The sequence below is a fragment of the Neomonachus schauinslandi genome, chromosome 12 (assembly GCF_002201575.2).
Source record: "Neomonachus schauinslandi chromosome 12, ASM220157v2, whole genome shotgun sequence".
Taxonomy (NCBI): domain Eukaryota; kingdom Metazoa; phylum Chordata; class Mammalia; order Carnivora; family Phocidae; genus Neomonachus; species Neomonachus schauinslandi.
The window spans coordinates 53,701,841-53,773,929 of NC_058414.1; positions in this window are offsets into that span (position 1 = coordinate 53,701,841).

Consider the following 72,089-nt stretch of genomic DNA (forward strand, 5'->3'; position numbering starts at 1 on the left):
CTGTAAGTAGCCCTTAGTTGACCCGGAATGCTCACTCCTGGGATGCTCCCACTCGGAGGCCAGCAAGCCACCTGGAGAGACCATGTAGAGGTGCTCTGGCAGCTGAACTCTCATCCAACAACCAGCACCAAGTGCTGGCCACCTGTAAGCCATTTTGGACACGCAGTCCAGCTGAGTCTTCACCTTACCTTTGCACGAGCCAACATCTGACTACAATCACATGTAGGTAAGAAACCAAAGCAAGAACTACCCAGCTGAGCCCAGTCAACCCACCAAACTGTGAGAGATAATAATAAATTGTTCTAAGCCACTACATTTAGAGGTATTTGTAATACAACAATGGGTGACCAGACACATAGTTCAGAAAAGTATGAAGAACATACTCCCCTGTGAGTAAAAAGGAAGGAAATTGATACTGCTATTTATATGTGTGAAGAAACTTGAACTTTCTTGCAAATGGTCAGAACTGGCTACATGGGGAAAGGAAAGAAGGAAGATTTTTCATGTGTAACTTTTTATGGTTTTTGTTTTTTAAAAACATGTATCTGTATTACCTATTTAAAGTAGTTAAAATTTTTAAAAAGATTTTATTTATTTATTTGTCAGAGAGAGAGAGCACAAGCAGGGGGAGTGACAGGCAGAGGGAGAGGGAGAGGCAGGCTCCCCACTGAGCAGGGAGTTTGATGCGGGACTGGATCCCAGGACCCTGGGATCATGACCTGAGCCGAAGGCAGACACTTAACCAACTGAGCCACCCAGACGTCCCTAAACAATTACATTTTTTTTTAAAGATTTATTTATTTATCTGAGAGAGCTAGAATGAGAGACAGAGAGTACATGAGAGGGGAGAGGGTCAGAGGGAGAAGCAGGCTCCTCGCTGAGCAGGGAGCCCGATGCGGGACTCAATCCCGGGACTCCAGGATCATGACCTGAGCTGACGGCAGTCGCTTAACCGACTGAGCCACCCAGGCGCCCCAGAGGAAGAGTTTCTTTTTTCTTTTTTTTTTTTTTTAAGATTTTATTTATTTATTTGAGAGAGAGAATGAGAGAGAGAGAGCATGAGAGGGGGGAGGGTCAGAGGGAGAAGCAGACTCCCTGCCGAGCAGGGAGCCCGATGCGGGACTCGATCCCAGGACTCCGGGATCATGACCTGAGCCGAAGGCAGTCGCTTAACCAGCTGAGCCACCCAGGCGCCCCAACAATTACATTTTCAAAATGTCACTAGATTTAGACAAGTCAGGGAGGTGGGAGGAGCTGGGTTTTAGGATTTCGTTTTTCACGGAAGTTCACCTTGACTAAACTAGAAGGCCCCCAGATGAAAATGTGGCCGGTGGGCAGAGGGCGAGCTGGAGCTAGAGAGGGAGGATGGGAGCGAGAGACAGGCCAGTGCCGGCGTGCTAACAAGGCTGACAGCAAAGGGTAGGACTAAACCAAGTTGCTCAGAGGACAGCAGAGGCGCAAGACAGTTTTCCCCTTCCCAAGCTGGGCCCTTGGAGCACACTCAGCAGATGACTTTCCATTTCCAGGTGTGTGAAATTTGGGGCTTTTCCTCCTTTAATCCTTGTAGTCCCATATGATTCCCAGGATTACCACAGTATCTATTGGCTGAGCTTTCCCTTGTGTTCTTCCACACCTTGTGCACCTGCTTGCCTCCTGATAAATGTACAAAAGACAGGTCATGCTAATGAGTCTCCTAACACTCATTGCTATCAGGACTGTGGTAAGTCTTCTTGGCATTCATCCCTTCCCAGCATCTCATTTTTAAATCTTTCCTCCATTTAAGATATTTTGCATTCCTTACCAGCTCCTTAAAAAGAAAAGAAACCTACGTACAATGGTGTCTCCCTATTGAAGCCTGCCAACACTTTAGTGTGTAATGATCAAAATGGACTGAACCTGACCTTCCCAAAGGCCAACATTGAGCAGTGGGAGCTCGGAAGGCAGACCTTGCACAGGTAACTCGGTACTGCCCATACCGCCTCTACTGAGAAATCCAGATATAACTGTCGGTGTACTTGACATTAACGCTCTTTTTGCGTTTTCTTAGGGAATGAATACGCAATTGGGAGAAATGTAGCAAAATGATGAAACCTGTCTCAAAACTAAAAATAGTAAGGCTTACTCACTTCATTTTAGTTTTCAAGAATCATAAATAGAACTATATGCTGTCAGACCGCTCCTGACAACCCTGTGTGATGCTGTGCTATTATTTTTGTAAGGCAGGACACACAAGTATTCCCCTTGTGGATGAGACATTCTCCTTACACTATTTGCATCAGCGGCTCTAGCCCGAGACTGGCTGACAAAGATGGGTGCCATGGTAAGTTCATCTTCTATTCATTACACTCATAATCTTGAAACAAAATCTATTTATGCTTTTTCATACGCTATTTACTATTATCATCTTGAAAATTTCTTCCTTTAAGTCAAGTGTGCAAGTTTGCCAGGCCTTTAGGTATTTAGGATACTTTTGCAAAAAAAAAGAAAAAGAAAAAAGATTCTTTGTGGTCAAATGCTCAAGAAGACAGAGGAAGAAGGCAGTAAGAGAACTAACTTGACCAGCAGATAGCTAGAAAGGCAAGCCAATCTTGTCCCAGCATCCCTGCTCTGCTTATACAAATCTACTCACCCTTACACAGATCAAACAAAACCTCCTCCTAGAAGCCTTTTCTGCTCTTCCCATTTGGAATTAATTCTTCCTCAGCTAAGGGTTTACCTACAACTATGAATCTACTTTTACCACCTCCCTTATAACAGTCTGTCTGAATATCTGTTGTATGTTTGAATTAAATGTTTACACAGAAGACCTATGAGAAGTTATAAAGTCCTTGCGGGCAGAAAATATTCATCTTTGCATTCCGCTCTAGTGTCTTCGGCAGTGCCTAGCACATAGTAGATGCTAAGTTAATGAATCCATGCATACGTGAATGCCAGATGGATGAATAAACAAAAATGAATAAACAAAATCATGATTAGCTAAACACTGTCATCATAAGTAGAAAAAGAGCAAGACAGAGGTCTTAGCAGATGCAGAGTCTCGGAGGTCGCAGGAAAATACATTATCCCAAGGGTGAGGGTAGGCTATAAATGGACTCCAGATGGTGGCATGTTCAGATCAGCTGAGAAGGAAGATGATTTTAGCATCAGTATGTGAAATGCTTCAGAATAGGGAGATGCGGGAAGCTGGGCAGCCAGCAAAGCAGGTTACAGGATCCCAGGCATGAAGTATTAAAATGGTAATCCATAAAATTGGGTTGGTGGAAACTTCTGTATTTTCCTTACACTATTTGCATGGGCGTATTCTGTGTACAAAGTGTCTGTGCTAATTAAACGAGCTGATGTTTGTAAAGCTGTTTGTACACTTTAAGGCACTGTGCAAAAAACACCGCCTTTCTTGGGGGGCTAAAAGGGTGGGGGCAGATGAAATGATGCCTTGGAGGAAGCAGAGCCTGGACTGTGATGACAGACAGGAGCGGGAAAGGAAGATATAACTGTTGGTGGGAGATCAAGCCCAGCTACAAGACAAAGGCCACTAAGAATATGTTGCTTCCTGTTTGTGAATATTAAACATTTGTAGCATTGATCCAAGCCAACTACAGAATAAGCCATGAGAAACTCTACCTGAGAGAGTCTGGCAACACTGTATGAGTTCAAATTGGCTTTTGAAGACCTTGGAGAAAAGAGATAGATGGAGCTAAAAAACAGGAAGAGCTAGGGTTTCTTGCAGGAGCAGGAAGGTCTCCAAAGTTCTTAGACCCAAAGAAGGTCCTTGAAAATGATGGCAGCGCTCAAGGGGTGACAAGGTAGCTGTTTTCAAATATTTTGAATATGTAGAAGAGGAATTGGATTCATTGTACACATAGCTAAGACCAAAGAAGGAAACCACGGAGAAAAAAGTGTCTTCTCATAGTAAAGGCTTTTCTATCCATTTCAAGTCCTTTTGAACATGGTCCTCATCCTTGCAAAATGGGGAGGTGAAACTGGACTGCATGGGATTTCATGTCATCAGACAGATGACTGGACGCAATGACCTGGAATGTTCCTTCCAACCCAAAGATTCAGTGATTTCACTGGCTGGTGTGCATAGAGAAGCAGTTGTAGGACAACAGTTCTCAAAGAGTGGTCTGGAGACCTCTGGGCACCCTCAAGACCCTTTCAGGAATTTGACAAGGCTGAACCTATTGTCTTAATAATTCTAAAACGTTATTTGCCCCTTTTGTTGTTATTCTATCATGAGTATACATTGGTATTTTCCAGAGCCTACAGACATGATGTTGCAACCAACAGAATACAGGAGCAGATAGGAGAATCTGGCTGCTTCTAGTAAGCCAGACATTAAAGAAATTCACAAAAATGTAAACAATGCCATTCTTTTCACGAAATTCTGTTTGTTCTGGAAAACAGTTATTTTTTATAAAACCTATCATTTATATTAACATATAATCGGCTTATTATTAAAGTGAATTAATATTATTAAAATTTTGCTGTCTTAAGTTTTAGTGTAATAAGTATCCATTGGTATAACCCATATAAACCAAAGCTCTTAGGGGTCCTCAATAATTTAAGAGTGTAAAGGGATTCTAAGACCAAAAAACTTTATGCTATTATGGGGCATGGTCGGAAAAGGATTTATCTTTAATATTAAGAAAGGCGGAAGATGTGAACAGGTTAAAAGGCTTTCTTCTTTGCCCACTTCCCAGGTACCTTCACTGAGTTAACATCACTTTCATCCTGACACAAGGCTAGTGATTTCCTCAAAGGTGGCTCACTAGAGGGACCCAGGGGCTGAAATGAGAACACCCATGCCTTGGAATCAGATGGGCCTGAATTCAAACCCAGATTTTTCTATCTCCTAGTCATGTGGCCTTAAATTACTTGGCCTCTCTGAGTATCTATGTTCTGTGCTGTGTAATACTTATAGTCCCAGGTTGTTGAGAAGATTAGACAAGATACATATGCAGAATCTAACCCAATTACAGTGCCCCTTAAATTGTAGCTCTCTATGTGGCCGGAGCTGCGATTACTCAGTCCCGGGTGAACCCCAAGGAGACTGCATGACCCGATGAACAAACGAAGGTCTAGATAGCATTTTCCCCAACTTTCCTCATGTAGTTCCTGTCTAGGCAAACTCCACAGCTTGAGACAGGTTATTCCCGAAGCACCTTCTTTACTGCCAGCCATCAAAATATAACTTCCTCATTCTTTATGTTCTGCATACAGGTGTAGGATAGCAGGATAAACATTGAACGTGGACTTAAAAAACCCAGGTCACGTTCCACATTGACTGATTGATTGACGGACGGATGGAATGACCGATTGATTAGCTCTGTGAACTTAGCTCAGCACTTCACCTCTTTGAGCCTATTTCCTCATCTATAAAAAGGGATAATAAAACCAATTATAATGTATATAACAATTATAACCGGTCTGTGGGGTGGTTATAAAAGCTAAAGTAAACAATGCTTATGAAAACACCTCACAAATTGTAAAAATGTATTTGTTGTCATTAATACATCCCATCTATTCTATGTTCAAACTATTTGTCTAGCCTAAAAAATTCCACAATGAATATTTAGTCAAAATGATCTCCACACAAACACACACAGACACAGGGGTACACATTTATTGGATGTTAACATGAAATTTGCACTAATTTTTACAAGCACACAAATGTTGTGAATGTGTTTTGGGCAATCCCCCAAATTTGTTTTTCTATTCTAATGCTTTATGTCAAACCCAGATAAAGAGAAACTCTAGGGCATATCAATCCTTATTTCTAAATAAACCTACTTAAAAGAGGTAATATTGATAAGAGCAGCAACAAAGAACTTTCTTAAAAAGTTAAAAATGTGACACTCATCTGATTCTCTCCTTATGACCTGGCCCCTTGGGAAGGAAAGGACGGCTCTAAGATGCTGAAGAGGTGATAATTCATAACTGCTATTAGCCAAGCTGCTGACTGCATCTGAACAGGTGCTCTTTTATGTCTATTGATTTAGAAGTAGGAAAAGCTGTTAGCCATTAAGTTTCTATTTACTCCTGGTGAAATGTTAAAACATGCATTGTCAGGGCTGAGAGAAACTGACTCCATTTTCCAGTCAAATCAAGACCAGCCAGTTTTGGTCACAGTCCACTGGGGTATCTGCATAGTTGTTACCCTTGACTCCTCTTTAGCTGTGCAATTCCTAAGGACTGATGTCACTCCTTGTGAATATCATGTAAATTCCCCATTACATATTGTATTGTTCTCTGCAGAGTGGACATTAAGTGGAACTGAAATCTTGTAATTCTAGATTAAAACTGATAATGTTTCACTTTTCAAATATGTAGATTTGAAACATTCTCTTAGATACCATTCACAACGGTAACAACAAAATTTCATATTTACTTACACGGGACACTCAAAGGATCAATAAGCCTTCATGTTTGAAGAGTTTTCAGAGTTTTTCCCAGGCTATATGAACAAGGTGATTTTTAGGGGCACCTGGGTGGCTCAGTCAGTTAAGTGGCTCAGGTCATGATCCCAGGGTTTGGGGATCGAGCCCTGGGTGGGGCTCCCTGCTCAGCGGGGAGCCTGCTTCTCCCTCTCCCTCTGCTGCTCCCCCTGCTTGTGCTCTCTCTCTTTCTCTCTGTCAAATAAATAAATAAATAAAATCTAAAAAAAAAGGTGATGTTTTAGATCTCTATGATGTAGACATTGGAAGAAACGATGAAATGAAGTCAAGAGTCCATGAAATCTTAGGAAAGATTTGGAAGCACTGGGTGTTCTATCTTAATAACTCACTTCTCAGCTTTCCCTATAGTTTCTAATTCAGGAATCCTAGATAAGCACCACTGTAGTATGGGAGTCTCTGTGGCAAGGCTGGCTGGATTCAAATCCTCCCACTGCCTTTACCAGTCCCAAGAAGTTCCACAGGTCACATCTTGGCCTCAGTTTCCCCATTTGTAAATGAGGATACTCATAGGACCTGCCTCATTAGATTCGTGTGGGGGAATAAGCGAGTTATTTTTTGTCAAGTACTTAGACTGGAGCTGGGGCAGTCAGGAGGACAGATGTGTTAGAGATTATCCTTATTATTCTTTTCTATCAGGGGTCCGTAGGCTTTACAATGGCTGGGAACCTCCTGAAATTATATGAAAAATGTCGGTGCACTTTTCTGATGAAAGAGACATAGGCTTCATCAGATTTTCCAAGGAGGTAATCTAATAACAGCATCCCTAAAACCTATGGCATTTGGATTAGAGTCCATGTTAGCATGTATAGACAGGCCAAAAACAAAGATAGATGTAAGCTGCCCATGTACACTAAGGCATTAACTGTGAATTCAACTACAATCAAAAAGAGTGCTCCTTCTCTTAGTGAACATCTAAGTAGTACAACTTGGTGCTCCCCACCCCCACCCCCAAAACATACAAACCTGAAGATGAACAAAGGTTAACCCTCCACGCGGGTGTGTGTGACGTGGACCATTAGCTGCTGACACAGAGAATTTGGGGGGATTGGAAGCAGTGTGGGAAGGGGCAAAACAAATGGAAATCCATCACATCTGTTTATGCTCGAATCCTAAAAATACCCTGAAGAAGTGACAGCATCCCAGGACCAGATAAGAGAGGTAAATGCAAGAGGAGAAAATGCCAAGAGAAGGCATTTGCAGGAGGCAACTTGATTTTCTGTTCCGGTTTTGCATTTGTCTTCCTAAGGCAGCACAGATCCTCCATGGGAAGAAAAAGACAGATGGGATGACAGAATTTTGCGGCTGTGTTTTCTGGAGCATTTGCTGGAGAATTTACGACTCCTCATAGTTACTGTTAGATATGTATTTAGAATAATTTTCTGCCATGACAACAGGTAATCCTCATAAAACTTCAATCTCCAATAAGAGGGTAGAGACGTTGCTTTCCTAGCTTTTCTGCCTTTCAGCTTGCATATTAATAACCTTGAATAGCTACTCTGTATTCTAAATAATTGAAGCTGCCTTGCTTGCAATCTACTTTATTATTGTTGGTTAAAAAGTGATGAATTCTTTCTTCTCTCTGGAAAATTTTGACAACTTTCTGGAATGGGTCTTACTTCTTCGAGATCACATTAGATATTTCTGGAAACAGACTAGAGATGATGCTGGTTTTGTCTTAAGACACACGTCAACACTTGAGGTATTGTCCATGTCCAGGAATCAAATAATCAATATTTGTAGAATACCAGTCTGCTCAGCACCATGCTAGCTACCCATGTGGCTGGCAGCATCCATTCCCTTAAGGGGCTCAGAAACTAACTGGGAGAGTTCAAACAATCCCATTTGAAAAAGGAGAAAACTATTCAATAGTCACCAAGCCTCACTGTGTTCTGCTGTAAGGAGGGAAGGATGAATCAGAAAGGATTCACGCCCTTTGGAGCAGGAGAATTCTAACAAGTAACTGTTTTGGGGTAAGAGTTTAGATGACTTCCAGAACCTCAAAGGAGGAGGACACAAATGAGAGTTGGCATGGTTAAGATGTCACAGCTAAGGTACACTGTGAGGGAGGAGAAAGATTTAGACGGACAAGCAATGGGAAGGAACAAATCAGGGAAATAGAAATGATGAGCGCTGCATGATGCACAATGCCAGGAGCTGTCATTTAGGTCATAATGACTGGGAACAATGCCCTGGGCGTGAAAGTGTCCGACCTGTACGACCAGTCCCCTTGGCCCTGAAATGATCATGGCTTGTTCATGGTAAGGGGAAAAAGCAAAGCATGTTGAGTCATGAGACATGAGAGTATGCCGGGCTGTGTGGGACAGGCTGGATCTGGATAACAACGGGTAGCGGGAGTCAGGCAGAGGACATTGGACGGTGCCTGGCAGGCCATAGGCAAGCCAGAGGGAGGAGTCAGGTTTCTGAGTTGGGGAGGGACGTGGTGGAAGCATGTTTTGGGACAGTTAACCAAGAAACAGGAGGCAGAGTTGCCTGGAATACAGAGAATTAGGATCAGGGAGGCCAGATCAGAGATATCATGGTGACAGTGGGTGAGGTGATGACCAACAGTCTAAGCAGGAAGGGAGAGGAAAGGAGGAGTTGGACATATTGAAACAAAACCAAACAAGACGGTGATATGGGGGATGGGAGGTGAGAGAGAAGATTCGGGCCAAGAGGACACCTGCTTTTGATGAACTGCCAAATACTGTTGTGGTGCCCAGTGCCCTTCTCTTGAATCAGATAATGTCAACTCTTCAATCCAATAAGCTCACTTCCCATTACTAAAACAAAACAAGAAACAAAAGCAAAATATTTTTATCTTCCAGGAAGCACATTCTGGGAAACCAGACAAGGGATTTTGTGCATCGTAGTTCATTGCTAACGCTGTTTGCATTAGAGCCAAGCTAATACCCCAACAGGTTGCTAGGAGAAATTATCTTACAGAACATGTTTAAACTAAAGACAGGATTAAGGCTCTCGTCATTTTACAGAATGACCTACTTCAAAAGAAGTCCATTTAAATGTAATGGGTGGATTTACACAAGTTAGTAGGTTTACCCAGAGCCTATTTGAAATCTTCTCTTTATTTAATACTTTCCTCAACTTATAGGGGAGGCTTTTCTAGATAATTAGATGGAAAATAATAGAGTACCACATACTTTTATTATTTCTTTTTTACTGGTAAATAAGTTGGCTGAGATGCGTGGAGTGAGTCAGTTGCAGCCCTTTAAAACTGTGGTTCCAGCCTGGAGTCCTGTGCCGGAGACCACGTAGCATCGACTGCCGCTTCAACATGGAGACAGTGGGCCCCTGAATGTTCCCTATAAATCCCTTAAGCCAGAAATGCTTCTCAGGATTTATGCACTAATACCAAAAATGCACAAAAGATGCAACATAAAAACAGCTTCAGTGACAAAGCATTTCCCAAAGTGGCAAAGATGAGTGATCTCACCGTCGAACACCTGAGAAGTTTAAAGCGCATAGTCAGGTGAGGCTTCGCTAATGCACTCATCTACAGCCTTACCTCAGAGCCATTCTTAGTCCAAAACTATGGGGTTTGGGTACAAAGAGTTTGCAGAAGGTGAAGGGAACCCAGCATGCCACATGTTACTTAACGTGGAGTTTCCTTAGCACTGTCCTGAGCAGTTACTGAAAAGACCTAAACCTCTGTAAGTACCAGAGAACAACCTTAGGTTGGGGGTCCTTATCGGAAGCTTTACTGCACACCCAGGGCAGCTTGCATTGTTCCTAAGAAGTTTGCTTCTGTCAAAGTCTCCTGGACTCCTATTTAGAGTCAACCTCCCCACACCCATGGGCAAACCAAACTTCACAGCAGTTACTGTAGCTGCCCGTATGGAAATACATTGCTCAGCTACAAGATGACCTATTAAAATCAAACAACGCTGATGCAAATATACCTACCAAACATACGGATATGATGCAAGAGCCACAAGCTAATAAAAGCCAATAAGCATTGGAAGGATTGGGCTTTTGTGTTTATGGAAGAAAAAATGCAGAGTGGTTGATTTGAGGCAAAGGCATTTACACCAGGCAGGACTGTCAAGCTCCCCTCCCCACAAGGAGAGGCTCTGAGACTTAACCGGTGAAGGGCTACTTACCCTCTAAAGAACCCAGTGTCAGCTCATTAAATTAGAAACTGCAACAGCATCTTCAAATATGGAAGTTTCATATGCACACACAGGTAGCCAGAAAGCAGGTTGTCTTAGTTTTGGTTCCCCCAGAATCACACCCTGAAATAAGAATTCTAGGGCATGTAATTTACTTGGGAGATGCTTTCAAGTGAAGAATGGAGTGAAAGAATGAAGAACTTCAACAGGGATAAGAAGGGAGCCAAGGAAAGGTGCATTATCAAGAAAGATTAAATGGAACACTACATCAAAAACTAATAATGTAATGTATGGTGATTAACATAACAATAAAAATTAAAAAAAAAAGATCAAGGGAGCTTAATCCTGCTGGAGAACTCTGGCAGCCAATGTAGAGTTATTGGAGTTATCCCATTTAAGGATGAGGGAGCTGGGGTATTTATACTCCAATTCCCATCAGTCACTGGGCCTCAATTCTCTGGCACTTCTAGTCCCCTGAGCACCGACAGAGCAGGTTTCAGGCACCAAAATAAATCCTCCACACACAGAGATGTGATGCAAGCACTTTCAAGTCTGGCTATGTGTGCTACAGGGATAAAGCCTGAAGGAACATATGTAGGGGATGGATAGGATCTGCTGCAGAGGTATTCCTCAGAAAATCCCCTACGTATTAGGCCAGGAGACGGAGTTTTTAGAAAAACATGCTCTTTTTTACCAAAGTACAGCCCCCCCCCCAACTTATTTCAAGCAGATGCCCATTCCCTATATTCTGAAGTTGCATGGTTGGAAAGAGGCAAAGGTCCAAAGAAGGAAGCGTGTATTAGTTTGCTAAGGTTGCCATAAGAAAGTATCACAGACTGGGCGGCTAACACAACAGAAATTTATTTTCTCACAGATCTGGAGGCTAGAAGTCCAAAATCAAGGTGTCAGCTGGCTTAGCTTCTCCTGAGGCCTCTCTCCTTGGCTTGTAGATGGCCATTTTCTCCCTGTGTCTTCAGATGATCCTTTCCCTCTGCAAGTGCATCCCCACCATCCTTTTGCATGTCCAAATTTCTACTTCTTACAAGGACAACAGGCAGAATGGATCAGGGCCCACCCATATGATCTCATTTAACCTTAATTATCTCTTCAAAGGCCCTATCTCCAGACACAATCACATTCTGAAGTCCTGGAGGCTAGGCTTCATGTCAGGAATTTTAAGGGGGGAAACCTTAGCCCATAACAGAGAGTAATTAACACATTCTTCATTGAGATCTGTGTATATTTCTGTTAAGAAGGAAAACAGTGTTAACTAGGTGCAAGCAAACAATTACAGTTGACAGAAGTATACGTGGGACTCTAAGTTTTGCCTTAAGTTGGAAGAGACCTTTTACGAGTTTGTCTAGATCTGCACGCATGATGTGAGGACCACTTGCAATGGTCCCCCTGAGGTTTAATAAATCCTGGCTGTATTGTATTAAATCCCACAAGCAATTTGTGGAACTTTGGATAACAACGAGAACCGACCCCTACTGAGTGCCTCTCTGCAGCAGGCGCTGTGCTGAGCCATCTGCACCTCTTAAAGGATTCCTGTGCGGTCAGTAATGATGACCATTTAGCAAATGAGAAAACGGGCTGGAGGGGGCAAAGTCACTGTATGTTTCGTTCTTTATTAAAGCAACGGAACCTATCTCCCAGCTAATTGTATACAAAGACAAGCCTCACCTGCTGCAATTTTTATATTTACTTCAGTAAATATTTGAAAGGTAAACCTTTAATCACTGAGCTCAGGCTTAGGGGAAGGTGGGAAAGTGTGGGGGAATCAGCCTGTATGCTGGTCCCAAGAGGCCGTGCAATAGAAAGATGGGAGAAACGTACAAGGCGAGACGGAGTTAGCACCCAGCCCAGGGCAGTGCGCAGCCTCATGACAACTCAGGCCAAGAGGACACAGGAAAACCTAAGGGCACAGTTGAAACTGAGCTGAAAAAATTGCAATACGGAGCACTGAAATGGGCAGGCTCCTCCTCTACTCTTTCTCCGTTCTTCTGCAGCAGGAGCTCAGAAGGTTGACCAGAGAACTAGAGCTCAGAATCCAGGAGCACATCCACACGGAAGGTCGAGACTGGAGAGCAAGCACATCCACCTGACGACACTGTGTTGTAGGGAGCCAGTGTGGCCGAGGGGGAGGATGGCAGCGCGTGGGCTCCGCATGAGCTGCAGGTGTCTGCTATTGGTCTGCAGAGTGCCTTTATAAAAGTAAGTGCCAACTTTTTAAAAGTGGGAGATTTCTACGGAACTCCAGCTTTTTGGCTGCTCTGGACAAATCAAAAGACCTGGGCACCCTGGCCTGCACGCCTGCCCAAGAGCAGCGGCCTCTCCTTCTCCAGCTTGCAATCTCTCCATTTGTCCATAGCCCCATCGCTCCCCGATCTCTTGCTCCAGCTGACCTCCTTCCTCTCCGTTGCCTGCCGGGCCCCTGTAGCAGCTGCGACTGCCACTTGGCTAAGTATCATGGTGACTCAGAGGACCAAACAAGTCAATGGGACCTGTGTTTGAATCTTGGTTCTCCTATTTTACGAGTGTGTGATTTGCTTCCCTAGACATCAGCTTCTTTATCTACTACACTGGTGTAACAGTGTACTTGAATGGACAACAACTTACTGTGCGTAGTTTGCTTAACACAGCACCTGACCCCATAGAAAACTCGAGATAGAGATCAGCTCTTATTATTGTCACTGTGGTTGCAGGGTTTTGTCGGTGTTTAAGTTTGTCTCTGGATAACTACCTCCATAGAGAAAAATGCTAATGTCTGGGGCATATGTCAGACGATTATTTTTCATTGTTCCAAAAGCAGTTCTGCGACCTGCACTCAGCCTGGCCATTTTTTGAATGGGTGTCATTGTTCCAAAAAGGCACCGGGAAAATAGTCTAGAAAAATGTTCCATTTGCCAAGGGATCAGTGACATCTTTTTAGTAGATCAGGTACAAACATTTTTCTTAAAAAAAAAAAATCAGTTGCGATTATTCTAAGGATTTATGCCATACCCACATTCAATCCAAACAAACAAAACTCTATTCTAAGAGATTAAGTTATAGACATCAAAATGCCCCTCCATGATAACACTTTAGCCAAGATTAAGGACAGGAAAAAGGTATAACACTTCTACAATTTACATACATGAATTATATATAAATTCATAATTATTCCTCAGCTAATAATAATGCAAGTTTACATTCCTTGAATAGACAGGGACTGATTGCGTGATAAGGGGAGGAGGGTGATAAGGTGCAAGCTGCCAAATTAACCCACAAGGCATTTCCAGTTTGCACTGAGTAAATCCTGCACGAGTTGATGGAGACTGGTCTCCCCTGAGAAATTGCATAACCACAAAGCGGCTGGACTCAGGGTGGTACTTCCTCTATTCCTTTCCCTACTGTGGTGTAGAGGCTGAAAACAGAGGCCAGACTCGCTGGTTTCAAACTCTACCCGAGAGCAAGTCACTTAACTTATTGAACCTCCATTTCCCATCTGAGAAATGTATTCAGTTAATGCCTCTCACATGGGGTTGTCATGAACATAAATATATACAAAGGCTACAGGCGTATGACATATGCAACCGCTCATTGTTAGCCAATTATAACTGAAGGTCAGTCTATCGCCCCTTTGAACAAAATGTCCAGAGTGTTCACGTTCACCGGAAGTGGTAGGCATTCTGTCTCTCTGTTTCTCTGTTGAGTGTTCACTCTCAGCTTTGCGCCTATAAAGGAGAAGACACACTTGTTTTTCCTCCTCCAAAGAAGTGCAGGTTTGTGAAGGTGAAGAAGTTACATAGGTGGTGGGCCTAGTGGGTCCAGATGCAGGAAAAACAGTGAAAAAAAAAGAGAGGACAGAGTGGCAGAGCTGAAGCAAGCGACAACAACGGCGGATTTGGACAGAGGGGGAGGGGGGCAGGGAAGACAGGACGCTCAAAGACTGTGTTCGTCTCTCCCTCTATCCCAGTACAACACTAAAAACGCAAAAGTAGTTGTTACTGGGCACCCAGGGCTACGTGGGAGTGAGCGAAGATGAACGTTTTCGCCTCATTTTGAATGACTGAGGTAAGACTTATTTATAGGGAAGTATGCGGTCAGATGAGCATTTTCACACTCGTCCAACAGTACACTTTCCAATCAGCTACAGTTAACCATGCTGAGGGCAACTTCCCAGGACTTTAGAGAAAAATTAACACGATGGTCTTCCTTCGCAAACAACTTCCAATATTTCAATATTCTGGGTTTATACCAGGCACGGGAATAACAGGCCCATGGAGACTTTGACTATGAATTTCCCCCCCCCCAAGTCTGCTTGGAGAGCTCCCTCCCTTCATAGGCAGGCTGTACAGCCCCTGGAGTGAAATCCTGATGGGCCCCCAGCAGACGAGCATTCTTAGCCAATGATGCTCCTCACCTCTCTTGACCCGTGGACTCCTGGGCAAATCTGTGGGTGAATTTTATGACTGACACTAATTTATACAGGCTTAAAAAAGGGGTCTTTGCTGCCTTCCAGCCTGTCCTCGGGAGAGTAAAGCATAGGAGCTGTAGCAAGAAAGTAAAGACTTGAGTAAAACGCAGGGCAGGGGCACCTGGGGAAATCTAACTTGGAACAAATGGATTGTCGCGGCCAAGCGCACTGTCACCCGGACTGAATTAAAATGTCAGCCGCATCGGTGTACAGATCCTTCCAGTGCCTGGGAAACAGTTGGGGACGCGGCCATGGGAGAGAACCTAAGATGCTCGCTGGAAAGACAGGGGAGGGGCCTCAGGAGACGGTAATTAGCAGCTAGAAGCAAGTGGACCAGGGTGGAGGTGAAGAGCAGGCCAGCCGCTTGATTGTGTTTGCCTTTTCCTGCCGAATCAACAGTGCTTAATTGGCCTATTCATCTAGAAATGATCATTTTGAGGGCTTTATAAATTGTGTCCTACGTTCCCTTAACATGAGGCTCAGGCATGGGCTTAGCCATCGCCTAGACAGCCTCTTGCCCAGCATGGGGGCTCACGGAGGGGATATCCCTAGGACTTAAGCCAGGGTGTCTGAGAAAGGTGGAGGGAAGCCCTTTTTACAGTTCTACCGGGAGACATAGACTGTAAATTCATGCCGCTTGCTACAAACTCAGAAAGCTCTTGAACATTTGCATTTGCTTATGAAACATGGTTTTGACTTGATCAAATGAAAAACGATGTGAACCCTGCCCACGGGTTACTCATCCCAGCAGCGAAGGCTCAGAGAGGCTGAGATTCTATTATCACGGAAGCCCCAGTAGACCTCAGGCTCTTCTTCTCTGAATTTAAATAAGCCTGGTGCTTTGCATTTGTCCTCACAGGTCGTGTTTTTGAAAGTGACAGAATCATCTTGGAGGCTCTGCTCTGGGCCCTCTGTCGGAGGCGGGGTGATGCCAGTTGAGGAGGTCCAGCTCCCTAAGCCATGGGTCAGCAAACTATAGCCCATGACCACATCCAGCCCGCCTCTTTGTTTTTTAAATCAGGTTTTACCAGAACTCAGCCATGCCCGTTCATTATGGATCATCTACGGCTGTTTTTACACTACAGTGAGGAAGTTGAGTAGTTGCAGCAGAAACCACGTGGCCTGCACAGCCTACAGTATTTTCTGTACGGTTCTCTATAGAAGAAGTTTGCTGACCCCTGCCCTGCTGCATGGCCCCTTTTCCAGACCTCACTGGAATGCTTGGTAGAGGGCAAGATGGAGGAGGAAACATGACCCAAGGTCCCCTTTCCCCTCCCTGTGCCCAGGGACCTCCCTTTTCACATGTCTCCTCAATCCTACCACAGGAATCTCGAAGTTTTGTTCTTCTGTTATCTTCGACGCTCAGGTTCACAGAGGAGAATGGATTCTTTTCTTCAGTCTGTGGCACAACATCCTTGGTCTATGCCAGGTCCTTCCTTGTTTATTTTACTTTGTTTCATTTTCCTCTTCATCTTCAACCCCCCATTCTTTCTTCCCAGAGGTACGTCACTCTAAAGTGTTTGATATGCATGTACCCTTAGAAAATGTGTCATGTCATGGTTTGCATGTGTTTTTAATGTACATAAATGAATAGCATTCTGTAAATCTTGTTTTACTTCATTCTTTTTCACTGAAAACCATTTTCATTCAACACCGCGCATTTCAGACTCATCTATGGTTCTTATATACATCTAGTTCAATGTTTCTAATTACATCTCAAAGCTTTTTGGGGAAAAGGCCAATAGATTCTTTTCTCAAGAGGTAGGGAACCACAGTGTATGAGTTCTTCATAATGGGGCGCCTGGGTGGCTCAGTCGTTAAGCATCTGCCTTCGGCTCAGGTCATGATCCAAGCCCCACATCGGGCTCCCTGCTCCGTGGGAAGCCTGCTTCTCCCTCCCCCACTCCCCCTGCTTGTGTTCCCTCTCTCACTGCCTCACTGTCTGTCAAATAAATAAATAAAATCTTAAAAAAAAAAAAAGTTGTGACATAGTGTCTCCCCAGAGAAGATACAATTTTTATAGAGTTTGCCACACATAAAACACAATAGGATTTATATTAATCAATAGGATCCCCGAATTGTTTAAAAACATTGGTGTCAAATATAGTTTTAAGGTAGTATTTCTGATAAGCATTCAGCATATTCTCCACTAACCACTCCCCTCCTCCAATATATCCCTACAAGCTAATTTGTGGCCACTTATTTCCAAATATACATTGTCTGTATTGGGTTCTGAATGAAGGCAACCAAGGTTTGGGGTTTCTCAGAAGATAGAAATTTGGGTAGGCCTATCTCTGAAGAGGCAAGAAAGAGCTAGAACACATTAGTCCCCTGACAGCTGCTGGATCAGCTCCACTACACCCTAACTGTTAGAAAAACCTACCAGGACCTTAGTTCCTGCTTGCATTCCTACATCATGCACTGTCAGGAGAGTATGTCTGGTTCACAAGCCTTCCCAACCCTCAGGCTCCCCAACCTCTCAGCAGGTAGAGGATTGAGGAGCAGAGAATCTCTGCAATTTGCCAGGTAAATGCTGTTCAATGTTTTCCATTAGACTCAAGAGAAGAGTATTCAACTTTAACCAATCATTATTCCCACAAAATATTATAAATAGTTTCTTGGCCAAAGCTTTTAATCTCAACTATCATGTGAATTCATACTTCCATGTTGCTTTTTATATTATTAAAAAAAAACTGTGTTTTTTGACATTTGATACTTTTCCAGTTTGAGAGTAAGCAATAAATGGTAGACTAAAACTAGGAATTTGCATGTATGTTTACAGTAATGTTTGAATTATAATGATGTTAATGCTATCAGGCTCCTAATAGAGTTCCAAAAAGCTTTTGTGGAGTACCTAATGGACCATTCAAATTACTATTATTTGCCCACCTCCCAATTTTAGGGCATCCCTACTTTGCATTTCGGGCAGTATCTTGAGAAGAAACAGTGGTGAATTAAAACAGGGACTGATCTACTGCAGGACATGATGGAGTGATCTGTTTCACTGGCCCAGAGAGGTGAGGCTCTATGGAGGATGGTGCAAGGGATGCAGCACAGGGCTTCAGCACAAACACAACTGTCTCCTAACTTGTCCCAGTGGGGTCCAGTCCAACGCCAATGGCAGTTCTGATAATTAAAGAAGGGTTCTTGATGGACCATAATTCACTGCTTGTGTAGCCAATAAATACCGCCTTCAACTCAATTTCCTAAACTTGTAAATGGAGTGGAGGACCGTAGTTCAGCTCATGGTTGATTTTTCTTCATCTGAACAATGTTCCCCCCACTAAAAAGCACACACACGCACACACACACACACACCAGGCTTGTCAGAATAAAATAACTCAGGCCAAGTCTCTGCCTTTCTATTTATGAATCTGACTTCTGTCCATACACATCTCAGCATTGCACATAGATAAGTAATCTTGCCCATCTGCAGTTAACAAAGGTTAAAAATACCTCTCTGAGGTTTAATCTGGAAAGAGCTCTACTTCTAGTTTCTAGCCAAGGAGATTACACACTAATTAAATTGAAGTGCCCATGAGGATTAAAGCAAGAAATTCCATGAAAGGAACAGTCTAGAATGCATCAATGAGGAAAGTGTGAAAAATAAAATTTTGTTAAAGGTATTTTTTTAGGGTAAATAGTTACAACAATGAAGATTTTCACACAGGAGATGACTATCTTATTAATCCTAATTAGGTATCTTTTTTTCTTCTTCTTCTTCTTTTTCTTAACTTTGAGCAAGAGGCTGCTTCAATCCCATGTAGCATCCAAGCACTTTTTAAACACTTCAGCAGTCAGTTATCAGTGCTTCTGCTCAGCTGTTGGTCTGCTAAGAAATCTTCCTTTTTTTCTGCCTCTATCCCCAGCACACATTACACAGTTTAAACTTCTGTGACAGTGCCTAACAATCTTCGTTCCACTATTTGTCATCTTCCCACCCACATTCAAAAGACACAAAATGTCAACTGTCACTTCTTTTTTTTAAGAAAACCAAGAAAATTATAACTTCTCCTGTCAGCTGGGCCTAATGAACAACAAATTTTTTAAAACTTAAATGATGGGCACAAAGGAAGTACCAAGTGGCATTTATGAACAAACTACACATAGAATATGCTAAGTTTTATAATTAAAAAATACACAGAATCTATAATTATCTCAAGATAACAATTTTAATTTAAAAATTTTTAACTTATGAGTCAGAAATTTCATAAAGTTAAGGATATAAATATATAAGCTCAACGTTTTTCACATTAGCTTTTAAAAATGTATTTACTGAATTCATGATATCTATACATTAACACGTTTTCTAAAGGAAATAATAAGCCACACTACTTCCCCATTACCTGACACTTTTAGATTTTGAATTGCAAAGAGTCTCTAAAAATTTTCAAGGCTGTATTATATGCCGAAAGATTGGCCTCGATTGGGAGGCAATATGAGAGAGAATAAAACATTTCTCTTTGTGCCCACTGACACTGCTTTGGATACTAAGCCACTAGGCTGTCCTGTTGTCCTTCTCTCTCTCTCCACATTCTGCCCTGTTTACACCCTGAGCCCTAGGTTTTCCTGTTATTATGGAACTCTGTGCAGAAAAATAAAATCTATGTCTGAAATTCTTGGGCAGAAGATGGTTAGAATAATGCTTGGAGTGGGGTGTGGAGGAAAAGTTTCTTTAGCATTGACTGCTTCAAAGGAAATGCTTCTTGACTCTAATTTAACCTTAACTCTTAAGGGGTATTAGCTGGTAACTTTTATCAGACTCCCAGCTGAGGTAGGGCCCAAATGGCAGGAGAATTCAGAACTTATTGAATATTGAATTTATAAGAATATTTCCTTTTGATATTCCTTATTCAGATTATTTGCTTGCAGATATGGTAATACAAAGGCTGTGGATGGAAACAAGCTCTACATCAGAATAATGTAATGGATTCTACTTCCTTTAGAAAGCAACGTTTTTAATGCCATTAATGTCTGAAGACTAAGTTACCTTCAAAGTTGCTAGAATGCAAGCTTCTAGAGGGCAGGGATTCTAATCTGTTTGGTCTTTAACCTGTCCCGAGAGATCAGAATAGTGTTTGCACATGTTATGTGCTCAATAAACATTTGTTGATTAAATGAAGTTAAGCGTGCCTGGGTGGCTCAGTTGGTTGGGCAACTGCCTTCAGCTCAGGTCATGGTCCTGGAGTCCCGGGATCGAGTCCCGCATCAGGCTCCCTGCTTCTCCCTATGACCCTCCCCCTTCTCATGTGCTCTCTCTCTCTCTCTCAAATAAATAAATAAATAAAATCTTTAAAAATAAAATAAAATGAAGTTAAAAGATAGAGGTCAGCTGGGTGTTTTAGGAGTCTGTATTTCAAAAGGGGGGTAATGAAGCCGTTAGAATTGACTGTGCAAAGAGATGCCATTGGTTCCTGATAGATATTAATAGAGATGACAGGGTTCGACAGGGTTTACTTTCCAAAAGGGTTAGATTTTCCTTTTAAGTGTAACTGACTCACAGAAATGCTGGCTGGCAAAGGAGAGATTATAGAAGCAAAAGCAGAAACATTTTAATCTGCATGTCTGAACTTCTCTAATTCTAAAATTCAATTAACAGTGGCTTTTCCCAACTTGTAGAAAATAAAGTTAGTGAATACTGCACATCCAACTGTGAGTTTTCCTTCACAAACTTTTTCTTAAAAACTGTTTTTATCAACTACAAGTTGCTTATATAAGAAACTAGCATTCCGTGGCTTGGTTTTTTCCTTCACGGTGCTTGGCCTAAGTCAGTATGACACGTACATTCCACCACGTGAACATATCTAAGAACCATTCTAGAGCTACTTTTGCATTGTCATGACACTCACAGCCTAAAGATGAGGGTCCTGGCATATAGCCCCCTTTCAGCCACAAGTAAACTATGATCTTTGAAAAGTCAGGGTCTCTCCATATCTTAACTTTATCATCTCTAAAGTGAGTTTAAACCCATCAACCACCGGAAGCCAGAAGGCAGGGGGAGTTTTGGTGTAGTACAAATCAGCCTCTCTACTGAGATGCAGAGCCAGGTGGGGTAATGGGGAAACCATATGTGGAAAGGCAAATGGAAACTATCTACCATTCCAATATCTTAACAACTACTTTATATCCAACACACTATCGAGGACAATGATGGGCTCATGGTAGATAATTAATGCTTACAAACTTGAAATTTTTTTTTGCCTCGTATCTTAAAGCAGAAGTCAGGATCAAGCTTGTGAACCACCTATCTTACCTACAGCTTCCAACAGTTAATATGGACACCCAGTTATAGACACATCCTTGCCATGATAGACGATCATTTTGCCTTTCCAACTATCATAAGGACCATACCATCATCCTCCCCACCCCCCCCCCATCAATGCACAGGGTCAATAAAGAGGTAACTGTTGAAGCTGGATGATGGGTACATAGTCTCTCTGCTTTCATGTATATTTGAAATTTTCCCTAATAAAAAGTTTATAAAAATAAAATAAAGCTCCCCCACTGACCATGTGAAGGAAGGGACAATCCACAGCCTTATAAACCCACCTGTTTTTTGCATTGGGTAATGAATTTGGAATTTATGGGTATTTGTTATTGGATTTTTTTTAGTTATACAGTTAATTCTGTAATGACTAATGCTTAAGGCATTTTCTATGTCAATGATATATAAACAAATTATATTATAGGTAATTTTATGTGGTGATTTTAAGTTGTGCCTCTTATTTGGTGAGTACACAAAATAACATTTAGATAGCATTTAAATACCTCCTATAATTACACTGAAAAAAAAAAAAATTCTTCCCCAGTGTTACTGAAATCAGTTGCAAATTTTGCTTCCAGATACATAAAGTACTAGAAAAGTAGCCAAAAAGAGACATGGACTCAACATGCTGCCAAAAATAATAATAGAACTTTAAATGTTAAGCAGTTTTTTAAAAAGCTCTTCTCTGGAACAAAATGCATTTACTCAAGTTGTTTTTCCCCTCCATCCTCCTGCTTCTCATTATAGATGTGCCTTTCTGGCTGACTTCCCAGTTGGTGGGCCCAGTCCTACTGAGTCAGCCAGTTGCCGCTGTTGGTGTGGATGTGTGGATCTGGTGGAAGCCAAGATGGGGAGTGGGATGGGGATGAGTGCTCTGGGACATTTTAAATTGGAAAAAAAATTGGGTAGGAATACTGAGTTGCCATCATGAGGGCAAGTTGATTGCCCTTTATCTTCTTGTAGGTGCCATGAAATGGTTGAGGCCATTGGCCATTGGCCTCTTTGCTTTGTTGCCTTGGTGAAAACTGAGAAGATCAAGGATTGTCTTCTGTTTGGCATCATGTTCTTCCATGCACAACTTATTACCAGTGGTTTTATAGGTCATGCCAGGGGGAATGCACAAGAGTTCATTTTTCCATCGTCACTTAGAAAGCTTATCACGACATTTCATTCCCAGCCATACCTCTATGTCTGGTTGTCCCTATTCATGTGCTCAAAGGAAAACTGACAAGGGTATCGAGACACAATTTTGGGTGTAATGATTTCCCTGGTCCAAGTTTAGTCTGGATCCTTGAGATCCTCAGCCAGTGTCAACCACTTTATGCAGAAGGCCACTCACTGCTTTCCTTTAGGGAAATGTCCTGAAGTCAAGTTGGATTTCAGTCAGTTTCCCCAGTTCGAAGAAGAGTCATTTAATGCCACAACCTCCAAGCAGTGAACGCTAGTGCCCACTTTTTGAAACTTTAATAATAAAATATTAAATGAAATGAGGCAATGTATATAAGGCCCATAGCACAATGCCCAACACATTGCTAAAGTCAGTAAATGTTAGCTCTTACTGATGATTATCCTGGACATAAACATGGCAAACTTTGTTCTAAATTGCTTATTCATTCAGTTAGCCAACAATCATTGAGCCCCCACTATGTGGGAAGCATTGTTGTTGGTTAACAGAGATGTCCTGGTGTATAAGCGGGGCCAGGTCCCTGCTCTCAACCATACATGCTATAGGAGGGAAGTCAGACAATAAATTATTAAGCTAAATAATTTAAATTAATAGTTGCCATGAGTAAAGTAAAACAACACCAAGAGCTAGAGAGTGACGAAGGAGAATGGGATGAGGAGGGAGGTTGACACTAGAGAGAAGAAGAAATACTTCTCCAAGGATGAAACTTGGCTGAGAAGATGGAGTCTGCTAGGTGGAAAGTTCAGAGGTGGAGCATCACAGGTGGAAGGAACAGCAAGAGCAAAGGCCTTGAAGTGTGTCCCATCACAACATGGTGCTGCATTACCATATGCCATGGATGCAAAGCAACGTTCCTCTTTGTGGTCATGTTAACCACTTCGATTTCCAAGGCATCTAAGTACTCAACCTATAACCAGAATAAACTGCCACCAGGAGAGGTGTTCTTTAGTGAGACTAACCCACTTTTACAGATGGTGTAGAAATTTTAGTTTAACTGTGAGATTTTAGTTTAGCATGAGAAGTTTAGTTTAAGCATGAGAACTGACTTCTTGACTCAATATTGCTTGATGTTCCTATTGCACATTTCACTGGGAGAACCAGCCTTTGATTTTGGGACCAGGCCCATGACTCACTGCTACTCAAATTCACAGATCTAAGAACCAGATTATAAGATGGGATGGCTCCTGCTCTGCCAGTGACCAGCTGTAGGCTCTTGATTTGGTCCTTTAGACTTGCTGTGAATTAGTTTATCTATGAAACAAGAGGGAGGGGTTAGACTGGTGTATCTAAAACTTTAATGTGCCTTCTGGCCCTGGGGATTTTGTCACATGCAGACTCTGATTCAATGGTCTGGGGTGGGGCTTGAGGTTCTACGCTTCTAACCAGCTCCCAGGTGATGCTGATGCTGCTGGTCCTCTGGACCACCCTCCTGAGTAGCAGGAGTTTAAATGATCTCGAAAGTGCCTTCCAGCTCTAAATCTATGGCTCTGTGTTCTAGGTTTACTATGATTTGAACTGCAAGTCCTTGATATAATCTTTATCACCTAAATATCTGTGATCACCAAAATACAGGTGATCTTCCTGCAATACCCAACTGGTGCTTCCTTCTGGTTATCCAAGACTCACATGTCAAGGTCGCTGACTCACATCAGCTACCTCCTACTGTAACACCTATGCATTTTAGGGCAGAGACCAGGGAAACTCCTTATCACTTATCCAATCCAATATGATGAATTGAGGAAGCTTTGATTTCCTAAGTGTGCCAACATTCAGGCTGGAATGGAATGGTTAGTTTCCCAGAGTAAGCAATAATAAAGGAGCATACTATTTCAATTTACATTATTAATTAATAAATGCAAGCCTTGGTTAAGATGTTTTTAAAAGTACACAAAATTCCATAGAGTACTGGAAATTCAATGAAGGATGTTATTGCTGATTTTTACCCTTAATTACCCCAGCAGGGTTTCACCTTGAGGGGGTTATTAGGCAGGTAAGCAAAACAAAACAAAACAACCCCTAGATTCTTACAACTGAAAGATTCCTCAACTCTTCTCAGGAAGATCAGTTGCCAACTTGGCTCTTTATCTCTGAAAGAGGAGGCTGAGATGGGTGATTTTCCAGGGCTTGTCAGAAGATCGATCTTTAATGGGCAATGTGAGGGGGAAGCATGAAGATATAACTCAAGAAATTACTAGCTCTTGGGCGCCTGGGTGGCTCAGTTGGTTAAGCGACTGCCTTCGGCTCAGGTCATGATCCCGGAGTCCCGGGATCGAGTCCCGCATTGGGCTCCCTGCTCAGCGAGGAGCCTGCTTCTCCCTCTGACCCTCCCCCACTCATGTACTCTCTCTCTCTCTCATTCTCGCTCTCTCAAATAAATAAATAAATCTTAAAAAAAAAAATCTTAAAAAAAAAAAAAAAAGAAATTACTAGCTCTTTTTAAAGACACTGCTCCACTATTTACGACAAGGTAAAATAGGGGAAGATAAAGTAAAGGGAAGAAAGGGGGCATAACGGCATGTGTTGTAATGGTGGCGATGATGGCTTACATTTGAATGTTGCCTCAACGTTTTCCATATGTTTTCAGCAAGTGACTGGTTATCACCATTGTATGTGCTAAGAGAGCTACAAATTGATAACTAGAGAAACAGGGTCTGAACTCAGATCTTTCATCCATTTGTAATTTTCCATATGTCGCTCATGCTCCAATTACAGAATATTAACCCAGTCTTTGCAAATGCTCCCAAGCTCACAGAGCATGGCACACAGAGGAAGAATAAGAATCTGTCCAGTTCTGTTGGCTCTCAGCGTGACATCCTCCACTGCCAACCCCAGGACTTGTAATTGCCTTTTTGGCTAATTAGGACAAAAATCTACACTTCTCATCAGATGTACTCCCCTGTAAAGAGTCCCCTAGGGATAGACTGAGTCTCACCAGGATGTCAGTAAATGCCATGATGGAATTTGACATTTCATTCATCCCTCAGTGTTTCTTCTCCCAGACATCCGTCTAAGGGATCATGGTGTCATGGGGCATCCATCAAAAGAGAAGCAAACAAATGAACAAGGACTTATTCTCCCTAATCCTTCTCAGGCTATTCTGGGAACTCCCTGGTATACAGCTGGTCATTTCAGAAAAGATGCTATAAATACTGGTCAGTTGGTTCCTGAATTTTCAATTGGCCTTTATATATATATATATATATATATATATATATTTTTTTTTTTTAAGATTTTATTTATTTATTTGACAGAGAGAGACACAGTGAGAGAGAGAACACAAGCAGGGGGAGGGGGAGAAGGAGAAGCAGGCTTCCCGCGGAGTGGGGAGCCCGATGCGGGGCTCCATCCCAGGACCCTGAGATCATGACCTGAGCCGAAGGCAGATGCCTAACGACTGAGCCACCCAGGCGCCCCGGCCTTTATGTATTTTTATTTTCTATGGAGAAATACTTCGTACCTGAAGTTGATGAGCATACATTTCCAAAGAGATGATATCACCAAACACTTCTCACTGAGAAGCCAATTCTTTTAGAAAGAGCTAATAGGAAACAAATAGCAGATGACACTGAACACACCTCTTGGCCAAGAACTGAAATCAGTTCAGGGCAACAAGAAGAAAGGGAAGTATTTTTATAACCGTGATTTCTACCCATTGTGGGCCCTTTATATGATTCACAAGAGCCACAACAAATATTTAGAAATGATCATGATACATAGATAGGCAACAATATTACCCGACAACAAAGACTGGGTTACCATTGCTTTTATTGATTTCCCAGATACAGCAGGCACTTGTAACTTACAATTATGTCCACAGGTGGGAGTCTCTGTTAGTGCTATTATACATTTTAAAAATTGATTTCAACCTAAATGGACCAGACCAAATCACAGGCCAATCTCCTACATGACACGGGGTTGAAATCCCAGTTCCAGATACAATGGAAAGCCAAACATCAGTAGAAACATCCAGGATTTATTTCCTTATATAGCTTTCTTCTCATTTTTAACCAGTCCTTTGTTTTCACAATGGGCATGCTAGCTTTCACAATGGGCATGCTAAATTGAACTGAGGCCCTGGCAGGTATGAAACTGGCCACATCCTCTGGCCCATTGTCTCCTCCCCATCCGGATGGTTGGGCCTCAGCTGAGGAAAAGGGTGACTATGTAGAGCTTCCTTACGGTGGTGGGATTCTCCAAGGAATCCCAGCCTCAGGCTACCAGTGGATCAGCCCTGCCACACCTATACTTGGGGATAATGAGAAGCAGATGTTTCCAGCCACTTTTTCCCTCTGGCCAGGGGCGTCTAGGAGGTGTGCGGCAAGTTGGAGGTACTGCACAGAGTCCCCTGTGGCTGTCAAGCGAGAGCTTGTGTGAGGGGAAGAAGCCCTTCTCACCAAGCTAGATCCATCCTCTATAGGCCAGACAGGGCATTAGAGCCAAGAGCTGGTTTTAGACGGTCCTCAGTCCATTGTTCAACCAAGACCGGGAGGCCAAAAGTCTTGAGAAGGAACACCGTTCCCTCTCGCTGCTACTTCTCTGGGGAGCTATCTTTACAGTTAGAGCCAGATCAAATGGGGTTGAGCCAGAGTGTGAGGGCAGGGAAGGGAACCTAGGTCCTTTCAATGGGAGTACAGTCTTCTGATAGCATGATTCCCTTGCTTTGAGGCTTTGCTGTGGTCATCAATGCCCACTGGCCATCTGGAGAGGGGACAGCTGTGGGAACCCAGATCCCTATATTAGCTACTAACAAGTAATTGATGTCCTTTAAGAGAATGAGGAGAAGAAAGCTTCGGGGGTAAGGAAACAGGGTGCCTGGTCCAAATGGTGGGTCCTCTGTGTTTTTCTCAAGGTTGCAACCTTGCCAGAACATCTCCCATACTTCTGCCATACAGCACATCCCCCACCCCACCCCATACCACCCAGTCCTCCCATACCTGCTTTCTCTAACCGCAACAAAATAGGATAGGAAGTGGTCAGAAACTCCAGTTGGGGTCCCAGCAGAAACATGTGAGGTTGTCATCACCTTCAAGTTTTGAGTCATCAAAAGATGAGGGAAGCCCTCTCCTCACCATTCCTTCAGAGCTGCCCTCACACTCTGGCTCAACCCCATTTGATCTGGCTCTAACTGTAAAGATAGCTCCCCAGAGAAGTAGCAGTGAGAGGGAACGGTGTTCCTTCTCAAGACTTTTGGCCTCCCGGTCTTGGTTGAACAATGGACTGAGGACCGTCTAAAACCAGCTCTTGGCTCTAATGCCCTGTCTGGCCTATAGAGGATGGATCTAGCTTGGTGAGAAGGGCTTCTTCCTCTCACACAAGCTCTCGCTTGACAGCCACAGGGGACTCTGTGCAGTACCTCCAACTTGCCGCACACCTCCTAGACGCCCCTGGCCAGAGGGAAAAAGTGGCTGGAAACATCTGCAGTCAGCCTTCTGGAACTGAAGCGACTGTGAAGGACTTCTGCTGCAATCCTTCACCTGGCCCGGGTGTAGACGGCTGACTCTTAGAAATGGAACTCACCATCAAGCACGAGTCAAAGACGAGACTCTTGGCCCAGAAAGATCTGATGACCCATTAGAGTTCTTTCAGGCATCTCGTGGCCCTCATGCCCTATTTTTTAGTTCCTCCCCTGGGTTAGCTTGGGCAACCCAGAAAGGAGCTGAGAGATGTAAATAATACTTCTGACAGTGGAGATCTGGGGCCCGGTCAGCAGGGAGGGGTGTAATTAACTCCAGGCTGACCCAGCGATGGCAGGAAGGCCAGCAAGGACAGCGGGCATCTATCTGCAAGGACTGCAGCGACTCCCTAGAGAGGAGCGGGAGGGACAGAAGAGGGAAAAGCTGTGGTGAGAGCTGGCGCTGGAACACAAGAACCACCTCCCCGCCCCCACACCCACCCGGCCTTCCGCTCCGCATGGCTGTGTGTGGAGACAGGCAGTTCGGTAGAGCCAGCTCCTGGGTGACAGAAACAGGGCGCCATCGGGCTTTTCCTGAATTTGGGAAAGGAGGGACTAAATGTCATTGCCAACTGAGTTTCATTTCCATAAACATTTGTTGAGCTCCTGTGAAATCCCAGGCCCTGTGATCAGAGATAAGGCAGAAATGAGAGAGAAACCATCTCTGTCCCCAGTTGTTGGTGCAGAGCTGTGTAAGATGTCACCCCAGATCCCTGTAGTCGCCACTGTTCTGTCACGAAGGAGGAGCAAGCAGTGGTCTGAGCTGTGCAACAGAGAGCCCAGCTCAGGCACGGTCCAGAAGCCCGCTGAGGTGGGAGCACCCCCCAACCCCGGTCAGGGCATCCAGGGCTGCGCTGATGGTTACGTTAGCACTCAGTTAACAAGTAGGCGCCTCGGATACGCCAGTGAACAAAACAGCGCACCGAACAGGCAAAAAACTTTGCCTTGGGGGAGGGGGGTTACCTTCTTGGGTAAGAAGAAACTTCATAAATAATAGTCATAACGTGAATTAAATTATGTGTGTTAGAAGACGTAGGTAGGGATGCCTGGGTGGCTCAGTCGGTTAAGCGTCTGCCTTCAGCTCAGTAATGATCCCAGTGTCCTGGGATCGAGTCCCGCATCGGGCTCCCTGCTCAGTGGGGAGCCTGCTTCTCCCTCTGCCTGCCGCTCCCCCTGCTTGTGCTCACTCTCTCTTTGACAAATAAATAAAATCTTTTTAAAAAATTTTTTAAAAAGATGTATGTATGGAAAGAAAAAAGCAGAGTAGTGCAAGGGGATCAGAGGTGTGGCAAGCTAAAAACAAGGTGCTCAGAGTAGGTCTTTGAGAAGGTAACATCCGAGCAAGGACTGGAAGGGAGTGAAATCCACTCAAGTAGATGTTGAGGATCCTGAGCATAAACCCTGGACCCTCCTCCATGTGAGCCCAGCAGGCCAGCAAGGGCTGCTGCAAAAGGCCCCCCTCTGCAAAGTGAGGACCTAGAAAGTGGGCTCTGTACACTCTTCTCCTTGTATGTCCTGCTCTTAGAGGGCCTGGTACTTAGTAATGTGGTATATATATATACAATGGAATATTATGCAGCCATCAAAAGGAATGAGATCTTGCCATTTGCAACGACGTGGATGGAACTGGAGGGTATTATGTTGAGCAAAATAAGTCAAACAGAGAAAGACATGTATCATATGACCTCACTGATAGGAGGAATTCTTAATCGCAGGAAACAAACTGAGGGTTGCTGGAGTGGGGGGTGGGGTGGGAGGGATGGGGTGACTGGGTGATAGACACTGGGGAGGGTATGTGCTCTGGTAAGCGCTGTGAATTGTGCAAGACTGTTGAATCTCAGATCTGTACCTCTGAAACAAATAATGCAATATATGTTAAGAAAAAAAGAAGAAGAAGAAGATAGCAGGAGGGGAAGAATGAAGCGGGGGAAATCGGAGGGGTAGACGAACCATGAGAGACGATGGACTCTGAAAAACAAACTGAGGGTTCTAGAGGGGAGGGGGGTGGGAGGATGGGTTAGCCTGGTGGTGGGTACTGAGGAGGGCACGTTCTGCATGGAGCAGAGGGTGTTATGCACAAACAATGAATCATGGAACACTACATCTAAAACTAATGATGTAATGTATAGTGATTAACATAAGAATAAAAAAATAAAAATAAAAATATTCCTCATTCAAAAAAAAAATATTCAGTTACAATCTGGTGATGAGGCACATTCTGGAACAGCCTCTCAGGCTTGCTCTGGTTAGGGCCACTTTCCTGGGCTCAACAGCCCCTGGTAGAACTCTGAACACAGATAAATCAATAGCACACAGTTACAACAAGAGAGGACATTGAACAAGGCCTCAAAAATAACTTCCTAGCTTCCTACTCTTGGATTACTGTCGCTGCCTAAGTGCACAAGTAGGGTGATGCTCCCCAAACTCCATCAACTAAGCATTTTGTTAAGTTTTCTAAAATGCTGGCTTTACGATTGTTACAGAATCTGGCGAGAAGTCTAGGTCTTCATAACAACGCAGGGTAACAATGGATGATTCTGGCTCCCCCCATCAGGCGCATCTTCCACGCCTCCTCAGATGCTCTCTGCCTTACCTGTGTCCCAGAGCTCTGGGTGCTTGTCTGCTGCGGCAGCCGTCATGGAGAGCGACCGTGTGCGGGCAGCGGGTACCCGGGGGACAGGTGCCCAGAGTCGCCACCATCTCCGGATTCCGGGAAGCCCTGTGCCACGGGGCACAAGATCTGTATCACAACCTGGCCAGGTGTTACAAAGCGAAGTTCAGGGGACTGGAGGGAGGGAGCAGGTAATTATGGGTTCCTCCCTCTCATGGCCTGTTCCAAGAATAAAGAACACATAGCACATAAATGTTGAAAGAGTAAGAATTCTGCTTGCCTCCCTGGACATGTGGCCCCAAATGTATTGTTCTAGGTGTTGGATGTAGCCATCAAATTTCAAGATGAGGTCCTACCCACGAGACCCAACGCTTCAACTCTTTCAACAATAACGTAAGAGACTCAGGTTCCTCCCAGGGAAAAAGACCGTATGATTTTACTTACTCCTGGAGTCTGTTTTAAAATGCACACCTCTCGCTGGCCCTCCACCTCCCTCTCCCCATAGGAAATGAACAATAAATGGCACTACTTGAAGTTATAGGCACTCGCTGACAAAAAGCTACACCATAAGGCATTAATTGCCATTGTGTGTGCGTGCGTGTGCACGCATGTTCTTTCCCCAAAAGCCAGCTAATGCTTTTAGGTTCTGCTTTGAAAATTTTTTTTTTAACTCAGATAATTTTCCAGGATTTTATTCAGCTGAATTCATCCAATGCCCTTTGTTTTTCCCACTGTGGATCAGCAGAGGCAATTTTCAGAACGACTCCGGAGAGATTATTTCTCTAACGTGTTTCTTCCTGGAGACCTGTTTGCCTCCTTATGAGCTGAATGTACTTCCTTCGCCCATGATAGAAGTTGGCAAGAGGGAATGCCTGTTTTTTTTTTCACAACAAAATAATAGGAAACCTACTTCTTACAATACATCCCCTTTACTTGGTGCAGGTTCCTGGATTCAGGTGTTTGAATTGGACGAGGAATGATTTTTCGTGAAGTTCCGATGCCTTGAGGCTTACCAGGGCACTCCTGTGGTTCTGGCCTAGACTCAATAAATATTTCTTTGTAGAGCAGAAGAGGAGGAAATAACTCTTTGCTCAGAGAGCATCTACTTTTGCAGGCCTCTGGGGGCTGATTGTGAAGTTCTGTTATAGGAGCATCTCATGCTAGGCAAGCTGGCTTTTGGAGAGAAACTAAGGATAAAGGCTGTGTAGAGAGGTCTTCAGAGAAGAATTCTGTGCTGACTTTCAGCACACATGACTCCATGGATGCTCCCCACTCCACCACATTTTAGGGTTCTCTCCTTTGCACAAAGAATAAATGTAAAACTCCTTAGACTGGCATCCAAAATTCTTTGCAAAAATCACTGCCAATCATTTCTCCGCCTTTAATTCCCTCCCCTGAGCCATGCTTGTCCATAAGCAGTGAAGCTGTCCCAGAGCAGACTCCATATCTGCCACCCCAAACCCACCTTCCATTTGCCCAAATCTGACCCTTTCCTTATGGAGATCCCACCCACCTTTCCAGGCTTACATTAAAGGGCATCTCCTCCAGGAAGCCTTCTCAGATATCCCTTCCTAATTGGAATTCATTTTCTCCCTCCACACTCTGTGCCTCTATTTCATGGACCTTACTAGAAGTATGGGTCCATGGTGCAGCAGATGTTTGGGGTAATTAGGAAAAACTAGGGCAAATCACATAAAGGCATTTTGAATTTCACATCCCTTTTCATTGGGGGGTGTGTGTGCCATGCTTGTGTAAATGAAGGGAAGTAGGCAAAGCTGGTGGGTTTGAAGGGGACAAAGTGTTCTAGAATATTCCAGCAGATCTGGGGATGAGGTCTCCATGGGAGAGCCAGAGAATGGGGCCAAGTTTTTAAAATCTAACGTATGGAACAAGAGCTGAAATCTGCACCTGTTTTGGCAGGGATGCTTGCTGAACAGCTCTAGAGAGAAGCTGTCTTCCATAGGAAGTGCTGCCCCAAATCCTCCATGTCTCTGGGATCAAGACCAAAAGATTGAGGTGGCAAGAGTTAAGAGGGCTAGAGTACTTATCACAGACAGCATGATGGCTCTGGCCTTTGCACCCGAGAGCATCGGCTCTGAGCATCTGGAGAGCAGGGATCAAGCCTTACTGATCTTGAACCTTCCACCTACTGGCACTCAGTAAGTAATGGTCATAAAATTGAATTAAATTAAATGAGCCCTGGTAAAGGTTTCTATCCTAATGGTGTTTCCATAAGAAAATTAGACTCACTTTTATATAGCTTTAAAAAATCTTATTTAGCCTAAATCAGCTTCAAGGAGGAAAACGCTACTTTCAAATAGGTATGCTTGTCTGGAAATATAAAACCATCCAGTAGAAAGGGCCTTCATCTGAAACGTCGTCTAAGCTCTAAGCAATTCAGTCTATTTTTGGTCCAATAGCATCAGATATCTTCTGTGTACTCTTTGCTTTGAAATGTCGACTCTTTCTCAAATGTTAAAAAAAAATTCTGATACAGCAGATTCATGTCCATTTTATAATTGAGGGAAAATAAAAGTATACACACACAAACAGAAAGAATAATATTCATGCCACCCAAAGATAAAGGCTTTGTCACCATTTTGGTGAAGGACTTTCAACCTTGCCCCCAGTATCTCTGGACCTCACTTAGGATCCAGTAGTGAAGGTGTGCGGAGCCCAACCCCAGGCTGGGCTGACATCCCTTCTGTTTGGTCACTGTGTATGTCTTACCTTAGATGTCGCCCTACTTTCTCTTTCTCGGTTCTCCCGCACCATTTTAGGTTCTCACACTATCTGCTTTCTCTTCTTTCCCTATTAAATCTGCTCTCAGGAAAAGCTATAACTCACACACTCTGAAGTATAAATGGCAGATAACCCATTTCGGCAGTATTCGCATTTAATTAGAGGTGAAAGTTTTAATTTAAATGAAAGAACTACATCCCCAATTCTAAGCTATAGAGCCCTGATAAAACACTTCCTTAATGTTTTCTCCAAAGGCAGGTTCAGGTTTTGATATCCTGAAAAGCCAGCCTTATTCTTTTCTTTATTATTTATATTTATTTATAAATTAACAGAAACCTAAGTTTACAGTTATTATATACTATTTTCTTTAATCTTTACAACACTCCTTATTCTTTGTTTTTTTCTTAAGAAACCATGATCGAGTCAAAACTATAAACATAAAATTAGGCATAAAAGCATATTTATCGAGAAGAAAGCCATGCAAGTGAGGTGCTCTAAAGTTCAATCCTCAGGAGCTTGATGGTAAACTCACTTCTCATTTCTTCACTGATCCTTACCCTCCAGTGAAAGTGCTAAGGTAAGTACCATCAGCCCCATGGTACAGATAAGGAAGCTGAGGCCCAGAGAAGTCACACAGCTAACTAATAGAACCGTGCACGGATAGATCCTGGAGGCTCCCACACTAATCAAATGAAGGCAAGAGGACTTAACCCATGTGTTAGAAACAAGAAAACCTTTGTAGATGAGACCCAAATCCAGATCTCCTGGCTCCAAGCCTGCCGCTGGAGCCATCTCACTGAGCGGAGGCTTTCCTCACATCTGCTCAACCTTTGTCCAATGCTTTTTCCCCTAGCCCTGGTGTGGATTGACCCCTAAAAAGGAAAAAAAATAAACAGAGGTACTGTTGTTGCAGATTTGGCCTTTTCATATATTCAAGCATGGTGAAAACAAAACTAAGAGGATCATCTCAATATATAATGAGAAAAATATGGATAGGTCACATTTCTTGTGATAAGAGTGCCCAGAAGATCTCCATGCCAAATTTGTGGGAAGTAAATTATATGGCAAAGAGAGCACTCAGTATTTCAAGGAACTCTATAATAAAACCTTCGGTTAAAAATTAAAAGAATTCTTGTCAATCAAAGCATAACATTCTAATTTCTCTTTTGACAGCTTGAATGTTCATACCCAGGGCTTTCTGAAGGTAGGGCACAATTATGCATGCTAAGGAAATGTTGGAATTTGGACAGGCTTGTGTGGTGGACAGGAATCAAACCCGAGACATGGTTTGGATTCATTCAACAATAAGAAAGGCTTTAAACACTATGAAAATACATGTCAGTCCTGCTGGTTCTGTTTCCATCTCAACCATGTGAATGATATTGTCAATAGGGTTTCCTGTCCTAACTTTTTTTTTAGAGAGGGGATTGTGGAGGGGCAGAGGGAGGGAGAATCTTAAGCAGGCTCCACACCCAGCAAGAGCCCATCACAGGACTGGATCTCACAACCCTGAGATCATGACCTGAGCCAAAATCAAGAGTCAGCCGCTTAACCAACTGAGCCACCCAGGCGCCCCTCCTGTCCTACCTTTAAAAGACAATTATTCTATTTTCTTAGAAACTCTGCTAGATTCATTGCAGTCATGGCCAAATTGTCTACACCTCCCTGGATCTGTGAACCTCTGCACTATTGCTCTGCACTCCTTTCCTTCAGAGGCAGAGTCTCCTTTCCCACGTCTGGAGTATGAACTGCTCTTGTGACTGCTTGAGCCAACGGGATGCCTGGGTCTCAGGAGGCCTTTCATGCTTCCATTCACAATCTTGGCCCCTGGGAATGCAGTGTCAACAATCCCGGGCCAGCCTGCTGGAGGAGAGACCTGCGATCCAGTAGCCCCTACCCTATGCACCCCTTCCTCCGCTGGCAGCCACCCCGCACCAGCCAGCTCCAAACCAACCCACCAGCGCCACGAGAAAGCCATCATGTGAACCTGGCCTTGACCACAAGGACCACCCAGGTGATGAGACTCATAAGCCAAATAATTACTGTTTTAAGGCATTAAGTTTTAGGGTGGTTTGTTTTCACAACTAACTGACATAGAAATCGATCATGACAAAAAATTAGCTACTTTGACAGCATTTTCTGCTTAAACAACAACTGAAATTTTAGCACTGGTGGTTGATATCCCATCCTTCATCCACTTTAATGTCATGGACAGACCCATGAACTGTGTCTAGCCTGAGCTTAAATAATTCTACACTATGAATATATTCACATGGAGTCCCTGACACACACGTTTGGCAAATTGCTCTGGAAGTCAATACAAAACAGAGAAAGCAGAGTTTTCAGAACAAAGCGAACTTTTTTTGATGAATAGATCTGGCCACACACTCTAAAGATTCAGTGATTTCTCTTCTGGCATCTGATCAAATAACTAAGACTTTTTAGATAGGCTGTGATTATTCACGAGAACAGGAGTTTGGCAGGCTGGCCCCCTATTTTTGTAAATAAAGTTTTATTGGAACACAGTCACGTGCATTCATTAACATATTGTCTATGGCTGCTTTTGTGTGACGACAAAGTTGAGAAGTTGTGATAGAGACCCTATAGCTCACAAAACCTAAAATGTTTAGTATATGACCTTAAGAAAAAGTTTTCCAACCTCTACAAATTTTTTACAAGTTAATCTATTTAAATGGCCATTATTAAGATACTCAAAAATTACAAATGCTGGCTTGACCAAGCCTAACTAATCACACCGCAGGGGGAGAGAGTAAGAAAGGGAGGAAGGGGTGTCTGGGGGTATTGTCACACACAAAAAATGTAGGCATGCAACCCTTGTTGGGTCTGTTGGATGGATTTCGCCCCACTAAGCCACGGTTAGGTTACGCAAATAGGTGAGCCAGTGGTCATCCAGGATTTACACAAAGTTAAGCTCCAGCGAGCTTTGCTCCTCTGTTTCTGATAGCCCAATCATTCATCATGTTCCTTAGGAGTCCACCTGATTCCCTTGCCAGAACCAGTTACATTTCAGGGGTAGGAGAACTCATGGCCAGCGGAGGTAGGCAGCTGGGCTTGACGGTTACCTTCCCGAACTTCGGCGTCCTGGGTTATGAAATGGCCACAGGTGGTCTCTGCTAGGCTGGACACTGTGGTTCTGAGCTGGAGCCAGCCAGTGGCAGTGGCGCTGACCGGGCAGGCGTTCTGGTGGCTCGTGGGGCAGCTCCACCGGAGCAAATCCATGCTGCACAGACTTTCCTTAATCCCATCAGCCTGCTGACCCCAGCTGCTCAGCTTTTCAGCGGGGCCCTGAGCCTCAAACCCACATTACTGATGGGACGAGGCACCTGCTAGTGCGCCACTCAGCAAAGTGGGCAGACGGCAAAATGGTGGTGCTGCCGCCAGCCTGTCCAAGCCAGACACAGGAAACCTATCTGGCAGGAAGTGGTTCTGTACACCTAAGTTTAGCTGTGAAACGCCAGGTGGTAAGAATGCTGGTGCTTTAATTTTCTTCTTTTGTTTTTTTTTTTAAGATTTTATTTATTTGAGAGAGAGAGAGAACTCGAGTGAAGGGAGGGGCAGAGGCAGAGGGAGAAGCAGGCTCCCCGCTAAGCAGGGAGCCCAGTGCGGGACTTGATCCCAGGATCAAGTTTAATGTCAAATATTTCGGGGGGGCCCAGACGGTTTTAGTGGCTCAGGAGCAGGACTTGGCTAATGCCTTTTTAAGTTCCCCAAGTGTTTTCAGCGGCCAGCTCAGTTTGGGGTCCAGAGGCCTGTGGAAGCACAGCAAGTCCGGGCCCGACCTTGCTGGGCCTTACAGAAGGGGGAAGGGATCCATCGGTTACCTTTTGTCAGTAATGCTTTTCCCCCTCAAAGCCTATTTTTCTGTCTCTTTCCTTGATTGGTTAAGACCCCAAACCGCCGCCGGCCTCCACATCCACACACGCACGTGGGTTTCCTGCCTTCGCCTGGTCCCCAGGGGCACGCGGCACCTGCGGCTCCGGGGGCCGGCAGTGGGGGCTACTTGCTGGCGCCCCACTCCACGTCAAGGCGCACGCAAGGAGGGCTCCCCGCCGTGGGACATGCTCTCTTTCCTCTCGGCGCGGCTGGCCATTTGGAAACTGTCCAACATTGTAAGATATAATTATCAAAACAATGGACCCCAAGCAAGTGGATGAGGTGAGAGGTTCCATCAGTCGCCAAGTTTCAGGTTCCAATTGTGGAGTTTCCAGTTTAGTGGATTCCTGTTCGCGCGGTGGGTTAATCAACAGCCGTGGCCACGGCCCATCAGCGAGAAAAGAGCACTTCCCTCTCGCTGCGCAGCTCTATACCTGGAGCCCTGTGGGATGGCAGAGCTCCAGAGACTGCAGAAAGCTGCCATTAACAGAGTAAACGCAGTCTCGTACACAGACGGAGCCCTGCTACTTGGTGACACCTGTTTTTGAAGCTACATATATTAGCAGCCCACAATGAATCAGTCCTTTATTTTCAGGCCCCCAACACGAGCTTCTCTACTCCCAGGATGGCATTTGGTACTTTACCTGAGGAGTTAATGAGCTTACCTCGTAAAAATAGCACACTTATCTATATTTACAGCCGAGAAATTTCTAGTGTTACCTTACATTTGGTGGCGGTGTTTAGCACTTACTAGATGCCTTCAAGGATAAATAAATGCTAAATGGTATAGAGATATCCCTCCCGTTGCATACAGTTAGTCACCGACGGGGTAAAAAAACAAAACAACACACAAGAATTCAAGGGAAACCACCTGAGTGTGAGGCCCAACTCCAAGTTTTGAGTCTCTTTAGGCACATTTCTTAATCTCTCCAAGTTTGCTTCTGGAGCCAGGAACAACAGCCACTTCACGGAATGTGGCACAGAAATTAATGCTACCGGGTACTGCATTTGCTCCCCTATATTTCCAACCACCTTGCTGCTGGGCAGGTCATGTGACTAGTCGTAGCCAATGAAGTATGAGCAGAAATGACGTGTATTACTTCTGGCTGAGGTGAAAAGCCCGTGTGTGATCATCCCATCTCTCTCTTCCCTGGTCCAAGGGATGGAGAGGACCACATTTTTTTTCAGATGGTGCAGTTTGCAAGATGGCTCAACTGGGTCCCTGAGTGACTCTGTGGAGCGGAGCACGCCCTTCCCTCTCCCCCTGCTGTCATCTCCTCATGCCCCCTCACTGAGTAGATAGCATGAATAAGAAATCCTCTGTGTTGTGTTAAAGGATTTCCGAGTTACTTGCTCCATTCTTAATGGCCAGGGTTACTGTAAGGTAGCAAAATGTAGCAGCCAAGAGCGTGAGTTCTGGAACCGCACTGCCTTGATTTGAAGCTGAGCTTTATCACCCATGAGCTCTGTGATTGCTCTGAGCCTGTTTCTGTATTGAGACATGGAGGTAACTCCTCAGAAGACTGTTATAAATACCCGTCAATAGATATAAAACCCTTGAAACAGCACCTTACACATAGGAAGCCCTCAGTAGATATCAGCTACTACTAGGTAAACTGCCTCGCACATAGGAGATACTCGGAAAATATTCGTTTTCTGGCTCCACCATCTTCTCCCTCTCCTGGATCAGTGATCTTCAACCCAGCTGCACACTAACTTGAGAAGATGTGGAAAAGTCCCGAACCTGGGCTGCACTGGCAGATCTGATTTAATCTGCCTGAGTGGGACCCAGCTCGGAGAGTTTTCCTAACCACTCAGCGGCATCTAACATGTGGTTAAGGACCACCCTTCTGCACTTGGCAGCGAAGAGGAGAAACTCCAAGTTTTCTCAAACTTGGTGAGTAACAAGATGTGGGATTTCCTGTGAGCCAATATCCTTTCCCAGCTCCAGGAGGTGGCATTCAAACCTTGGAGAAAAACGCCAAGCCTGGGTTGTGCTGACTTGACCATGTGGCTGGCGCCCTGTGTTTTCCCCTTAAGCCGTGGTCCGAAGCAGCATGTAAGACCCCTGGGGGGGATTAAATCCCGAAAAGAAGAGGGTTCGGGGTTTTGTTAGCCACGACAGCCAGAACTGTGGGTGTCTGCTGTTCTCAGTGGCCAGTGTGGGTGGCATGCCACAGATGCCCACAGGTACCAGCCCACGGGAAGCAGATGCAGGAGGCAAGCTCCTGGGTGTTGGAGGGCCGGGAGCCCAGCCCCGCGCGAACACAGGAAGGCCAAGCAAACCACCGAGAAAAATGTTAGGGCCTGAGGATTTGGGCAGTGGGGACGTTGTGGTAGAAACAGACAGACGCAGGACTGGTAGCCCTCGTTACCTGGGCCAGAACTCACCGTGAGCCGTACTGTCACGGGCAGCTTCAGGATCGCGGGAAGAAGGCTGCCAGGCTCTTCGTGTGGAAGACGTCTGCCTGGAGGGCATGCTCTGGAGTTTCTCATAGCAATCCCACGTTAGAATCCCACAGCAAGCTTCTAAAAGATCCTGATGCCTGTCTCTTCCCACGCCACTTAACTCCACTTCTGAACCTTGGCTGCACAGGGGAACCACCTGGCAAGCTTTAAAACATGGATGCTTGGGTTCGCTCCCTGCCACTTCCACCTGGAGCTCCTAATTTAATTGGTGTAGGTGAAGCCTGGGCTGTTTGTAAGTTCCCCAGGTAGGGATGCCTGGGTGGCTCAGTCAGTTAAGTATCTGCCTTCAGCTCCGGTCATGATCCCAGGGTGCTGGGATCGAATCCCACATCGGGCTCCCTGCTCAGCGGGGAGTGTGCTTGTCTGTCCCTCTCTCTGCCCATCCCCCTGCTTGTGCTCTCTCTCTGACAAATAAAAATCTTAAAAAAAAACAACCAACAAAGCTCCCCAGGTAGTTCTAATGTGCAGATAAGGTGGGAACCGCTGCCTAAGAAGAACCTGGGAACCAGAGATTCTGATCCAGGAGGTCTGGGTCTGGGTGGGGGTTCAGGAATTGAACTTGAAACTGTCTTCCCAAAATAGGAGGTACCTGGATTCCGCTTGAAGAGACAATGTGCTTGGCTGTCTGTATATGGTGCAGAAACAATAATACGAATTTGATCGCATCAATTTAGGAAAAGTAAATCAATCTGATGATCTGGCATTATGTAGACATAACATCCTACTGATTGGTTAAATTTTCCTCTTTTCAAGCAGCTGTCGTGCTATCCTATGGAAAGGGCTGTCACACAGCATTAGTTTGGGCATTTTGATTACATTGACTGGTCCATTCCATCACTGCCCATAAGGTCCTCATCTTGTACCCCCCATGTCGCCGCAATGCCTGGCACACACGGGACAATCAAGTAGCAGGCAAAGTGAGACCTGTAGTTACTTGGGAATCTTTAAAAAACAAGCAAACCAGGCCCCACCCTAGACTAAATGAGCAGAAATGTTTGGTGTGGGGCCTAGGCATGTGTTCTATCAGCTCTTTACATAATGGACAGGTTTTTTTAGCCAAGGTGACCAAAGTGCAGTGTGTGTAGGTTCGGCTTGCCTCGATCTTTCTCTGATATCACTCTCTTCTCTCCTAGTTGAGGAGACGCCTGTCAGCCTAAGCCTCTCTCTCCCTACCTTCCCCCCTAATCTCCTAAATGGACTTGTCACATCCGGGGGGCTTTAGTACTTAGAGATTTGCAGCTCTCTGAAAAAATCCTTCCTTGGCCGACTAGTGAGCTCCCAAGTGGAAGGCACGGGCTCACGTCAGCATGGCCAAGGCTTGAGGGAATGATGTTCTGGGAAAATCGAGCCAGTAGACCTCCTAAAACAGCTGCAGCTGACAATGCCCACCCCCTAATGTGGGTTCTGGACCCACAATACACCTGGAGGGGAAAGGAGATTTTCCAGAATGGGATGAGGAAAGATATGAGTATCAGTACGGAAGGAGGCAGAGTAGGGGGGCACAAGGAATGGGGCGCAGGAGCAGGTTGGGATGCAGGGTAGTGGGGTTCTGAGCATGAGCCCAGAAAGAGGCTGAGGACGAGAGATGCTGCTTGTGGGTGGGACCAGCTCAGCAGTGGACAGGTAGGCTTGGAGAACTAAAGGGAATCCAGTCCCAGTGACTGAATCCCCACCTGGGTCCCTTGTGCCACCTCCCTGTCCCGGTGAGCTGCTTGGGCCTGGACCCTGTTAAAGTTGGCTTCACCTCCATCCTGTCAGTCAGCTCTGCCCCAGCCTGTCGTCCACCTCAGGAACCCTCCCCGATGTCTGGGCCCTGCTCTCTGAGAGACTTCCCAGATAGAAGGGCTGCTGCCAAAGACCTCCACATGCCACTAAGGTAAGGTGACACTGGAGCAGAGACCTGAAGGAAGGAGGGGGTAAGCTATGTGGATGTGTGGGGAAAGGGCATTACAAGCAAAGAGAACGCAAGTGCAATAGCCCTGGGGCACGGGCGCACTCGGCTTGTTCCAGGAGCAAGTGGACTCGAATGATTTGGGGAATGGGGTAAGAAATGGGGTAGGAGAGGTGGCAGACATAATACGTAAAGGGTTAGGAATCTGGATTTTACTCTAAGCGAAATGAGCAAAATACTCTTGTCAAAAACTCACAAAACTTGCAATCCGAGCCAGCTAAAATAACAAGGAATGAGCAAAGATGAGCTGAAGTCAGAAAAACTAGGATGTGGTCCTCATTCTAGCTCCATCTTCTGTGATAAAGCATGATGACACTCTCTGTTTCCACTCCACCTGCTGCTGGTCCTTCTCCCTAGAAGCAGCCCCATCCCAGGGAGACTGCCCTGTCCCTTCCCCTGTCTACCTTATCCATGTGTAGTTAGGCCTTCCTTGCCCTATGTCACAAGTATGAAAAGTGTTCGTGTCCCCCGTCTTGGCCCAGTGGAAGAGAAAGGAGACAATCAACAATAGCACTGGTTAGTTAAGCCTCTTAGCATGTGTACTTTGTGGGAATGGGCTAGTGAGAAGGGGAAGATGTTGCTACTGGCCCTGAGAGACCATCATCCCTTCCTTCCCCTTGTCCCTAATCTCCCACTCTGTCTATCACCACATGCTCCATGTGCTGAACGCTAAGTTGATGTTCTGCTGTCAAGCCCAGGGGCTCTGACTTCATTCAATGACAGGGAATGCTTGACCTGATTCTCTAAAATACACACTGGCCATGTATACACATCTTACCTACCTAGCCACACTCTGCCTCATACTCCTTGGTGACTTGAGACATCTGGTCCAGAAGCAGGTGACACAGTTATGGCCAGGATTCCAGAAATTCACTGTACTCTAGTCATCACTAATGTAGCCTAAAGAATAATCTAGGTAGCAGACTTCTGAACAGCATATCCATGATCAGTATAGTTAAAAGACAACTTGGAAAATGACACATAAAGATAAAATATAATCTGTATGTACACATGCATATGTATGCATACATGTATGTGTCTATTAAGTTTCCCCATAAAAAATGGATAAAGGACACAAAAGGCAAGTAACAAAAGAAATATAAATGCTTGAAAACCTCAACCTCTCTAAGACTCAAAGGAAGGTCTATTAAAATATTGAGAGTAGTGTTATTTAGAAAAGGGGGGACTATATTCTCCAGCATTGCTGATGGAAATGTGAAGTGGTACGACCTTTCTGGAGGGAAATCTAGCAACAGGTAGGAAAATTTTAAACAGGCAAACCCTTAACTTGGCTCTTTTACTTCTAAGTATTTATCTTGAAGAAATAACTGCACAATTCCACAAGGATGTATGTGCGAGGATATCCAGGGATAACAACCCAAACCTCCACAGAGGGAGCTCGTTAAATAAGTCAGGCTACACGCATAGCATGGACTAGTCTTTACCGACCAAAAATGACGTAAAGCAGTATTTATTGACATGAAAAGGAATCCATGATATACTAAGTATGAAAAGCTAGATTACAAATTATATTATATAGATTATATATAATATAATATAACATAACATAACATAACATAATAATATATATCAGAAAGAAACCATTTTGGGTTACCTTTGAATTATAGGATTTTATTTGATTTTTAGTTTTTCCTTTTTTTTTACAGTTTCTCTGAATTTTAAATAATGAACAGTTGTGATTTCTTCAGTCAGAGAAAATCAGCAATGCTGAAATGCTCTGAAAGGTGAGGTGAAATGCTCAGTCAGTAGACCTCAGTAGAAAGGAGATTCCTTTCTCCTCTGTTCCCAGCCAGAAGCCAATCCATCATGTCATCTCCAGATAGCACCAGGCTGCAACTGGCTCAGACAGATGAGTGTCTATCTATTTTTAAAAGCTCCTGGAGAAAGAGGCTTCAAACTTCCCCTTGACAATCCATTCCAGGGTTTATCAAATTCATCTGAAAAAGAAATTTCCCCTTATATCTAATCTGAAACCCTTGCTCTGTGACTCAAGCCATTGCTTCTCTCCCTCAGCTTGCAGTGAAATTAGGAAATGGTGACTGCATTTGTCCTTATCTAGAGCAATTAGTTTCCAGAAGGTCTACAATTATATAAAGTCTACAACTGTATATGCGCAAGTGAAACACATGCGTGTACTCTCTCTCTCTCTCTCTCTCTCTCACACACACACACACACACACACACACACACACACACTCTCAGGGCAGTCTAAATCGGCATTAAACATAAGCAAACCTTACATTCCGCGCCTTGGGCTCAATGCAAGAAGCCATTTGGAAAGCCCACCCCATCCTCGGCTGCTCTGAAGCACAGAATTTCAGCCCCGGGTGGTTTGTCTTGTCCTTTCAGTGGTGGCAACATCAGGAGCGTAACCCTGAACAGGAATACGAACTGCAGATGTTGCAGGAAGCGATCTCGGACTGTTCGGTTGATAGAGGAGTGTAGCACCCTCAAACCCTGAGAAAAGGAAAGAGAAGAGTTTGCTGATATGGACAGCCAGTGTGAATGATACATTGTGACAAGAGCTTTTCCGCCCCTCTCTCTCTTTTTTTTAAAGGATTTTATTTATTTGTCAGAGAGAGAGAGACAGAGAGAGAGAGCGCGCACAAGCAGGGGGAGCGGCAGGCAGAGGGAGAAGCAGGCTCCCCTCGGAGCAGGGAGCCCGATGCGGGGCTCCATCCCAGGACCCTGGGATCATGACCGGAGCCGAAGGCAGACGCTTAACTGACTGAGCCACCCAGGCAGCCTGCCACCCCTCTTCTTTTCATCACTCCTCCCTCCCTCCTCTTTCTGTTGTTCCTTCTCTTCATCCTCTCCTGCCCAGTCCATCGTCCTCCACACCACCATTGCCAACATTTATTGGGTATTTACTGTGCATCAGGCACTGTTCCAAGAATGCCGCATATACTCATTCTCACACACACCCTAGGAAGGATTCCACTAGCGCCATTTAAGGTAGTTTCATCCAAGAGCTCTCTCTACTTGCTGGGCACCAGATGTCCTCTAGATACCACCCATTGGAACCACAGAAGGGTTTCCCTGCCCTTAGGGAAGCCTGGGGGTGGGGGAGGCATGCCCATGAGCCTACCATGACTCAGGGACCAAGGTAGTGGAGCAGGGTAGAGTGGTGGGCAGACCTCAGGCTTTATAGCCTAGAGCAAATGCTACCATATCTCCACCCACAACCCTCGGACAATCATGCATTCCAGATGACTTCCAATTGTCACGGTCTGCATCTCTGCACCTGAGGGTGTTTGTTCCCCAATCTAGGCATTCAACCAATGGCTCTCGGGTATTGGTGTATAAATACCCCAGCTCCCTCAGCTCTTGAGTGGGCTAATTTGGGGTCATGAGTTTTGTGCTTTTTCTTCTGGAGATTAAATCATAATTGCCATTGTACTAGCTGATATAATAATGTATACTTTTTTGGCTGCCTCCCCTCTCCCGGATTACTTTCCACGGCCCAATACACTATTTGCACTTGAATTATTGTCTCAGGGTCTCCTGAGTTAGGAAAACCTAACTAAGGCAGACTCTAAACCAGACCTCGTTTGAATTCCAGCTCCAGTACTTTCTTTCTATATGATCTTTGAAAAGCTTTCACTCTCTGGAAAGGGGGAAAGCTGGTGCAGGGCTTAGACATTATTATATATATAAAGTTCTGGTGCCCAAGCCTTCAAGAAATGGCCATTCTTACTGTTACTCTTTACTGAAGGAGGTGCTATTGTTCTATGGTCAACTGTTCCTATTCCTTTTTTTTTTTTTTTAAGATTTTTATTCATTTATTTGAGAGAGAGAGAGATAGTGATAGAGAGAACATGAGCAGGGTAGAGCGACAGAGAGAGAGAGGGAGAATCAGACTCCTCACTGAGCAGGGAGCCCAACACGGGGCTGGATCCCAGGACCCCAGGATCATGACCTGAGCCTGACTGAGCCACCCAGGTGCCCCACTGTTTCTATTCCTAAACAACTGTAAAACATCTTTTCCTTCCTCATTAACACTTCTGGAAACTCTAACCTCAAAGGCTTAAAGCTGACTGCTCTCCAGCCTAGGTCTAAGAAAGCTAACAGCAAATTTGACCTAGTGTAAAGACCTGATGTAGTTCCTCAGAGTTCAAGTTCTACTTCAAAGAAATAATTGCAAGTAATTTTCTGAGAATGAGTTTTATCAAATTGTTCTACCCACTTGCTAATTTAGAGATGCTAATTCCTTCCTTGGGTAGAGTGCTTTAATGTTGTCAGAACATTGCCATCCAACGTTTATAATTGCATCTGATTCTCATGTCCGATCCTTGTGTCAGGATAGGATAGGTTGTGCTCCCTCATGAACCCCCACAATCTCGGTGGATTAACACAACTAGGTTGTGCTCCCTCATGAACCCCCACAATCTCAGTGGATTAACACAACAAATATATATTTCTTGCTTGCTCTTTCATGAGTCAGCTGGGAGATCTACCCCCTGTCATCTCTGTAGGATCTACACTGAGAGTGGCCATCATGGAACATGGCTGCTCATTGTGGCAGAGGAAGAGAGCATTCAGGAGTGTTCCACTCTAGCAAGTCAATGTTGCGCTCCAAAGTAACACTCTCATTTCCTCTCACAATTCACAGGCAGGATCTGGTCACGTGGTTGATCCTATCAGACACCGGAAGGCAGGCAACAAGAAATTGTTGAATAGATGTGGGGACCACCACCACATTATTTTACCCATTGTATTATGGAAAATATGAGAAATGGCAAGTTTCAGTGCTTTCTTAGAGTCCCCCAGAGAGTGTGGGCCTAGGGTTGTGGTGTGGTTCCTTCTCCCTGAGATGCCTAAAGAAGACTACATTAGGAGGCAACGTGGGTCTGGTTTCTCTCCTCTCTCTCTGAAACTCAACAAACCTGAATCGTCTTTGTAATGGTCCTACCTACTGGCAATCTCAAGGTCAAAACTGAATGGTCAAAGAAACTGAATTACTGGAAGAATTTAGGGATCAAGTGGTAAAGGGATTTTTTTCTAAAGCAGTAGATTGTGTAAAGAAAGCGGCCCTTCCCTCTAGCCTACCACCTTATCCCCAGAACCAGGTAGAACTCTCCAACCAGTGGAATTGTAAAGCACTCAGTCCTTATCACTAATATGTGGTGTTTTTCTCTGAAGTCTTGAAGCTTCTACCCAGTAGTGTCCTGGAGCCTGCTCATATCAGCCTCCAGGAACCAGCTGCGAGCATCTTTTCCCAGCGCCACATTTAGGAATATCACAATGGTGCCTTGAAATTGGCCATGGTAGGAATATTTATACCACAGAAATTGGGAAATCAGGGCCTTTTTTTCTCTCAGAGAGCTGGTTGGTAACTGTGTACATGTCTCCATGCTCAATCCTTCACATACAATTGGCTTTTCCTTCATCTTCTTGCCCACCACATGGGCATGCATGGATTCTTGAAGACTGGAGAGCTTCTCTGAGGAGAGACACTGTCTTGTCCCTTTTTAAAATTCTTCCCTTGCCCGACACACACTTATATGGCCTGTACTATTTGCCAGTCATCGTTCTAATTACTTACATGTATAAAGTCTCTAATCCCTGTGAGGAAGGCACTATTATTTTACAGATGAACAAATGGAGGCACAGAGAGGATAGGTAACTTTCCCAGGTCACGCAACCAGGATTTGAACCCAGGTGGTCCAGCTCAAGCATCTGTACTTACAACAACCACACGCTACTGCCTCCCTCACAGAGCACATTATAGAAGAACAGGAAGATTTTGATTCATTAAAAAATGACATTAAACACCATTTTTCTGAATCTACAATGCGAATTATGCCTGGCAAGGTGAAGTAGATTTTTTCATTTAATATTCATTCATTGGACACTGGCTGTCTTCTAGGCTCTGTGCTAAGCGACGACAAGAATACAAGGATGACAGTAATAGGAAGTACCATTTACTGCGCTCTTATGAAACAGGCCCTGTGGCAGGTGCTGAGGGCCTACAAAGATGATGACGACAACTGATAGGAGGACAGCACTAAAAGTTACATTACCTGAAGCCTTGATGTGTGCATCACACCGTGCTGCGTGTCATTACATTTCAATTTTGCCACACCTTGTGAGACAAATATTTTTCATTTTGTGCCCATTTTACAGGTGAGGAAACTGAGGCCCAGGGAGGTGTCAGAAGCCACACAGCACGTCAAAGAGCTCACAATGCAGGCTGCTCCTCTACAGTCTGTCTATCAGGCAGTAGAGGTAGGGGTTTCCCTCCATCACCTTCACTCACACCACAGCCAGGGTGTTCCATCTGTCTTCCAACTCAATTCTGAAAGTTTCCTTTTTGACATTCAGGAGAGCTCTGATGTTGTCAGTCCAACATCTTGAATATATAGTGAGAGGAAGTCCAGTAAACCAAAGAAAAAAGATTTCTCCAAGCAGTTTGTAGGAAACATGAGTCACTGGCATTCCGAAGAAGCCTATAACAAGCATAGATGAGCATGATATTCATCAAGTTCAACACATGGTGCCACTGAGACCAGAAACTCATTACGTGCTCAGTAGGGAGCTGAAAACCAAAGTATGGACCTCTTCTTCCCATATACACCCGACTTTGTAATTAGAACCTCCTATGGGAACATTTTCAGTATGAACACAACTTTGAACTTGGAATTATCAAAGTTAACTTTGAAATCAAATGTCCCTATCAAATAGTGGGATAAACGTTTAAACAAATATGCTAGAACTTGAACTATTTGAATGTTTTTATCTTTAAAAATGATACCATAGAAGGTTATTCTCTTGTTTAATAGTGTTAGCACTTAAAAATATCGATAGTCTTATTTTTAGATTTGTTTTCTGGTTCAATCTAGGAAACACACAGAAAATGCAACCTGGTGTGTGCGCACCCACACGCGCATGTGCGCACGCGTGTGTGTGTTATGATGCAGTCCATATTTCTGGTTCTCTTTAATAGCTCACGTTACTGAGTATGTTTGGTTCCAAATGACTTTATGCTCTTTCTAAAAACAAACTTTACCTGCCATCAATATTGTAACCACTAAGGGAGAGCCAAAAGAATATGCCCTGGGCTCTGCAGGGCAATTTCAAAAGAACAGTCCCCCAAATGACCTGAGGGAGAACTTCATTAAATATTCAAGCTGAATACCTTGAGGATAAACATTCTCATTTGAGCTTAAATATACTCCGTAGTAGGATTTTTAAAAAGCGTTTTCAGTCTTACTACTTTCAAAAAGATTTAAGATTTAAAGCAGTCATTGACCACTTAAATCGTCACATCAGTTTACCCTAAGACTTCATATGACCAAGTTTCAGGGTAATACTTGTTGTTTGAATGTGAAGGAAAAAAATCAAGTTTTATGTTGAAGGATATGAAAAGGAAATCTTGGGAGAAAAAGATCATAAAAATTCTTTATTGAAATATAGATTTAACATAATAAGATCTGACAAACAACTGGGATAAGGCGAAATTATTTTCAATCCTTACCGTATGTTATAGAGCAGAATAAATAGAGACAAATGCAGTGTAAAAAGACTGCAGGGACAAGGACAAGTGCCGGCGAGGCTGTGAAGCTGGAGCACTGCTGATGAGAATGTGAAATGGCACAGCTACTTTGGGAAATACTTGGCTGTTCTTAAATAGGGCCGCCTGGGTGGCTCAGTCGTTAAGCGTCTGCCTTCAGCTCAGGTCATGATCCCAGGGTCCTGGGATCGAGCCCCGCATCGGGCTCCCTGCTCAGTGGGAAGCCTACTTCTCCCTCTCCCATTCCCCCTGCTTGTGTTCCCTCTCTCGCTGTGTCTCTCTCTGTCAAATAAATAAATAAAATCTTAAAAAAAAAAAAAAGTTAAGCATAAATTTGGGGCACCTGGGTGGCTCAGTCGGTGAAGTGTCTTGATTTCGGTTCAGGTCAAGATCTCAGGGTTGTGGGATCGAGCCCCGCGTCTGGCTCTGAGCTCAGCGGGAAGCCTGCTTCAGATTCTCCCTCTCCCTCTGCCTCTCCCCCCACTCTCTCTCTCTCTCTCAAATAAATAAATTTTTTTAAAAAGTTAAGCATAAATTTACTATATACCAGCCACTCCACTCCCAGGTATCTACTCAAGAGAAATAAAAATATATATCTACACAAAGACATGTATGTGAATGTTCATAGCAGCTTTATTCATAATAGTCAAAAGGTAGAACAACCCAAATGCCCATCAGTGGATGAATGGATAAGCAAAATGTGTTGTACCCATCAATGGGCTACTATTCAACCATGAAAAGAAATGAAGTGCTGATATATGCTACAGCATGGCTAAACCTTGAAAACATTACACTAAGTAAAAAGAACCAGTCACAAAAAATTATTTATTGTATGATTTCCTTTATATGAAACATCTGGAATGGGGATATTCATAGAGGCAGAAAGTAAATTCGTGTTTGCCCAGGACTAGAAGTAGGAATGAGGAATGACTGCAGGAAATGTCTTTTGTGGTGATGGAAATGTTCCAAATCTAGACTGGAGTGAGGTTTGCACCACTCTGTAAATTTACTAAAAAGTCACTGAATTGTGTACCACTTAAATGAATCAATGGGTTCTCAATCACACCTCAATAACACTATTAAAAATAGGGGCACCTGGGTGGCTCAGTCGTTAAGCATCTGCCTTCGGCTCAGGTCACGATCCCAGGGTCCTGGGATCGAGCCCCGCATAGGGCTCCCTGCTCAGTGGGAAGCCTACTTCTCCCTCTCCCATTCCCCCTGCTTGTGTTCCCTCTCTCGCTGTGTCTCTCTCTGTCAAATAAATAAATAAAATCTTTTAAAAAAAGAAAATATTTTAATTAAAACAAAACACTGTTAAAAATAAACACTGGAATTAATGACTTTACCTTCTATCTATTTCTGGTTCCCAAACTTAAATTTAATGTAAAAATAACAGAGGGATGTTAGATATGAGTACATAAAAACGTAGAGGTGTTACACATCAAAACACAAAATAGAAATAGAAGGATAAATTGACAATATTTACCATATATAAGACAGAAACGACACAATTAGTATATAAAGTTTGCATACAAATCTATGAGAACAAAGTAGTGAGATCCCAATTATAAGTGGGGTAAAGGATACCAACAGACTACTTCACCCCTTCTTTGAAAAATGACTAATAAACATTAGAAAAATATATCTGACCCTAAGAATAAGCAGAAGAATGTACATTTAAAAAGCTATAATTTTCACCAATTAAAGTAGCAAGTTGTTTTGGATAAAACATTCCATACTGGCCTAGGTACGGTGAGACAAACTCTTGTGTGCTCTCTTGCCGTAAATATAAATAAAGACACCTTTTCAGCAAAACAATTTGGTTGTTTGTCTCAGAAGCCTGAAAAAAAATCTATAACTTTTGACTAAATAATTCTACTATAATTATAGGGTGCTAGCTTGAGAAACTAATTTAAGATGCAGACAAAAACTTCATGTACAAAGATGTCCAACTAAGTACTATTTATAATAATAACAAAAAACAACCTGAAATAGAATATGTAAGTAAACTATTCTACATTCATACAATGAAATACTATGTCACCATTAAAATTACTTTCGAAGACTTGATAACATGGGGACATATTTGAGTCATCATGTTCTGTGGGGAAAAAAACCCCATCAGTATACAAATTGTTAATGGGAAAAAAAATCACATTAGGATATCATCTCAATTAGTAAAAAATGTATGGAAAAAAGACTGGAAGGAAATATACTAAAATATTAACTGTTACCACCTCTAAGTGGGATTTTCAAATATGTATCATAACAATACTTTCATAGTTTTTAGAAAACATAATTTCATGGTGTTTATTAAAAGGAAATCCTCAAAGCAAAAGACCAAAGGTAGGTATCCCAGAAGAGTTCACTGCCTATGGTTTGAAGGTCATCATAACCTTGTGTATCAAAAACTCGTACTGGATTAACCCCCAATGATTTAGTGTCATACGTTAAACTTCAATTCACAGTTTAAAGTAGACAGATGCTGTACTGCCTATTATTCACATGTTCTTTAAACCCACTAACTGCTAGGTTGGCAGCATGAGCTGGTTTTGCAAGGAAAAAGTTAGCAAGCCATCTCCCAGCTGGGGCTGTCCACCAACACTCATGGCGTTATTTGTCACATTTGACGATGGCCCAACAGAGCAATCACTGTCTACAGTATGTCAAAAGGAACCATGCAATTAAGTCAATCCAGGCCCAAAGTCAGTGAATTCAGTGAGACGAATAAGGTTAAAAAAAAAAAAAAAAAAAGTCAGTTGGTATCACATGAAGCAAAACTGATTGATTGACTGAACTTCTCACTTTCCAACTGATTTGCATAGTATTCTGAGCAGTCCAACCTGCAGCTGTTTCCAGCTATACTCTCTCACTAGAGCTAATAATAAATTTTTAAAAATCTGTGATACAATTCTTCAAGGTACCATGGTTTCCATTCTGACAGGCAACCTCCTGCGGCACAGCCTACATGAACTGCAGGAGCTGGGAGGCATCCAGCCTTATGCCAGAGCAGAAATTCGGAGGAAAGCAAGTCCTTCGTACCTGACTTCTAAAGAAAAAGCAAAAGGAGCCTCTTCTAACAAGAGCTACCCTGCTGAAATCAACCCTAATTCCCAGAGCTGCTTCCCATTTCATACTTACGAACGGCTTTAACAGCCTCAGTGGCCGCAACAGGTTCCTTGGACTGTTGTGTTACTGTTGTCTTCCCTCTTGTTTGTCCTCTCTGTGTATGGATACTCATCAGGCTAGAAATATCTGTTCTATTAACCCCTGCAAAGGACAGAAGGCACCCCACCAGCCCAGCATGGAAGGAAAGTACTACCTCGGAGGTAAGGAGCCCCGGGTCTGGTCTCAGGGATTTCACTGGCAGCGAAACCTTGGGTAAGCCTCTCTGCTGCACAGCTGTGCACTGCACCAAAAAATGGAAAGTTTGAAAAGTGTCATATTCAAGAATCTGGTAAACCATGGGGCACCTGGGCAGCTCAGTCCTTAAGCGTCTGCCTTCGGCTCAGATCATGATCCCAGGGTCCCGGGATCGAGCCCCGCATCAGGTTCCCTGCTCCGCGGGAAGCCTGCTTCTCACTCTCCCCCTCCCTCTGCTTGTGTTCCCTCTCTCGCTGTGTCTCTCTCTGTCAAAGAAATAAATAAAATCTTAAAAAAAAAAAAAAGGAATCTGGTAAACCAGATCCTCTGAAATCCTTCCCTAAAATGCAAAATAAAATAAAGAAACATCATTTAGTTGAAATGCATAGCTAAGCTCACAAGAAAGTAAGGGGAATCCTCAGAAGACCAAAAAAAATGAAGTGAGAGCAAGAAATCAGAATTTTCTAAAAGTGGTGAAGCCAAGGTTGCCAGAGGACATTTGCTGATAATCACTGCTCAGGAAGACAGAAACGAGGCCTTGGGCCTTTAAAAGGTATCAGGTCAAAAAGCAGACGCTCTCTTCTGCCATCCTAACTCCATGAATTAAGTTAAATCTCCAAAGGGCTACCTACACCTTCAGGAAAAGGGGGAGTGACAGCAAAAGCAAGAACAAAACTGTCGCATGAAGGCAGAGCTATGGCTCCAGGTGAAAGGGAAAGTAGTCTCCCCTGAGAATGTGTCACTTAAGGCCAACCTGCATGCATTTTGTCATCCATCACATATTTATTGAACACCTACTATGTGCCGGGCTGTGAGCTAGATGTTGAAAATACAGCAATGGACAAAACAGATCAGCTCTGCCTTGAAGGAGATTATATTCTAACTGTGGAAGACAGACAGTAAAAAAAAATATATATATATATAAATCAGGTGATGATGAATGCTAAGAAGAAAAATAAATAAGGGTGAGGATGATAATAAGTGACTGGATAGGAGTAGAATTTTCTATAGTTTGGTGAAGGAAGGACTCTGGTGACATAACATCTAAGCAAGACTTGAAAGGAGTGAGGGAGTGATCGGGCAGTGGTTAAAGGGAAGTGCTTTCCAAGAAGAGGGGACCAAAAAGGTAAGAGCTCCTAAACCAGGGCTGTCTGAGCAAAAGAAGAGCACAGAAGATAGAGTCCTAGAGACAGTGGGGGGGCCAGACCACAGAGCATCCTGTGGGCCATATGGTGACTTGGAATTGGTTCTAAAGAGCTAAGATGATGAAGGTTGAGTTAACATTCAGAAGGCTTACTCGGAGTGTTGTTGGGGGAACAGACCATAGGGGAGCAAGAGCAGAAGCCAGAGAGCCAGTTAATACAACAGGCCCAGCAAGAAGTGATGGTGGCCTAGACAACTTCGTGCTATGGTCTGAGTGTTTGTATCACCCCAAAATGCACATGTTGAAATCCTAACTCCCAAAGATGACGGTATTAGAAGGTGGAGCCTTTGGGAGAAACTTAGGTCATTAGGGCATAGCCCTCATGAATGGAATCAGTATTCCTATAAAAGAGACCCCACAGAGCTCCCTAAGCCCCTTTTCCCATGTGAACGCACAGCCAGAAGATACGAGCCATGAGCCAGGAGGAGGGCTGGTTCGCAGAAAGTAACCATGCTGGTGCCTTGGTTTTGGACTTCCAGACTCCACAACTGTTGAGCAAGACATTTCCATTCTTTATAAGCCACCCGATCTATCGAAGTTTGCTGAAGTCACCCGAGCAGACTAAGACAATTGGCATAATGGAGATGGCAAAAACGGCCACCAGGATGTCCTGATGGACCAGAAGTACCTTGCAAGAGAGAGGATCAAATGTGATTTTAAGACTTGTGGCCTGATTCACTGGAAGAAGAGGGTTGGCTTTCCTGAGATGGGGAAGGGTGGGGAGGGACAGGTGGAAGACTGGTGGAGATTGCCTGGCCAGGTGTGGGTGTACTCGGGTTGACATCCCATGAGACCTACGATTGCAGATATGGTTGTTACACCAGGAATTTTTGACAAAATAGACACGTTTCCAAAAAAGGTCTAACCTTCCAACTCTGATTTAAGAAGAAACCTGGCTATTCTTATAAGCTTGAAATAAATTTAATCAGGGGTTGTGGGTTTTGTCTTCCCACAAAGAAAACGTCAGTAAATTCTAACCAACATTCAAAGATCACAGCATTGCCATTCTTGTTATGTAAACTCTTAAGAGGAGAAAGGGAAAGAGAAGGACAGGAAGAGGGAGAAAGAGATGAGGGGGAGGAAGATGAGGGAGGAGGAAAGAAGGAACATCCCAATTAATGTCATAAAGCTAATGTATCAAATTGAGAATCATACAAGAAAAATTACACAACAGTCATCTGTGAATATAAATGCAACAATTCTAAATCACATATTAGCAAACCAAATCTACCAGTGTATGAAATGTAAAATACAGGACGCCTGGGTGGCTCAGTCAGTTAAGTGTCTGCCTTTGGCTCAGGTCATGACCCCAGAGTCCCAGGATTGAGCCCTGCAACAGGCTCCCTGCATCAGGCTCCCCACTCAGCAGGGAGTCTGCTTCTCCCTCTGCCCCTCCTCCCTGCTCCTGCGCTCTCTCTCTCTCTCTCTCTCTAATAAATAAAATCTTAAAAAAAAAGAAAAGTAAAATACATATGATCAAGATTAGTTTAATACTAGAAAACCTTTACTTTAACTTACCTCAAATTAAAGGTTATGAGTAGGCCTTTCACCACCAAGGAATTACAAATGGTAAGTGGGATGGTGAATCTGTAAATATGTGGGAGATGTTCAAACTCATTAGCAAATTGAAGAGATATTATTTTAAACACACCAATCTGACAAAAAAATTTTTTAAGCCGACGATACCAAGGGTAATCAATGACCAACCCAAGAACAATAAATTAACCATAAGCAAATAACAAGCCCTAGCACCTAGATTGTTGCTTCTAATAACTTTTTCCAGGATTCTGGAGAGATGGCTGATTCCAGGTCCATGACATAAAATGTATGCAACACATCTGGCATTTCTTGTCATACCAGAAAATTAGGAAGCTGCTGAAGAGTGTTACAGATGAGTCAAAAAGACATATAGATCAACTTAAAGAGTCGCTCCCACTGGCCAGAGATGGGACAGTTGAGCATCAATAAGTTTAATAACTGCAATGGACTGAAATATTAAACATATTTCAAATGCGGTAAATAATAATTTTAAAAACTCACTGGTTATATTTAGAAGATGTTGGAAATCAATTTGTTATTATGAAAACTAGTAAATAAGGGGAAAGCATCAGGCCAACTGAATCTGTTTACAAACTATATCTTAGGATACCAAATGGTTGATGAGGAAAAGGATTTCTTTTTTTTTTAAGATTTTATTTATTTTGAGACAGAGAGAACATAAGTGGAAGCAGAGGCAGAGAGAGAGAGAATCTTAAGCAGACTCCATGCTAAGTGCAGAGCCCAACTTGGGGCTTAATCTCACCACCCTGAGATCACGACCTGAGCCAAAATCAAGAATCAGACTCTTAACAGACTGAGCCACCCAGGTGCCCGTCTTTCTTTCTTTCTTTCCTTCTTCTCTTTCTTTCTTTCTTTCTTTCTTTCTTTCTTTCTTTCTTTCTTTCTCTCTTTCTTTTTAAGATTTATCTATCTTTTAGAGCAAGGGAGAGAGGGAGTGGGGGGAGGGGCAGAGGGAGAGAATCTCAAGCAGACTCCACTCTGAGCACAAGCCTGACTCAGGGCTCAATCCCATGACCCATGCGATCATGCACGACCTGAGCTAAAACCAATAGTTGGGCGCTTAACCAACTGAGCCACCCAGGCGCTTCAAAAAGGATTTCCTTATAGAAGTATCCCAGCTAATAAATGAAGTGGGGGTGATAGAATTTTAATATTTTAATGCCAGAATTATATAATGAATCTGGACAATAATCATTAATGGCTGTTGCTAACACCATAAAGAACAGTTAACCAGATATTATATGCTTCCTGATGGATGAAGTACACCACATTATCTGAAGTATTCTTGTCAGCAAATTAAAGCTAAATACGATCAGTTCTCTAGATCTTTCCACCAATTTACAGGAAACAGAGGGTTCAGTGGAACAAGTTGGTTGACATATTGGAACATAATTGCAAAATCTAGACCGTGGAAGGTATACGGAATAAAAGACCTGGTTTCTTCAACAAGGAAAACCGTGCAGAACATAATTAGAGGTGGATACCAAAGGTAAGCCAGACTGCGCAGTACACAAAACCCTCACACACTGCTTGTGGGAGTGTTAACTGACACAATCACTTTGGTCAATAACTAGTCAATATCAGGGCACTCAGTGCTGCATAGATCCTACCAAGTAGATGCTCGCCTTCTAGCTTCAGACCCTGGAGAAACTCTTGCCTGGGGGCACTACAAGACAGTATGCGAGTGTTCATAATGACAGCATTTGAATAGTAAGAACCCCCTACCCAAATGTCCAGCAATCCCAATAACAAAAGTAAAATATGCTGTATTCATAAAAAGGAATAACACATTTCGGTAAAAAATGAATAAACAGAGCTACCTGCGTCAACATGGATAACTCTCACATCATGTTGCATATTTTTGAAGAATACATACAGAATAATACAATTTCTACAAAGTTCAAAAACTCATAAACCTAAACAACATATTGTTCAGGATCATAAGTGGTCTGATGGGTTTCAAAGGCCTGATGTAGGTTGGGCAGATCTATAGGTAGTAAAACCATACAGAAAAACAAAGGAGCGCTCAAAACAAAATGCAGCCAAGGGTTTGCCTGAAGGACAAGAGAATGTGTGGGGCTCGGTTACAGAACAGAAACACAGCGCCTTCAACAGCACGATGTCTTCAAGTGGTTGTGGACATATGGGGGTTACCTTATTCTTTATAACATATACACATGTATATTTATGTTCTTCTATGTATATGCTCCATTTCTAAGTTTGTTAAAGAGAGTGAACCAAATGACTAGAACCTTTTCTATCACTTAAAATTCGACCCATGTGACATTTCCCTCACAAGCCCACTGGGAAAAATAATAGTAATTTTCTCATAGAATGTGGTGAAGATGAAATTAATTAGTGCACATCAAGTGCTTGGCTGAGAGCCAGGCATATTATTAAGTGCTCAGTAAATGTAACTAGTACCATTATCTTCTTACTCACCACCAGCACTGCCTGGAGAGCACACCTTTAAGTATGATCAAGGACAGGAATTATTAAAATCGCTAACCAAGGAAGAAGTTATCAAAGAATATTTGGTATTGTTGCTTACAGCAAAGCGAGTGCCAGGCAGGGGACAACTTGGTCCTCCTCCCTCTGCACCATGGCTGGCTTGGTTTTGACTGAAACCACAGGCTGAGCCCAAAGGCTTACAAAGAGCCATGATGAAGAACACTGAGAACACAGCACCACAGTTTTCCTCAACAGCCAAGTATTCTCAAGGAGCTTCGAGAAAGCTGTGTCCTCCTGCTTAAAGAATGTGATGACTTCATTCAAAACTGTCTGTCCAACCTGCCCCAGGCCTTTCAAGCCTGTCAGACAGACACACTCACCACCATGACTCGGTCTTCCTCGTTTGCTCTTGACCTGCATTTTCCCCAATCTTGTTTATATTGGACATGGAACCCTTGACTCCATGATTCCTGCTTCTGCCTCTCCTGAGGCCTTTTGGACTTGGGCCTGTTCTTAGTCTCCCTATCACTTACAGTACGGTCCTCCCCATCAAACAAAGCTTGTCTTGCCCTCTGGGGCTCCATCTTCTGGGAGGCACTGAATAGGAAAGCGTTCTCTGGTTCCAGGCACAATCCTGCCGGCTTTAGTAAGATGCTTTTGGTTGCAAGTAACAGAAACTCCAACCTAAAGACAGTATTGGTTCAATAACTAAAAACCACAGTAATAGGGTGAATGTCAGTGGCCCAATGGTGGTACCAAAGATATGGTTTCTTTTCATCTTCTCTTCTATGATAGCAGCTTCATCCTAAAGCTGACCCCCTGCATGTTAGCAAAATGGCTGGAAGCAGCTTTAGAGGCTACGTGTTTCTTCATTCATGTCTAGCGGGAAGGGGGAAGAAATCTTTCTCCCAGTAGCTGAGAAATGAGATGTCTTCCTTTCCAAAAGTCTCTAGAAAATCTTTCCTTTGGTTCATATGCCTGAATTGGGTTGTACGTCCTGAACTAAGCACTATGGCTAGGGGGATGGAATTTTCTGATTGAGGATTAGCTAATGAGAGTCTAAGGCTATGCTTTTGGAATGGTCGTCTCCTCTCCCAGAGCATGAGGGCTGGCAGAAGAGGTACAATTCCTCTGCTGTTCCACCCTCGTCCCCAGATCCATGCTCTGCTCTGTTCTACACCCTCAGGGACAAACTTGTCAGAATGCATTACACCAGCTGTCTTGCTCTCTAGTTTCTAGTTGCATTTGATCCTGGGAACAACAATGGAAGATCAGAAGGTGGGAGGGAAACAGGGTGGGGGTAACTATTTTCCCAGCTGCTCCTTGCCTTGCTGCGTCTTGAGCAGAGGCTGTGTTCTTCTACAGGGACAACTCCTGTTGGGTGGCCCCCAACTTTTCCAGCGGCAGCTCTAGCCAGGCTCTGGTCCCCTGTTCCCTCCTTCATTCCATCAGCCACGGGGTGAAATGGCTCTCCAGCTCTCTGCTGTTGCCAGTCCCTTAGCCCTCCATCGTCCTTTGTTGGTCCCCTTCCCACTGATGTCTCTGTAACTAGCCCCTTCACTAAACCCTGTGGTTGTGTCTTCTCTTACTAGTACGATATCTGAGTGAAGATTGGGAAAACGTTACCAAGAGGAAGGGATAATGGATAACAGCAAATGCCCTCCGTTACCCACTGCTCCTGCCCTCCCCCCCCACCCCCTCTCACACACTGATGGGAAACTAGAAAACTGCCCTTCATTGGTCTCTAACAGACCGTTTAGTATTCTAGCTTGTTATTCTGCTATGGATTACATACAATATCAATAATATTTTAAAACAGATACACACACAATAGGAGTCCTGTCTCTTTCTAGAGAAATGCTCTCGTCATTCCCTGAGAGTGAAGGACTTCCAGTTGCTTCATGAGCCCCACCTCAGGCAGAACAATGCTAAGATCTTTAGACCTGGTCTTTCTGCCAAAAATGGTGCCTGATTGCTCATAGCACAGTTCGATAATCAACTGGAAAACAGAAGACAGGAAAACAGGAGAGAGAGAGTGGACAAGGATTCTCAGAATGGAACAGGGCCCAAATGAATGAGTTATCCCACAAGAAATGCACACTTCACAAGCCTCCTGGCTATTTGACCCAGACCTCAGTGACAGTGGTGAGCGTCCCCTCATTATTGCCAACCCTTCTGCCACCTCCACATGCGGGCTCGCTGTGACCCTGGGGAGATCTTGTGCCCACAGCAGGACTGAGGAGGTCAGGCCAAACCAGTTTTGGGGAGGGAGGCTTTGGATAGGAAAGGGGGTACAAGTTATGGGGTTGGGAGCCTGCTACACAGGAGAATTCCTACTGGGTAGAAAATATTGCAAGATGCCCACATACAATAGGGAAAAGTATGCTAAATGATGTGAAGAGATGGGCTCAGGACTGCAGAGAAATCCTATTCCAGAAAGTTACCCACCCTTACTCCTCCAGGAAAGAATGAGCCCTTGCAACTGGTCTAACTGGTTGTCAACTAAGATGAATTGAAGAGGAAAAATATTGGGCTTTGTCATGATGAATGTACATGTGTGTATGTGTAAGCAAGTGTGTGTGTGTGTGTGTGTGTGTGTGTGTGTAGATATGTGTGAGGTTCCCCACCACAGATAAGGTTCTCTTTTATCCTCTCACTCCTTTGTAATTTCATGCTTGTGCTTTACTGGGCGAGCCCCCCCTACCTCCATTGGCCCCCATCTTGACAGCCAGGGAAGGACATGCACATCCACATAGGGGCGAGCACCTGGCACCCCGCCTCACCACAGCTGTTCCAACCACGTAAGAAGCACGGGGGTAACCGGCCATTCTCCATGAGAACAAAGGGCCAAGGATGCAGAGATAATTGTTATCAAAGGGATTCAACTTCCTGGATGACCTCATTCCGAAGATCTGCAGAGCCCAGATAAGCAACACAGGGCTCTGGCAGAGGGCCCCTCCAGGGAAAGACAAGGGACAGGAAGCTGACTTTCCATAGTCTGTACTGCCTTCCTTGACTGAGGGGCAGAGCACCTGTGGCCATCAAAAGTCATGCTTTTGATGACTTTTGATGAAAGTTACCCAGTAAGGGCGGGTAACTTTCTGGAATAGGATTTCTCCCGCCAGCTCCACAGGAAAGACAAGTGATGGTCACCTCACCCCCAGTGTACGGACTCCACCGAACCCATGAGGATCCCCTAGGGAGTTTTTCCTTCTGTGTCCCCAACCATATCCATCTCTCATATTTTTATTCAAATGAATTTTATTCAAAAGAAGTTCATTCTTGAACTTCTTCTTTCATATCATCAGACTACACAGCATCAAAAATAGTAAGAATAGGTTACCAAACGGTACATTTCAGAATATAATTTCTGAGCCAAATGGCTATAGTTAGCAATTGAGAAAAATAAATGATGTTTCTAAGCATGTATTGATTCATCATCTCATCACCTCTTGAGCCCTTTCTCTGCCAGGGAGACAGAAAGAAAAAACACATTCCCTCTTCTGAAAGAGCTCACAGATTTGTTAGAAGTCACAGAGACTTCAACAAATGGTTATAGAAGTGCTGCAAAGTAATTTTATCCCTAGAAATCCTACTAAAATCATATTAAATAATAAATAAGCCAGAAGACTCATCTGTCAAATCTTTGTTTTATATTGTTCAGTTTGACCACAGAATTTGTTAACATATTCAATACTCTCACCCCAAATCAACTGCCTTGTTCCAATAGAACTTTCTGCAGGGATGGAAAGGTTCTAAATCTGCGCTGTCCAAAGGCATAGCCATGAGCCACGTGTGGCTACTGAGGACTTGAAATATGACTGAGGAACTGAATTTTGAAATTTAATTAATTTAAATTTCAATAGTCAGCTGTGACTGGTGGTTACAAGGTTACTAACACAGGTCCACTAGATCTGGTCAGACGTACCAAAACCCGTGAACGTTAATCCACTGAGATTAAAATCCAGTAACACACCAGTGAGAATGGCCAATGAAGCACTAATGAGTCAACTGCCTGCCCACCTGGACTCACTCGGCCTTGAATGCCAGGAAGAGAATGAGCCTGTTACTCAGATGGGGCAGGAAAGGAGGTAGGAAGCGCAACCATAAGGTAATGCTAGGCGGCTAAAATGGAAGTAGCAGGCAGGAACAAACCAGAGCAAGTTTGGGGGGGGCGGGGGCAAAAATCAAGAGTCGGATGCTTAACCCACTGAGACACCCAGGTGCCCCCAGAGCTAATTTTTTTAACTGCTTTTCATACTTTACCTGGCCATCTCCAGTGTATCTTTTAAGATTGATACTCCCTGTTCCAAGAAAGCTCCCCCGACCTCCCCTTGCTGTTGGGTGCCTTTCCCTGCTTACCTCACTCATAGCCAGCGTGATAATACAACCCACTGCCCCTGGAACTGTCCCAGTTTATGCTTGGCATCCCATGCAGTTTCTAGTATCTGTCGCATATGTTTATTTTTCTGTAAAATACTGTCCGTGATGACTGCATCAACATATGTTGGGGTGAGTTTGGTAGGGGTTCACTTTGTACTTCTAGCTTCTACCAAGCTCTCGTCTGCAGATATGTAAGATGCATGGGCAGGAAACAGCGTCCTGACTTTAAAGGGTGCTTAAATCTGAAGACGACCGGCAACAACCTGTCTCCTTTCCTGAACTTTTCCAGATGCAAACCAGAACAGATGATAACGAACATCTCCCTTTCAGGGACAGTATGCACTGCACTTGTTGCTGATACAATGAAGTATATTTCTGTAACTCCTGGTCTTGGGAGGTGGCGGAGATGTATTCAGCAGCACCGCTCCTGCCTGTTGTTTGGTGTGCCAGCCAGGTGTGGCTTGGCGGGTGCAGGGGCCTGGCAGATACGCTAAGCCACCAAGCTCCAGTCAGCGTAGTCTGGGAAATAAGGGAAATTAGATACAAGGTGCCTGTGTAAAATATTCAGGAGTTAGAGACAATAAAGTATGTAATGAGTAATCTGAATGCTCTTGCTATAGAGGTTTTTCACTTATACTATGGCATAAAATTACATTTATTTTGGGGCGCCTGGGTGGCTCAGTCGGTTAAGCGGCTGCCATCAGCTCAGGTCATGATCCCAGGGTCCTGGGATCGAATCCCGCATCGGGCTCCCTGCTCAGCGGGGAGCCTGCTTCTCCCTCTCCCTCTGCCTGCCCCCCCACAACTGCTTGTGCTCTCTTGCTCTCCCTATGTCAAATAAATAAAATCTTTTTTAAAAATTACATTTATTTTACTATTTTGTTAATACTTTTTTTGTTTGGCAATAAATGTTTGCAGCAGCAACTGAACAAAGAATGTACATGTTAAATGAAAAACGACTGAATTTCCATGTATTAAGAAAGTTGATGGGTATGTACATGCATACCATCTTTGATAACAGTTACCATCCACTCTTGGGTTCTGGTATCATCACTGACTGCATTAAAACCAGACACAAATCTACTGAAAGATTTCCAGCCTCTATTTCAGAAGTTAGAACTATTTTAAAAAGGCTGTGTCCCCAATGACAATTTCACATACGCAGCTGCCGGAGGGGTGTTGACCTATCACTCTGGGAAGCATGACTTTTCACTCAGATCAAATGACTATTCTTCTCAATTAATTTTGCCCATGTTTATTCCAAGTCTGTACACTCACAAAGTGAGCGGAGAGCTACACAGGTGTTGGTGATATTAGCAAAGAAGGGCTGCCAAACAGCTGCACGAAGTCTTTTTTATATTAAGGTCCTCAGATACTTCGATAAGTCCTCAGATAATCAATTAACTCTAACGATGGTGTGATCTTCCTTCCCCATACAATTCATGAAATCAAAGTAAAGTGCTGGAAGTTTATTCTCAGGTAAAACATCTGACATCGTTGGGAATTCTGTTAAAAATTCAGCTCAAAAGTTCAATATCCGAAGATAAAACGTGTTTCTACAGTAATAGCAGGAATACAAATTTTGTTGAGAACGTAGGCTCATGGAAAAACAATGTTCTTACCAAATTAAGAAAGCCACAGAGCAGGATGTACTTGGAAATTGCTGTGGAGCACATAATTCCTGATTGTATCCAAACAACTGTGCTATTCCACCAAAGGAAACAGAAACCATCATTGTCAAAACTTACAAATGTTTCTATATATGAACAAAGTAACCAAAGTACAAAATTCTTGTGACAGAGCTTGTATTAAGTTTCTGATCGCCCCTCTCAAAAAACCCCATGCATCAACAATAACAACAAAAACTTTAGCTTGGCAGTACACATTTTCTTCCTTTCTCTGTTGCCCATCAGCAATCTGGTTTTAGAAATGTTTGAGCCTTTGAATGATAACTATTTTGTAAATCACCCTACGTGTCCTGGAATACTATTGAATTCTTTTGAAATAATTCCTTAAATGTTTGTTGCATTGTGATGAAAATCAATTGGAATATTTTAATAAATTATTCAATAGATGGAGCACAAAAAAATTCAGGTTGTGAAACTTTTTATGCATCGTAATTATCTAAAACAAGCTTACACAGGGACAGATTGAAATTGTCCCTACCCAAGGAAGGGAGGAAATGAAAAATTAAATCTTAGGAGCTCAGAGGTATAAACTATCTTGATTTGTGAGAAAAATCTTTTGAGGAAGCTCCTATTTTTAATTAGGATCAATTTATATCTTGTACTAAAATGAAACTGCAAAGGCCTGCAATTTAACAACATCTAACTTTAGTGAAACGTTCAAAGAATCATAAATAGTGAGGAATTATTTGGCAATTGATGCCTTGTAAAAATACTTGTTGAATAAAGATGCTGTGAATGGCAGCAAAAGACATATATTGGGAAGTTATTTGGGCTGAAATATTAACACAATCTGATTTGAAACATTAGAATGAAGACTATCCTCTATTAATCTGCACTTGCTCTGAGCTTTCTAAATAATTCAGCACCTGTTTAACTCAGTCAGTTAAGCATCTGCCTTTGGCTCGGGTCATGATCCCAGGGTCCTGGGACTGAGCCCGACATCGGGCTCCTGGCCCAGTGGGGAGTCTGCTTCTCCATCTTCCCCCTGCTCATGCTCTCTCTCTCTCGCTACCTCTCTCTCTCTTGCTGTCTCTCAAATAAATAAACACAATCTTAAAAAAAAATAATTCAGCACCTCTAGAGAGTATCCTCTCAATTAAAAATATTTTGGTCCGGGGTGCCTGGGTGGTTCAGTCCTTGAGCATCTGCCTTCGGCGCAGGTCGTGATCCCGGGGTCCTGGGATTGAACCCCGCATCGGGCTCCCTGCTCCGCGGGGTCTGCTTCTCCCTCTCCCACCCCCCTGCTTGTGTTCCCTCTATCGCTCTGTCTCTCTCTGTCAAGTAAATAAATAAAATCTTTAAAAAAAATATTTTGGTCTACAGAAAAGGGTCAATTTCAAATTATTAATCATAAAATGCAACTGTAAATGATGTGGCAATTTTATTTTAAAAATTAAAGTTAAAAAGACATTGGCATGAATACATTCTTCAAAAATGCCAGGGATTTACTGCAAGAGACAAATATGACTGAAAAACTTATTCAAGTATGTGAATTTATGTATGTACAATATTATTGCATTTTGCTTATATTTTCTTAATATAGTTTATTAAAAATCTTGCTTTATATATATGAACAATTTTATTTTTTTTAAAAAAGAATTTCATTTTTATATTCTTTTTTTAAAAGATTTTTATTTATTTATTTATTTGAGAGAGAGAGAGCATGAGCAGCGGGGGAAGGGGTCAGAAGGGGAAGGGCAGAGGGAGAAGCAGATTCCCCACTGAACAGGGAGCCTGACATGGGGCTCGATCCCAGGACCCTGGGATCATGACCTGAGCTAAAGACAGTTGCTTAACCGACTGAGCCACCCAGGCGCCCCTATATTCATTTTTGAAGAAAATTATTTATAGTTCTACCACTAGGCTGAAACTAATTTGTTAGTCAATAAATAATTTCAACAGCTATGTAATTCCCATTATTCTAAGCACCCCCGTGGCCTAGGTTTGCCGGGTTGGCTAAGTCCTAAGCTCGCCGCAGCTGTAGCTCCCACTTGCCTTCTTCATGACGACATATCATTCCTTCCCATTCCACTGGGACCGCCTTGCTTTGATGTGAACAGCAAGGATTTGATGTCACTGACCTGGTATCCCTTCAGTTGCTCTACCAGGTGTCAGGCACAGTTTAACTAATTTAATCCTTGTTAGCCTCTGAGATGGGCATTCTAATGATCCCCACTTACAGATGAGAAAACCGAGGTGGGGAGAGGTTAAGTAATTCTTCCGTGGCCCACTTCCTACACAGTGACTGAGCTGGGATCTGAACCCAGGCAGTCTGTGCAGAGCCCACGTCACTAACAACCTCATGTGGCTTTCTCTCAGTAAATGTCTGTGGAATAAATAAAAACCGAATGAATGAATGAATGAACAAACGAACGAACAAACGATCGGGAACAAAGCAATGACAATCACTGTAACCATGCTGGGCAAAAACATCACCGTGAGAGGAAGCGTCTAACACACAATTCCATATTCACAACACAGCTGAAAAGTTTGGAGTTGTAACCTGCCATTTTCAAGGGAAAAGGAATTACTGTAAGTAAACAGGATTGTTTGCTCAGCGCGCCAACTGCCAGGATGCAAGGAGTCAAGAAAACAAACATGCTTTCCCCCCTGCTGATAACAGAGACCTCTCGATTTTGGTTGTTTGCTCCGACTCTGATCACCAGACGCCCTCTCTGGCTCAAACCAGCACGTTGTGGGCCCCGGGTTTCGGATGCTGCCCCACCGGAGGCGGCCTGGCCCGTAGCTGGAGGCTGCGGGGCGGGAGGGAAGTCTTGAAGAGCTCTTTCTCAAGCGTGGGGTTGGAAGTGGTAGAATGTTGGAGGCATCAGGAGAGGAAGTGAGGGTGAGAGCAAGAGAAGAAGGCTGGATCAATGGGCCTCTGCCAGAGTTAGAACCTCGGGAAAGAAAACTGGACGGAAAGGAACATGGTCCGGTGTGGTTTGGGCTTGGTGAGTTTGAGACATTTGGGAATTGGTTGGAGAGGGTGTGTGGAAGGCCGAGAGAGGACCAGGGTGCCCTGGGTCACCTCGCCTCTCAGGGGTGTTGTCGGAAAGAAAGAAGGCATAGAGGTGATGGAGACACAGCTGCCCTGGGATGGAAGACCCACAGGATGAGAAGACACGGCATGGAGAAGGGAAAGCAGTAACCATGGGCACACCCAGATAACCCTGACACTCCAAGCCCCTCTCAGCCGTGGATTGGCAGCACTCAGTGTCCGCTTGAAGAAAGAACCTGCGGTTAGCTGACGGGCTGCCCACAACTCGGGCACTCCCCAGCGGAAGCCAGTGCGCTCTGAAATCCTGCTTATGCCCCCACTCTTTTAGCAGCAGCACCTCGGCAAAGGGGCCTTCCTCACCTGACCCTGCTTCTTCCGTTTTCCCCAGCTGTTTCCCCAGTACACCTGAACTCAGTTCTCTTCTGGTGTCTGCTTCTTGCAGGACCTGAACACACTCCCCAAATCTCTGCAAGTGACACTCCTTTTATAAGAACCAGAGAAAATCCTGGTGTCGGGTTCTCTGGTTATCTTTAGGAACCCAGTACCCAACATTAATGGTTCATGGATTCACTTGTTCCATTCCTTATTCATTGGATCAGCTGCTCTGGTAGGCTTTGGTTAAGCACCCACTATGTGCCAGGAACTGTGCTGGATCCAGGGGATATCATGTGAATAAGGAAGACATAAGTGACAATCTTGTTTAGGCAAACTTGGAATATGGAAAGCCTTGAGGAGCCCATGGAGGAAAAGCGCTCTCTGGGTGTGGCTGGGACTTAAAGCAGTATCTTCCACCGGATGCCAAAGCATGCTAAACGATCATCCCGACAGACTGAAGAGATCTTCAGTTCCATGCCCCGTAACTTCTCCTGCACCCCACACGGTACACACCCCCCCTACCCACAGCCACCGGAGGGCAACAGCTCAGCTCATCCATGGCAACACAACGACACAGCATTGCCAACTCCCGGCGTGGTCTAGTGGTTGGCATTGCCAGCCGCCTTGTCTGCTTTCGGCTCCGTCTCCCTCACCCATCCCATCCCCCAACCAAGAGTCAGGCAAAACACTCCCATCTGAGTGGAGCCACTGTGAATTTGGCTTCTAGAAAGGGCCCCCAAATGCACCCAGTGGCACAAGGTCCAGGCCAGAGAAGCTGCTGACCAGGAGCTGGTATCAGGTGGAAGGTGGAAGGTCATGGGGAAGCCTGCAGGAATGGGGCAAAGGAGGCTCCCTGGGCCAGCGCACAAGGCTATCTCTGTAAACTGGCTCTCAGAGGGATGCAGGCTGAGTCCCACTTCCCCAGGCCCCCCTTCCAGGGGGAAGCCCGAGGGCCCTGCTGCCTGAGGAGCTCTTGGGGAAGAACAGCCACAGGGCCAGTGGGTTCTGCCTGATGACGCAGAACTGCTCTTAGGACCACGGTGTAGGGCAGGGGCTCTGCGGGACGTAGGAGTTTGAATCCCAACTCTGCCATCCTTGGCCTATGACAAGGATCAAGTCCTTTTGTTTCTCCAGGACTCAGTTTCCTCTGCTACAAAGGAGAAAGAGTAGCTGCATCTACCTCACTGGGTTACTATGAGGATTACATGAGATAATGTCTAGAAAGCCCTTAGCACTCTGCAAGGCAACTTGAAAGTGCATGCCCACCCCTAGGTAGTAGTATTCTTGTATGCCTGGCTCCAGCCTCCGCACTGACTTCAATGGCCTCTGACTATGTGTCGTTCCGCTCTCATCAACTTCCTCATAAAGAGAAAAACTAAAACATAAATTCCCTTCCACTTCCAGGAAGGGTTGTCTGAAATTAACACCCATCAAGAAGATCACGGGGACCACTCGCATTGTAGACACGCTGGTCAAGCTCATGGGGAAAATGGCCCCTAAGCTCCAGAGTCTGCCACTAAGGGGTCTCCGCTTTGGCCCCTCACGGCAGCCCCGGGAGAAGCAAGGGTCTCCGCCAGAACAACAGAATGGACCGTGCCTCTGACAGGGATTCCACCTGGGGCTCTGAGTAACGGGTTTTGATCTCAGGCTCACTGCCAGTTAGGAAGTGAAACCCTTTCCGAACAGTTGCTGTTTTGTTGGTTTTCCCCCGGAGATCTAACTGATTTCACCTAGAAACTTCACTGACCGGCTGGCTGTGTGCTGTACAGTGTCCCCCTGTAAGACCTGATATTTCATGGGCTCCCTAATACTCTTCAGCATGAGTGGGGACCCCATGGTCCTTCCCCCTAAACTGACAACTGGACACCCCCCGAAAATGTGCACTTTCTGTCACCCGAGTCAACTCTGGGCTATGCACTCAGGGTGAGGTGGCGACCCTGAGACCTGTGTTTGTCAGTCTCTTGAAACCCAAAGACCTGAGAAAACATGAAAGAAAAACAGGGCCACTGTTTCTGCTGACAGGTTTGCCTTAAGAATCTGGAAAGTAAAGTTGGCCTCTCAGTTCGAGGGCCTCTGAGCAGGGTTGGGCATTGGCAGCAGGGGCTGAGGGAGCTTCCTGGACCCTCGTGTGTCTGTTATAAGCAAGAGCGATTACACACCCGTTCTGCAGATGGCCTCACAGACCTCCCCGTGGTGCGGTTCTCTTGGGGGAACAGCTTATTTTGGAGCTGTGGAAGAACAATGGGAAATCTCTTCCCGTGACCTTCATTTCGCCCTCCTTTTAAATTCCATTGTATTTGTAACTTCAGATAAGGGGGACTAATTTCTGCAACTCTTCAGGGAGGACAGCTGGGCCATCCCCACCTCAGCCTTCCAGTCCTTCCCTGGTCTGGTCAGCCAGGGGCGCTGGGATCCTCAGGTGGCCGGGCGAGAGCCAGGCAGGAACCAGCCGGCAAAGGTGGCTACAAATACTCTTCTTGGCGGCTGGCTTCCCTTGGGAGCCTGCAGCTGAGGGGCAGGGCCCGGGGAAGCACCTGCATCTCCTCAGGGCACGTCTGCCCCGGGCCAGGCTTCCTCGCTGCCCTCAGCCTCCGAGCGGCACTTTCCGCGTACATTTTTCAGCTCTGAGGAAGCCGGGTGGTAACGCAGCTTCCCGGCTGAACGCCGGGCTCCAAGCAGCCAACCCCCTTTAAACTCAAGAGTCTGAGCTTCATTTCCACCGGGGTTGACGGAACTGAATAGCTGAGGGTAAAATGAGGAGGGAGGGGGCGGGAAGAAAGGAAAGGAGCCTCTTCACAGAATGCTTTTCTTCTCCTGATTTCACTTGTGTGAGGAAGCGCAAAACAACCGCGAACCAGTCAGGCCTCTTTCCCCCCATGAAGTAGAAACTGAACAACTTTAAAAATCAGTGAATATTTCCATTTTTTGGTTTTACTTATGGGCATTTTAAATAACCAGAAGTGGGAGTGCCTAGGTGGCTCAGTCTGTTGAGCATCTCTTGATTTCGGCTCAGGTCATGATCTCAGGGTCGTGAGATCAAGCCCCACGTTGGGCTCCATGCTCACCAGGGAGTCTGCTTGAGATTTTCTCTCGCTCGCTCTCCCTCTGCCCCTCCCCCCACTCACAACACATTCTCTAATAAATCTTAAAAAAAAAAATAATAATAACCAGAAGCAAGTCCCAACAGCAGCTAATAGTCACTTGTAAATGGAATTCTGTGCAATTGTCATTCAAAATGGGACAGAGTTTAAAAGACAGACCCTGGCGCCCACCGCCTGAGACTAAGTCCTCTGTATCTGGGTCTGGGCCCAAAAATCTGCATTTGAGTCTATATGTAATCCTGACTTGGAGAAACAACGTCCACGGACAGTAGTTTACAGAGTGAGGGCCCCGACCAGAGGCAACAGTGGCGCCAGGGTATTTGCTAGAAATGCACATTCTCAGGCCAACTCCAGACTTAAGGAATCGGAAACGCTGGGGGCAGGGCCCAGTCATGGGTTTCAACAGATCCCCAGGTGATGTGAAGGTGGAGAAACCCTCATGCTAACAGATTTTTTAAAAGATTTTATTTGTCAGAGAGAGAGAAAGAGCTCACAAGCAGGGGGAGAAGCAGGTTCCCAGCCGAGCAGGGAGCCCGATGTGGGACTCAATCCCAGGACCCTGGGATCATGACCCGAGCTGAAGGCAGATGCTTAACCGACTGAGCCACCCAGGCATCGCTAACAGATTTCTTAGAAGGCAGGAGCGTGGACCCTGGCGCAGGGGCGATTCCAACGTGCAGCCCAGACTGAGCACCACGGCTCTGGGTCTGTGGGCTAGAAATGTTTCTCTCACCTTCACAGCCCTCATTTTCTGCACATCTACTTTTTTGAGCCAGGGTTAGAGTCAATGATGTGAAGGCGGACGAATGTGGACCTTGTTCCAGAGAGACAAGGACTCAAGTCCTGGTCCCAAATTTAACCTCCCTGTTGGTGTTCTCACCTGGGACGCAGAAGGGACGCCGCCTTCCCCACACTGGCAGCGCGAAGAGGGAGGAGACATCAGCTGGGAACGCACTTAGCCAGCACCGAGCACACTGGAGCACTTGATTTTCCTCTGTGCCTCTCGGCAATCGTTACTTCCCTTCGTTTAATTGGGGTCTGGAATGAGATTCTTAATCTTTATAGAAACATGGCTTGAGGGTGTATGCTCCAGAGAGCATCAAAAACCTCATTTTAAAATCCTCCCTCTTATTAGCGTAAATGCATGGAGAGTTCCGTGGGCAATCCTGATTTTAAAGGCTGGCGGTGTGAGCGTGGAGGCAGCTCTAACATTGCCTAACCCGATTCAACGGCAACCAGTCACTGTCCTTCATTCAGAGATGGACCGGTGATGGGCAGAAACTTCCAATTTTATGATCATGTTCTTTGCACAAGCACTTCACTTTGTCAGCTGATCTCCATCGCTTATAAGGTGCCACATAAACTAACACGAGTTTAGCGACAGAGATCTGCCAACGACTGGTGTAAAGAAACCACTCTGTGTGTGTGTGTGTGTGTTGTGTTGTGTGTGTGTGTGTGTGTGCATGCGCTCTGGTGTGAACATCAGCTAGTACCGAACACTCACAAGAGAGCGGATTCAGTAACCACTCTGGCCAGAAGCGCTGCCGCCTGTGTATAGTATTTTCTGTAATACATAATGGTTTTACGGACCCTAAATAAACCCTTGACAATGACTTCTTCAGTTGATTCTTCTGAAGTTGAAGGGGCTGCAAGCATTTCTTCCAAGGCAATGACAGAAGAGTGTGCTGTTTGGAGCCTGAAGCTTACGCTGACCACATTTGTGGGAGTGAAGGAGGAGCCGTCCACATGCGACAATCAAATGTTCCGCGTACTTGCATTAGGCTGGAAGGTCCCGTATGTGACCAAGAAATGGGGCTGTGT